This window comes from Pan troglodytes, chromosome 10 (genome assembly GCF_028858775.2).
Source record: "Pan troglodytes isolate AG18354 chromosome 10, NHGRI_mPanTro3-v2.0_pri, whole genome shotgun sequence".
NCBI lineage: Eukaryota > Metazoa > Chordata > Mammalia > Primates > Hominidae > Pan > Pan troglodytes.
The window spans coordinates 41,248,622-41,311,204 of NC_072408.2; the positions used below are offsets into that span (position 1 = coordinate 41,248,622).

The following is a 62,583-nucleotide window of genomic DNA, read 5'->3' on the forward strand; positions in this document are numbered from 1 at the left end:
TGATTGGAGGGGTGAGGGAGAGAAGATCAGCAGCACATCAGAGTTGTCTTCTACCCTGCAGCTATTTGGCCATTTGTGGCCTTAAAAAGTGGCCTTACCATATGCCCACTGATTTAATATACAGTAGCTCCCACTATGTGGCAGGCCCTAGTTGCAAATGCTTTATACATATTTACCAATTTAGCCCTTGCAAAAGACTTAAAAAGTTTGTTATCTCCATTTTAAGATGAAAAAAATTAAAGTACAGCTCCTCACCACAGTTCTTTCCTCCTGAAATTGGTGGCTTGACAAGTTTACTGTTGATACCCAAGCCTCTGATTTGAGTTCAAATAGAACACAAATTAACTCCAAGACTGTACTGTTCCCTAGACTCTATTTCCTCTCTCCAATCTGCTCAGTCATGTTGCTCAGTAGAGCTCACTTGAGGGTTACAAATAAGTACTATGTAGCAGCATAAAAGATCAAATAATTCAACACCAGCAAAAAAAAAAAAAAAAAAAGTCCTAAATTTGAACATAAAACCTCTTCTAATTTTTCTTTCTTTCTTTCTTGTTTTTTTTTTTTTTTTTTAAGGCAGGGTCTCATTCTGTCATTCTGTCACCCAAGCTGGAATGCAGTGGCACAATCTCTGCTCACTGCAACCTCTGCCTCATGGGCTCAAGCAATCCTCCTAATTTCAAAAGGCACAAAGAACAAAATTGAAATACACTCTTTCAGTGCAAGAAAAGTAAAGTCCAAAATTCCTCCCCTCCCAATGTTTTCCTCATCCTTAGCCCAGAGTCTCATTCAAAAGGCATCTAGGTATGTCCATTTGTCTAGACATCTCCATTCTTAAAGAAAATTCATTTCCCAGCCAGGCATGGTGGCTCTCGCCTGTAATACCAACACTTTAGGAGGCCAAAGTGGTAGGATCACTTGAGGTCAGGAGTTTGAGAGCAGCCTGAGCAACATAGCAAGACCCCCATCCTTATTTAAAATATATATATAATATATATATATAATATATATATAAAATTAGCTGGGCATGGTGGTGCACACATGTAGTCCCAGCTACTTGGGTGGCTGACACAAAAGGGTCGCCTGAGCCCAGGAGTTCAACACTGCAGTGAGCTATGAAGTGCCACTACCCTCCAGCCCAGGGTGACAGAGCAAGGCTATGTCTCTGAATAAATAAATAGAAAATCCATTCCCAAAAACCCATTCTCTGTCTCCCCCAACCAGCTGTCAGGCTCTGGCTGGGCCTTCAAACATGAAAAACTTTGTGACCTGTTGGGATGAGGTGGAGAGAGTGGTTTTGTTTTCTTTTTTTTTTTTTTTTTTTTTCCTTCTCTTTTTTTTAGACGGAGTCTCGCTCTGTCACCAGGCTGGAGTGCAATGGCGCAATCTCAGCTCACTGCAACCTCCACCTCCTGGGTTCAAGCAATTCTCCTGCCTCAGCCTCCCAAGTAGTTAGGACTACAGGCACGGGCCACCATGCCTAGCTAATTTTTGTATTTTTAGTAGAGATGGGGTTTTACCATGTTGGCCAGGATGGTCTCAATCTCTTGACCTCGTGATCCGCACACCTGGGCCTCCCAAAGTGCTGGGATTACAGGCATGAGCCACCGCACCCAGCCTGGGAGTGGTTTTTGTCATTTTTGTTGCTCCAGCCATTTGGTAGAATAAGATCTGGAAGAGAAAGTGGGGGTACACACACTCTCCCTATCACTTTAGCTTCCCAATGTGGAGATAGGGTTAGGTACCTGCATCTCCATCCTCTCTCTGGCCCGGGGTGAGCCAGCGCCTAGATCTCTAAGGTGTGACTACAAGAAGGATCATGGTGAAGCCTCACAAATCTGTAGAGGATGAGGAGGACACAGAGCCACCAGCATGGGGCATGTTCCCTGGGAGTCAGGGGAAAGGCTGCTATGCCTGGAGGCAGGGGACTGGCTGCATCCTGGTCTTTTTCCCCTTGAAATGTGAGTAGTTCCTCTGGCATCTACAAGGTTGACTTAATCCAACCCCAAGGAGCTCATGGGTCCCTCCTTTTCAAAGTTAGAGTAACTAGGATACATGAAATACCATGCACCAGCTCCGCACCAACCAAACTCAAAAACACAAGCACATTCTCAGGCCCCAGAGCAATTACATGCCCAGGCCCTAGTGCATGGTTTTTTGTGGGGCTTTTAAGGGTGGTTGGTTTTTTTGTTTTGTTTTGTTTTCTGTTTTTGCAGGGGTAGAAGGTGGAAGAAAAAAACCTTTTACACAGGTTCAAGGTGCAGGAGAGAGATGTCATGGAGGGCCAGCGCTCAGCCGCAGTGCCTCAGGTGTACCTGGCTCCATGCTCCAGCCACACTTCTGCTGCTGCTTGTGGGCCTCATCTCATCTGTGCTCCTCCTACATGTCATTATCAGTGAGCAGCTCACGGCAGCATAGCGGGAGGAATTTGTCTTGCTTAGCCAGGGAAGGTTCAGTTGCGTTGGAAGAGGGGATGGCAAGGCATCTCCATGTCAGTCTCCTCCTCAAGGCTCAAAAGACACATGGGGCACTTGAGCTGTGCAGGAATCCCATGGCTAATGCCAGCATCATACTGTGGCAGAAACTAAGTGGTATCTGCAAGAAGAGAGAAAGCCTTGACTTCACAAGTGGGAGAAATCTCTCGTGGAGTGACTAATGTTGGCATTAAGTTTGCCTTCAGAGGGTGGGGTCATGTATACAGCCTCTTCTTTCAAAGTGGGGGCTTAGGATATTTCTATCATCTTATGATATTTAGAAGTTTAAGCTTGATTCAATCATACCACAATGTATACATATATCGAAACATCACATTGTACCCCTTAAATGTATACAACTATGATTTGTCAATTAAAAAATTAAAAATTTTTAGAAAACATAGAATCTCAGATGTGACTAGATCTATTTATTTCACGCATGAATTCCCTTTAGAGTGTATTTCATCTTCTCAGTAATTCTGTGGCATGCTTCCTCAGGACATGGGCAATAACAGCCCCCAAACCCCCATTAAAAAAAAAAAAAAAAAAAACCTGCATTCCTTTGAAACTTACCTAATAATGTTTCACCACTAAACTTCCTGGTCGTCTTCCCTCACTCTGTGCAAGTGACTGGGTCAACGCTCCCTCTAGCGGCCTCAAACTGTTTTGCATCGTTGTTAAATCTCTCCAGGCCCCATTCACCCTCCCTGATCTAGAAATAAATAAATATTCTGCTCTCTTCTAGTTCCATCCTTAAAACTATCTAGGCATGGAGCCATTTCCCTTCTCTTTTAATGTATCTCAAGCATGGGCTCTATGAACTCAAACTTTCTCCTGAGAAAATCTCATCTTTTCTCCCAACTCAATCAACAGAACTGCCCTCTTTTTTCTTTTCCCTTTCTGTCTGACTTGTCTCACTATAAGACCAAGACTTGTACCTTATATGAACCCCACGATTCCTTGATTCTTAGGAAAATATGATTTCTAAAGAGTTTTCCAGGTACAGGACTTGTTCATTTCTCCCATACTCTTCAAGTTTATAGTAATTCCATGGAGTTTTTCTTCACTTTCACCCAGTGACATTTCCTCCACGTAAAGGATCCCATTATTTTTATCTGTATGAAGTCGACCACACCTCTGTGGTTAATCCCACGGTGGGACTCTGAAATCTGAAACCCTGGCTGGAGCTTCATAAATGTACAACTCCAAGCCACTTTGAGACTACGTGGTAGGAAATAATCCCAGGAGCCTGTGATCAGGCCATAAACAAAATCCCTCCTGAGTCTTCCTGCCACCCTAAATGCAGTTCAAAACAAAGCACACATTGGGACCTGCATCTGTGGGTGAGAAAAAAGAACAAGAGAAACCTGTTAAATGAAAACTAGGAAAAAAGTGAACAACAACATAAAAGAAACCAAACTAGACAATCAGTTGGACAGCCAACCTAGCATCACCTACTAAATATTAACACACATCATCTGAAGCCAATATTTCACAGCCTTATGCTCTGTACCCAAGTGGAATTGGGATAATTTCATTCCAGCCTCAGCTGCACCCACGCAGCTGCAGGTCAGAGTTACCTTTAGAGTGTTTGCTGTTAAAATCCACTGTATTTGGGTACCCCAAGGCCAGTCTTTGACTCCACCATCACAGCTCCAGGGAGGGCCACCAGCACGTCATCCCTCTGCCCCTCTGAGTCTGGCCAATGGAGAAGGTGTCCAGAGAACAAGGAGCAAAGAGGAAACCAAAACATCGATTGTATTAACAGCCAGACAAGTGCCGGGGAACCCACAGCACTCTGACCTCTCTGGCAAGGCTGAGCTGGAGAATGCTATCGAGACACAAACCCAAAAGGGGCCTTCTCTCTGTCCTGCCTGAGCCACTAAACGGTGAGAGAAACAGCATGCATCCCCCAGGGAAGAGGTGGGAAGGTGAAGTCCTGTCCAAGTGTGCACCCTCATGAGAGAGGGCAGGAGAGAAAGAGGCAAAGCTATTGAGGAACATTCCTGTTGATGCATTAACTCCGCCCCCTGGTGAAACGTGGTGTAATAAATGTTCTGTCTCACCAGCTGTCATAGCATCTCACCCTGTGGGAAGGAGCAGTCACCCAGAAGAGAGCCTTTCATCTTGTATTAGTTTTCTAACTACAAATTACCACAAATTTACCAGCTTAAAACAATACAAATTAATTATTTTACAGTTCTGTAGTTCAGGGGTTCCAGATGGGTCTCACTGGGCTAAAATCAAGGCATGTCAGCAGGCAGGGCTGCGTTCCTTTCTGGAGTCTCTAGGGGAGAATTCATTTCCTTGCCCTTTCCAGCTTCCAAAGGCTGTCCACAGTCTTTGGCCCACGGCCCCATTCCTCCATTTTCAAAGCCAGCCCCATCTGGCCAAGGCTTCTCACCCTGCCATCAGTCTAGTTCTCTCTTTGGAATCCTTTGTCCACATTTAGGGATGCTTGAGATTATACCAGGCCCACCCAGATAATCTAGGAGAATTTCCCTATTTTAAGACCAGCTGATTAGCAACCTCAGTTCAATCTGCAACCTTAATTCTCTATTGCCAGTGTAACCCAACACACTCACAGGTTCTGTGATTTCCGACGTGGACCTCTTTGTGGGGCCATTAGTTATTCTGCTCCCACACATCTCCCATGGGATTAGCCACCACTCACATCCCCCCTTAAGCCATAGGAATCAGTCACCAAAGGCCTTGAAGCCATTCAGGTCGGCACCAAGGTCTATTCCTTGTCCTGATTCCTCTTGTAGAAAGGTGGGCAACCAAGATCCTTGGGTCCTGTCTCTCTGTTGACCACAGTCACTTCCAGGACCAAGCCAAAGCTTTCAGATATATTTGTCATCCAGAACCCCTACCCTGTTTGGCTCTGTCAGCCCCAAATCTAGCCCAATTCTCTCTGCCCAGTCTCTCTCTGCCAAACCCTTTTACTATGCCCTCTAGAACTCCTGATTGGTGGTCAGTAAATTCCTTGGTATTCCCAATGTGTTGTTTTGAATTTTCTCTCTATTGCTTAATCTCCCTTTTTTTTCTTTCTTCTCCCATCTTTCAACTGATACCCGTTTTTTCTTCTTTCTTCTCCCATCTTTCAACTGATATTGCCTAATCTAAAATAACATTTTAAGGCCAGGTGTGGTGGCTCATGCCTGTAATTCTAGAGCTTTGGGAGGCCAAGGTGGGAGGAACACTTGAGGCTAGGTTTTCAAGACCAGACTAGGCAACATAGCAAGACCCTGTCTCTAAAATAAAAACAATTAGCTGGGCATGGTGGCACGTGCCTGTAGCCCCAGCTACTTCAGAAGCTGAGGTGGGAGGATCACTTAAGCCCAGGAGTTCAAGGCTGCAGTGAGCTACAATCATGCCACTGTACTCCAGCCTGGGTGAGAGAGTAAGAACCTGTCCTTTAAAAAATAATAATAATAATAATTTCAGATTTTCTGAGACTCTGACAACCTCTATTTCACTCTCAAGTGGAAACTGCTTTCTCCTTTAGCCACCAACCGCCTCAGAATCCGAAGGTGGGAAGAAGGATTTTCCTCCTTGTTCTCCACTGCCACTTCTAAACCATTCCTCTTCCATTCTACTCCAAAATCTCCCCTTCTTTGAAGCTCAGAATACATGCTGCGCCCTCCTACCAACCCCTCTCCCTTACAGGGAGCCCCTAACCTCAGCACCTGGTCTTCCTCTTCCCACTTGCTCCTGTCCTTTTTTGAGGACGGTCAGTGTTCATGCCGATGACCCCCCAACACTCTGACTTCTCAGTCCTTAACCTTTGTACCTCAGCCTACGCGCCACCACAGCCACTTCCAAAATCCTAAATTCAAGAATCCCACGCTCTGGCCACAATTTCCTGCCCTTCCATCTCCATTACAGTAGAAGTCCAGTTGTAACAATTCTTTGACCTGATCCAGAACTCCGATTCTCTGACCCTGCCATTTTTTCCATGTAGCTAATGACTGCATTTCCCAAGCTTCCTTACAGACAGATGTGGCCATGTGACTAGGTTTTGGACAGGAGGATATGAACAAATACAATAAGGGCAAATGACAGGTGGTGCCCTTGACAGAAAGAGTGTGTCCTCCCTTTCTCCTTTCTAAATCCTTCATGCTGACTGGAATGAGATAAAGGCATGGGAGCTAGAGCAGCCCTCTTAGGCCACTAAATGGAAGCTACATATTGAAAAGAAAGGGTAACGAGATAGAATGTCCAGAATATTGTGGAGCCACCATATTATCTCTGTTTAACTTCTGTTCTGTTGAAGCCATGCCATTACAATCTTGTTACTACCCCTGGACTAATGCCTTAATAGACCTCTTCATCTCATCTTCCTGTCTCGTTAAGTATCACCCCCATATACTCAATTACTCAAACCAAAAACCTAAGAGTCAATCTTGATTTCTGCCTTTCCCTCAATCCCCACAATTAATTCACCAACAAGGCTACAGATTCTATCTCTGAAATATATCCTGACTTCACCCCTCTCTCCCCATCTCTCTGCCACCACCCTGTTTCCACTTCCACTGTTGACCACCTGAACCTCTGCAATGGCTTTCTGAGCAAGCTCTCTGCCTCCACTCTAAGCCCGTACAATCCAGGCTCCGTCAGTAACTAGACAAGTGGTCTTTTCAAAGTATATATCAAATCAGGTCTGCTCCTTAAAATTATCAGGTGGTTCCCATTACACTTCAAATAAAATCCAAACTCTCTAGCAGGGTCTACAAGGCCCTGTGTGGTCTGGCTTCCAAATATCCCCCCAACCTCATCTCATTCCGCTCTCCTGCCCAATACAGCGTGACCATGCTGGCGCCCTTCACGGTCCTTGGACACACCAGCCTCTTTCCCAGTTTCATCCTTGTTCACTCTGCTTAGAATCCTCTTCCTCTTGCTGTCTGCATAGCTGACTCCCTCTCACCCTTCAGGTCTTGGTTCAAATGTCATCGTATCAGAGAGCTTCCCTGGCCACTCCCACCCATCCTCCCCCCAGTTACTTCTGTCACCTCGCCTTGTTTATTCCCCTCATTGCATTTCCTATGCTCTGAAATTTTCCTATTTATACATTTATTCACTTGTTTATATACTTTTTTACCTCACAAAAATGTAAGCTCCATGAAACCTGGGAACGTATCAATCATTATTATTCACTATTTTCTCTCCAGTACCTTGAACAGTAATTACTGGGCAAAGAGTTGAAGTTCGATGAATGAATTTGAATTGAATTCATGAGTGAATTGAATAAACAAATGAATGAATGATCAGTAAAATTAGCTACTTTTTTTTTTCTAGAAAAGAGCAAGTAAGGAACAGCGAGAGGCTAGAAGGGTTCACTCTGACACCCACCCCCGTGTGAGGTAGGGAGCAAAGTCCTCCCCTCTAATGGAAATGGGCACAGGGATGGGGCAGCCAATAAGGGTCTCCTTTTCCCAGAGTGGTTAGAAGAAAAGGATGCTGGGAGGGGCTGAGAAGTCTTCTTGCTCAAAAGCCCAGTGCTCTCCCTGCTCACCTCTACAGGATTCCTGAAGAAGTGAGGAGAAGATCACCTGCCCACAGAACCTAACCCAGCATCAGAGGAAGCCTGAAGTGAAGAAGCCTGAAGTAAAGAAGCCTGAAGCTATAGCGCAGAAAGGCCTTCTCAACACATGTTCAGGTAGGGGGACTCCAAAATGGGGACTTTCTTTTATAGGGGGTGGGAAAGGGTCTTATCAAAAAAACAATGTCCCCCTTCACTCCCAAACTTCCTACATAGAATATGGAGTTCCTTCACAGGGGGGTAGGAAGAGGGTCAGGACAGCCTCCATAGAGCCCTCCGCAAGTCCTCCCTCACCCAAGGAGACAGAACAGTTGAGGCCTCAGATTATGAGGCTCTAGATTAGCAAAGCACTGATTCTTTCTCCTGTTAGCTCCTTCTCTCCTGTCCCAGGGGCCCTTTTCCTTCAAGTGGAATCACAGAATCTTTCACTTATAGACTGATGCATAATTTCAGAACAACCCAGGATTCTGAAGCATTGATTTGGAAAGAGCCCCCAGACAGTTTTTGCCTGGATCCCTCCATCAGCAGAGAACTCCTTCTGCATAAGGTAGCTTCCTCCAGGCCCTGGTGGCTTAGATGGGGCCTTCTGCCTCCCTGCCAATCAAACTTGTCTCCCTCTAACTTGTTCAGCCTGGTGGAGCAGCACAGGTACGTGGGTTCTTATTTCCACATGACAACCCTTAAAACATCTAAAGACAATCATTTTAATAATAAATAATACCATTTAATGAGAACTAACCAGGAAGTGTGCTAAGAGTTTTGTGTATATTATCCCATTCAACACTTGAAACATCTCTAAGATGTAGGAATTATTATTATTCCTATTTCTTCGATAAGGAAATAAGATCAGAGAAGTAAAGCAACCAGTCCAAGGTCACTGGAGTATTGGAAGAATCAGGATTTTTTCCAAGCCCGGACTGACTCCATCCAAAGCCCATGCTCTCACTCCCTCTATTATGCCAAGCTCACCCACCCAGCTACACAACATCGAATCTTCTTTTCTCCCAGCTAAACAACATCGAATCCTTCAAGTGTTGCTTCTCTGAAGAGTTCAAGACTCCCATCCCCCTCCATTTCTTCCAATAACCTCTAAGTTCAATAGAATCCTTGCAGCCCCAGAGCCTCAGACCCTCTTTCTGGAAACTGGGAGAGCAAAAGGAAGCTCTTCTTCTGCTAAGGTGTCTCCCCCAGGGTCCCCCAAGACCCCAGTCTCCCCTTAGTCTCCAAACACTGCTGTAGCCACCACTCTTTGCTACCCTCTCTCCGCCTCCCTTGCTAATTTCACCTCCCTTGTCCACCAGAAATCTGTCAATCTGCTTCCCCCTTATTCTCACATTATTCTTCCTGTAAGTCCTACTCAACTTTAAATTAAAAAAAAAAAAAAAAGCCTAACTCCAATTCGCCCTCCTCTGCAAGCCTTCTCTAGTTCCTTCAGGCTGCCCCTTCCTCAATGCTCCCAAAGTCCTTATTTCTGCCTCTACAACAGCAGTTACTATTTTGCAGCTCTCAGTGTCTGTTCACAAGTCTCCCTCACCAGTTGGGCTTCTCCAGGGCAGAGAGTATGGCTTTGATCTCTGCACTCATTGCGACACAGGTGCTTAGTACACGGCTGTTAGCATCAAATGCAGACTGATTCATTTTTGATACTTCAAAAAGGAAGAATGGTGGTTAGACTGCAGAGAGCCAGGAAGTGGGGCTAATGCCAGGGAACTGATTGAGATGCCATGAGAGCTGAGCCCCAGCACCTGGGGGACATGTGGCGTCTGGAGATTGAATGAAATAATCTAGCACCAATGAGTCCAAGGAGGGAAGCAGGGTTTTAAGCAGGATCTGCTGCCCTCTGCTGGCCATTCCACCTCTGGGATGGAATGTTTGTTTTGTGTCCAGCTTTCCCTGACAAAGAGAAGCGAAGTTGCTAGTATAGACTTAGAGCCTGACACCCCTCCCTCCTGGCACAGTCTTAAACCCAGTTCCTTTTGTAAAAGGATATAAAAGTATAATTTCCAGGCACCAAGATACAACAAAGGAAATTTCAAACCGAGGCACCAAATCATGATGTGAAAAATTTTAAAAACTAGTTTCTGACCCCCTCAGCCAGATCAAGAACATAAAAGAGGGTCATAGTATGGAGGGGAGGGAGGATTCTGCCAGGAAGAAATGTATGGAGAAAACTGCTGTTAGCCCCATCCCCTCCCTCCCAGGGAAGGAGAGAGGCACCTACCCCCTTACAGCAAACCCAGTGAGATGCCTGCACGGGTTACCCGAAGAGCTGAGAATGTGGCCCCCAGCATTGGGAACAGAGTGTTCTGGAGTCTGGGTACTTCCCAGAAGTTTAGAAGGAGAGAGAGGACTGGGGACATGTGAGCATTCCAGCAGAGCTGCTGCTGAGACACCCTGCACCACAGGGTTTGCCTAATCAGGGCAGAACCAGCTACGGGCCCCTGAGAAGGAGACAGGTGCATTCCCCTGGGTCCATCTTGGATCCTGTGCAATAGGGCTACCTCAATGAACAAAAGGACCCCAGCAGCTGAGGAAGGAGTCTCAACTCCTGGGACACAGGTGAGGTGAACCCTGAAGACCCAGGAAAACGCCTGTCAGAGAATAATCACCAGAGAACACAGAGAAAGAGCCTGAGGGTGGTACCAGCTGATGGAGGAGGCTGAGTACCAACTGATGGAGGAGGCTGAGTACCAACTGATCTCAAAACTGATCTACCCCTGCCAGTCGGCTCTGCACCACCCCACCCCTCACCAACACACCTCACTCTGAAACAGCTTCTACTGAGGGCGGGGGAAAGGCCGGGCTAGGGGCAGAGCAGGAGGGAGAGCAGGACAGAGAAGTGGAGCAGAGCCAGCCACTCACTCCCTGCTTTCCCACACAAGCTTCTGACTGAAGCAGGGCCCAGCAGCCTGGAGAAGTGACACTAAATGGTTTCAGGTTTTGATTCATATATTAGCCTGGTTGTTCTAATTTCTGAATAGAGACTATCCCTCACCTGAGAGTGAGCAGCAAGGTTCAGAGGCTTTCCTGGGTTTTCGCCCAGAAGCAAGGAAAACTTTACCCCTATCCACCCCGCAATAAAGTACAAAGGAATGCTGGGAAACAACAAGTGTCATGAAACTAAAATGCATCTTGGACTATGTAAGCAAAATGCAACTTCATTTTTTCATCATACGACAAGTTGTGATTGTTCATCACACACGTTACAGTCTCCCCTTCCACTGGGACTAAATTACAGGGACCCAAAGTTTTCCCTTCCAAGTCCTCCTCTCAGCCTTCTTTTTTCCAGTCTAGACCACCGGTCCTCCCATCTCTTCCCCATCTTCACCACCAGTAGCCTCCTCTTTAAGGCCTCTTGAGACCAGCCCAACCCCAACCAGGGATTCTGAACACATCCTCGTCTTCTTGGGGAGAGGAGAGAGACAGAAGGCTACTGGCCTCCTATGCCTGCTCTGGCAGGACCCCCATCCTAATCCTAGAGCACTCACCATCTCCCTGCCCTGTCAGGCACTCTCACCACCTGTAGTAGGTTGATTAGTGTCTCCCAAAAGTTCATGTCCACCCAAAATCTCAGAATACAGAAATAAGGTCTTTGCTAATGTAATTAATTACAATTTCAAGATGAAATAATACTGGGTTTGGGGTGGGCCCTAAATTCAATGACTGGTGTCCTTGTTAGAAGAGGAGAGAACACAGACACACAAGAGGGAAGAAGGACCAGGCACAGTGGCTCACGCCTGTAATCCCAACACTTTAGGAGGCCAAGGTGGGTGGATCACCTGAGGTCAGGAGTTCGAGACCAGCCTGACAAACATGGTGAAAACCTGTCTCTACTAAAAATACAAAATATAGCCAGGCGTGGTGGAGCACGCCTGTGGTCTCAGCTCTCGGGAGGCTGAGCGGGGCGGATCATGTGAACCGGGAGGCAGAGAATGCCGCGGGGTGAGATCACACCACTGCATTCACTCCAGCCTGGGCCACAGAGCAAGAACTGGTCTCAACAAAAAAAAAAAAAAAAAAAAGAGGGAAGAAGGCTGTATGAAGATAGAGGCAGAAATCAGAGTTATGCTGCCATAAGCCAAGGAACACCAGAGCCACTAAAAGCTGAAAGAGGCACACAGAATTCTTCCCTAAAGTCTATGGCACTGCTGACACCTTGAATTCAGACTCCTAGCCTCCGGAATTGTGAGAGAATTAATTTCTGTTCTTTAAGCCACCCAGTTAGTGGCACTTTGTTACAGCAGTCCTAGGGACTTCTCACTCCTCACCCCATGCTCCAGCCACAGCAACAAGCAATGGCTAACCCTTGGCAAGAGGGATGCAAGGTTTGGGCTGGGGCTGGGGCCCAGTACCCTCTGCCAAGCCTGGGAGGACGGGGTAAGGAGGGCTGGGCTATAACTTTCAAATGACTCCCCTATACACACTCCCCTGCTGAGCAGCCCCAGAGAAAAGCAGGCATCTGCTCCCCAGTCACCTAGAGGAACATGTCCAGAGCCCAAGGGGCCCTTGCCCTCCCATTCCTGGAAACCTACCCTCATCCCGTCCTGTGGCTGGGGAATTTTCCATCCTCCCACAGGCAAGTCAAAGTCATTAGATTTAATCATTAACAGGGCGGGTGTTAATTAGCAAAACAGGATGATTGTCCATGCTGATGAGGACACAGCTGGACATCAAGAATAGCTGATCCAACAAGGCTGGGGAGAAGCAGGACCTGGCTGAAAAGACGCAGGAGCTGTGCTTCTGTAGACAACTTCCCCCTAAATTCTGAAAGCACTGAAATCCCCATTCTTCAAACCTTTTTTTTTTTTCAAGAATCAAAGGAGAAAATAGTCGCAAGTGTTTAAGGGGCGCTAAGCACATTATGGACATTATCTCTTCCTACCTCTCACTATATATTATTATAATAGGGATACCTATTGTAAATCCAGTTTTAAGGGTGAGAACATTGAGGCCCAGAGAGGTTAAGCGCCTTGCCCAAAGTTACAAATCTGCTAAGTGGCAGAGCTAGGATTTGGCCTTAGGCAGACTTCTCCAGAGGCTGGGTGTTTAACCACAACGCTGACAGGAGCTAGTGTGGAGGGGCAGAAGAGGGTCTCTGCGGTCAGAGGTCACGCTGACCTCCTTCCTGATGCCCCTGATTCTGTAGCATATTGTGCTTCCACTTTTGTAACTCATGGTTGATCATGACTCACCCACCACTGCCCTGGCTCCTGCTAGGCCATAAGCTGTGTGTCAATGGACAGACTGTATCTCTTTTATGCTCCACTGTATCCCCAGCACTTACCATAATATCTGACACATAGGAATATCCAATAAATATTTGTTAAAAGAATAAATTTAACCTTTTAGAGGGTTTGGGATAGAAGGGGCTAGCTAGAGGCTAGCTACTAGCTAGGAATGGGGTCTTCTGGACTGCTGATGATCATAGTGTTAAAATGCATCTCCGAGACCTTCCTGGCCAATATGGGAAAACCCCGTCTCTACTAAAAATACAAAAATTAGCTGGACGTGGTGGCATGTGCCTGCAATCCCAGCTACTCGGGAGGCTGAAGCAGGAGAATCGCTTGAACCAGAGAGTCGGAGGTTGCAGTGAGCTGAGATCGTGCCACTGCACTCCAGCCTGGTGACAGAGCGAGACTCTGTCTCAAAAAAAAATAAATGCATCTCAAGAGGTCATCTAGTCCATGACCTTGCTTTAGGTTCAGCCATTACCCTGCCATGGCCACCAAATCTGGTTTACTGGGGAAAGTGCTGGCCTGGCTTCTGGACCTTGGAAGAGCTGTTCCTCCCCATTGCCTTGATTTCTCCTCTCTAGCCTGAAGGGTTCAACTGGCTGTTCTTGAAGTCTCTTTCACCCTACCAGTGGATTTGGGGATTCATGAAGAGGCAAAGCACTTTGAAAATGAGCATCCCCTCTGTTTGAATCACCAGCTCTGGCCCCATTCCCAAGACTGCCAGCTGCAGGGAGGGTGTGCACTCAAGCCTGACAGAATTGCAACTCTGGGCTTTTCTCACAGGCAAACCAGGACTTGCACAGTCAGAGGAGGCTGGACTTCCAAGTCATCCCCTAGGAGGCCACCCGTCTCCTCCAATGCTGCTTCTGGGGCTCACGAGAAGCTCTGGAAACTTCTTGCAGGGAAGTCTTCTAGATGGGCTCAAAACCCCGCAGGACAAACAGTCTCACTGCCGGGGACCCACATCTCTTTTCCAGATGAAGGCTTACTCCCCACCTGGCCTCCCTCTGTCTTCACAGGGGTTGGCTCCTAAAGGCTATTGGTCATTTCCAAAGGAGCAAAGCCACCCTAAAAGACAATGATTCACCCCCCATGGGGATTTTCAGAGCATATGCCTCAAGCTCTGAGATGATTCCAAGAGTTTCCAGAAATGTTTGAGAAACTGCAGCACGTCGGCATGAGCATATGGCTTCCTGGGGGACCACTTGGATGGGGTCGCTGCTCCTTTGGGTGTATAACAGCAGTCTCTGCCCTTATCTCCTCAGAGCTGTGTGTATAAAAAGTGTGTGTGCATCATGTTGTCAACAAGCCGGAGTGTGCCTCTGCCACACTGCCTGGGCAGGGAGAAAGGCAAAGATACAGATAAGGTCCTGGGGCTCCTGGGTTCTAACCCTGTTTCTGAGACATCCTGGCTGTGTGACAGGAGCACCCTCAACTCAGAATAACAGAATATTAGAGCAGAAGAAACCTGCAAAGTCACCCGGTCCCCTTCATTTTGAAGATTAGGAAACTGAGTCCGGTTGGGGGTTGGGGCAGCAACCCCAGAGTCACCCAGAGAGTTGATAGCAGATGGAGGAATTGAACCCTGATCTTTCATATCCTGGCCCAGGTGGCCCATCTCAGCAACACCTCTCTATACTACCCTCCCCTTGAGAAGCAAGATAAACACCCTAATACCTGCCCTCCCTCTTGGGTGGTTGTGAGGGTTAGTGGGGGTGAGAAGGGTGGATAGATAAAAGCAGAAAGTGCTGACAGCGACAAAGAGCAGCCCCATTAACCCAGAGTCCAGCGCCGAAAATAGGGGAGGGTGAGAGTCATTAAGTGACTGCATCACCCAGTCACATCCCTGTAACTTTAAATATTTCATGGAGCCAGCAGTGCACCACATACAGCTGCTGCTCCTCCAGCCCAGGCTGTGACTGCAGCAGGGCTGTGAACACAGGCGCCTAACATAGAAACATGCAAGCTGAGGGAAGGAGTTGGGATGAGGCAGGCTCTAACTCTCACTCACTCTAGGAAAGGTTCCAAGAGCAGGCATCAGGCCCTTTGCAGTGCCCCAGGCCTGTGTGTGAGCAACCCATACCTTCATACACCCACCGGCCCAACAGGCACTCACATAGCTATGGACATAAATAAAAGTCAAAATGACAATAAACACACACCTTCACAGACAGACCCATTCCAGCTTACCCGGCACCAAAGGCTGCACCCAGTCACACTCCACCTCCCTGCTAACCATAAACGCTTCGCCCACTTTCCCCAGTCTCCTCCTCCCAAAGCCAGTACTGGGAGCCATCCCTCTTCCCTCTCCCTCCTCTCTCCTCTGCTGCCTCTACCCCAGCACCAGCTGCTGCTAGGACCCCTCTTCCCACGCAGCCCCTCATCAGCCATCTCTCCAGAGCTCAAGCTCTCTTGGTCTCTCTCCTTACCCCTGGCTTTCAGGACAAAGGACTCTGAGAATCCGGGACTTGAGAAGGCAACATAGGGTGGGTGAGAGACTTGGGGAGGAATTTCCATGACCAGACCAAAGTTTGAGGGAGAGCACGGAATACGAAAGAGGACTAGGCAGCCTGGATGTCTGGGGTGGGGGTGGAGAGGTAACCACTCCGAGAGGTGACCACCCCTCAACTCTGCCGTCCTGCCAAGAAATAACAATTAAACCAGCAGCTACAATTAACCGTGACCTTCTATGCACCAGGTACTCTACCCGAGATGATACTCAACCCTAGGAGGTGGGATCTTCTGTCTGTTTTACAAATGAGATGGAGGCTCATGAGAGAAGCCTGAGTCCCCAGACATAGGGATGTGGGAATCCTGGCTTCACATCCCATGGTCCTGGTAGAATGGGATGGGGAATAGACAAGTCACCTATTTAGAGGATATTTGGGATCCTGTTCTGTGGATGTGTGGTTAGGAGGTGGGGTGAGTAGGAAGGAGGCCAGAGCAAGCAACTGGGCCCTAATGAGCCAGGTATCTCCCTAGCCCCCAACCGTTATCCTCTCTGCTTCAGGGCCTTCACGATCTCTTTCTCCACTGTCACTTCTTGTGGGGGGATCTGCGCAAAGGTTGGGAATGGAGACGGGGAAGCCCAACCAGCTGTTTTCCACCTGGCCCTGCCACACCAGAGAGCAAAGGGGCCCTGCAAGTGCAGGCTGGGTGTAAGGAGTCAATCCTGGAGTCCAAGTGACAGCAAAACAGGGGCCAGTTAACCTGCAGACAGAGGTCCAGCTGGCCCACTGTGTCCCCATAACCCCAGCCTTACCCTGAGAAAACTGAGCCCGACATGTGTAAAAAGATATGGCTGGGGGGAAGGCAGGACAAGTTATTTTGTGAGGTTAGAGGGGAAGGGGCCTTGTGAAATCAAGGTCTGGGAAGGGCTGCCCAGGAGAGGAGGCAACTGAGAGTTGAGGCTGACACCTTAGAGGAGAAGATGACCATATGGTTCTCCAAGAACCAGGCATGAATCTGTATGGCACTTGCCAGTTGCTTGGTTTAAGGCTAAAGAGACAGACCCCTTCCCCTCTTCCAGGACTCCCTGTGCCCTCCTCCCCATCCCCAGTTCTTCTCTCCACCTTCTCCTCCCGAAAAGATGCATCCAGCCCTACCCCTCCCCAGTGCCAAGCACATCCCCTCCCCCATCTAGTGATCCCCAGTCCTTAGAACGAGCACACCAGCTCCTGTGAATATCCTGTCTCCCTCACTGGCTCGTATTGACTGGCATCTTAGTCTTCCACCAAACTAGTCAGTTCCTCCCATAGTCTAACCTCCATTCCTTCAGTTACAGCAGCTGGTTTTCAGTATCCTGCCAATAGTGAAATTAGAAACCAACCCTATCTGTAAACAAGCCACCCCACCAAAGGAGTTTCTCTCTCCCTCCCCAGGCATTTTCCCCTTGCAGGCCTTTCACCTACTTTACCATCCCCTAATTTAGCAAGCAGAAAGTGAACTCGATTTCACAAGCAGGATTGGCTCCCCACCATCGTTATTCCTTTTGCCGAGTCCCAGATGGTCCTCTCTCCCCAAGCCCTCCACCCACTCCCACAGGCACTTCGAGAGAAACGCGCCCTCCGGAGACCCTCTGAAGTCTTCAGTTTCCTCTCCCTGGCACTGAGGGAACACAGGACGGGTGTGCAGACTTCGTATTTCCCTCCAAGTTTTTACCTCCGCCTAGTGTTTTCCTTTCAAAGGAAAGTCCCTCTCGAAGTCTAACCTTAATCCCTCCTGCTGCATGCCTAAATCCCCTTTCCATCTTTTCTCTATAATACAACCCCCTTTAAAATCATAAATGCAATCTTCCTCTCGCGTTTAGTCTCCTCTCCTGCAGCGCCCCTCTACTTTCCTAGCCCCAGCAACCTGCTCCGGCTAGGAGAAGTTCTTCCTAGCCACTCCCCACCCCAACGCCCTGCCCAAAACTCCGAGGACACTGAGGTATCTGCCTGAGCTGTCCACTACGACGGCTCCCGGGCCACGCCCGGACTCGGCGGCCCTCGGGGCGGTGACCCCCGCAGCCGCCGGTGCAGCCACGACGGGGTTAAGGTTCCGGGCTGGGGGAGGGGGAGGGGGCCGGGAGGGGCGGGTGCGGAGCCAATCGGCGGCGGCAGAGTCCCCGGAGCCGCGAGCTGGGAGCGCTGTGCCGGGAGCCGGCAGCCGAGCGCGCCGGGCTGGGGCCGGGGCCGGAGCGGAGCGGAGAGGGAGCGCGCCCGCCCCAGCCCCGAGTCCCGCCGCCTTCCCTCCCGCCGCAGCGCGGGCCCAGCGGCCGCCGCCCCAGCCATGGAGCAAGACAACAGCCCCCGAAAGATCCAGTTCACGGTCCCGCTGCTGGAGCCGCACCTTGACCCCGAGGCGGCGGAGCAGGTGCGGAGCAGGGCGGGGCGGCAGGGCACTCGCCCAGCCAAGGACGAGGGACCCCTGGACTGGTGGGACCCAGGATCCCTGCCTAGTCCTCCCTTAGCAGTGCGCCCTTTTGAGGACGAACGCTCAGTTTGCGGGGGGCGGGGGGGGTCTTCTGTCCCCTCCCCCACCGTCGGAGCCACATCTCGAATCTGTGCTTCTTTGAGACTGACCGAAGGAAGAGCGCCTCCACTCGATGCCTGGCCCCGCGAGAGTCGCTCTCTTCCTCCCCAGCCCTGGGGGAGGGGGCCTGCTTGAGGACACGACCCCTCCCTCCTTAAACAACCCTGCATCCCCCACCCAGTCAACCCCCACTAGAGTTTCTGAGCTTGGTGGTGGCGCTGAAGGGAATCAGCAGCAGTGCGGGAGGGGCCTGGGGAGGGGTCGGTAATGGAGAGGGAGCCTGGAAGGGTGGGAGTTGGAAGAGGAGAAACAGCTCTCCCTGTCCCCTCCTAACTGGGGGCCACCTTGCTGGGCTCCGAAAGTGATAACAGGAAGGGACTGAGGACCACTGAGAGGGCTGGGGCTCCAGGGAGAGGGGAGAGGGGTGGTCGAGTTGTAGGCTGAGGCTCCCTTCTTCAAGTCTCCGCACATGGCCGTTATTCCCAACTCCTGCCCTTTGGAGTGGGGAGTCCAGGTGGGACTGAGCCAGCAGCACTGGGAGGCCAGAGGTGGAGTCTTTCCAGGGGCTGGGGTCCAAGCTGAACAATATGCAAGGGAGAAGCACTGTGACAGCCTTGGCTCAAGGGGTGGGAGTCCAGGGCCCTGGCCCAGCCTCCTAGCCTGGTCTATTTTTAGCTCAGAGCAGCCTGGCAGAGGGGGCAGTGTATGAGAGTGTGTGAGCAAGTGTATGCCTCGGTGAGAGTGAGTGTATGTGTGGAGAGGGTGGCCACCCGTGGTCCTTACTACTCCTTGTTTGCCAAATATTTGCTTATTTGCCTATTGCTCCATCTCTTTGTAATCTCTGTCCATTTGCCTAGACATTCCCATTCCTAAAGAATATCAATTTCCCACAAGGTCAGTTCTCTGTTTCTCTCAACAAGCTGCCAGGCTCTGGCTGGCCACCCCCCACCTGAAAAAAACTTTGTGACCTCTTGGGATGAGGTGGAGAGAGTGTTTTTTGTCATTTTTGTTGCTCCAGCTGTTTGGTAGAATAAGGTCTGATGTGAGGGGAAGGGGGCAGGGGTACACACTCTCCCTACCACTTCAGCTTCCCAATGTGGACATAGGGTTAGGTACCTGCATCTCCGTCCTCTCTCTGGCCTGGGGTGAGCCACCACCTCAGAGCTCTAAGGTGTGACTACGGGAAGGCTCTTGGTGAAGCCTCACAAATCTGTAGAGGATGAGGAGGATGGAGAGCCATCAGCATGGGTTGTGTTCCCTGGGAGTCAGGGGAAAGGCTGCTATGCCTGGAGGCAGGGCATCAGCCAGGATAACCTCAGACCCAGGAAAAGGGGCTCAAGAGTCTGGACTGTGGAGGTTGGGGATGCAGTTCCAAGGAGAACTGCCTCCCACTGGCACAGACAGGGCCCGACACCTGTATCTGTTGGGTGTTGGAGGAGGCAGGTGTAGTAGGTGGGTAGGGAGGAGGAGGAGGAAGGCCAGCTGGTTCAGGGATCTAGGAGACAAGGGAGGGGCACAAGGCAATCCTGAGGAGTCAGAGGGAAAAAAGAGAGCGGGGACTTGGGCCTGCTTTCACTAATCTTCAGAATTTGTGTCTCTTAGGCCTGAAATTCTTCCTGTGGCCTAACCTCAGCCCCTCCTGCTGTGTTAGGCAAAAAGCTCCAGGCTTCGCAGGTGCTCCTAACCCAGACCAACATGGGAGGGCAAAAGGAGTTGGAAGCTCTGAGTTATAGAGCACAGAGTGGCAGGCGGTGGAGGGGTGCCCACAGCTTCCAGATCCTTGGCATGACTGCTTTGGAAAGAAATCCGAGGCGAAGTTATCACATGCTCCTGAGAGCTAGGATTTGGGATAGGTATGAGAAAAGGAAAAGAGACCATCTACTTATTTCCCACTAGTTCAGGTGCCTGGGAGGTACCTCAGGAAGTCTGACTTTCCTCCTTTCTGCTGTAAGGGTATCACGATTCCCAAGGACTCTGAGTGCTTAGAAACCTTGTCCAAAGCAAAGGAATAGGTCAAGGAAGTGATGTGTCCAAGACCAGACAGCCCTGCTGCCCTCTGTCATACTTGCAGTCTCTTTCTTGGGCTCCCCACTCTGATGTTATCTCAACCCACTGATCGCCACTCCACCCTCCCTGTCTCTTTCCTTCTACCACCACCACACCCTGCCCCTCCAGGATGGAAAGAAGTAGAGGAGTCTTGTAGTTGAAGGATGGCCCCCACCCCATATACATGAAGCAGATGGTCCCCAGCCCATGTGTATCAGGAATGTCCAGAGACGACTCACAGTTAATGTCTGTGCGGCTCATCCATGTGCACACTTACACACATACACAAAGGACTGGTACTGCGGGGACCTTGAAATGTCACCAAAAACAGATGCCACTGAATTCTCCTGGGAAAATGATGCCTTACCCCCACATACCCCCATTCTGTGCATCCTGTTTCTTCTTTGGAAAGAGTTCCCCCCTCAGGCTTAAACAGCCCATCTTACCATAGCCAGTACCCCCCACTTTTCTGGGCATAGAGAGGGGCAGTGTTCACCTCTGTCATCCCCCCACGGCCAGTGGTGATGATTCTAAATAATGGACACGCAAAGATAAGGGTTTGATCATTCAGTGTCCTCATCCTACTCCTCTCAGCCCAGGATAATTCTAGCCCTTTTCCCAGCCCCATTTGCCTTCCCTCCCCACTGCTAACCTAGAGGGTCATCCTCTAACCCCCATCCTTCCACTTGCTTCCAAGCCTCTAAAGCCTCCAGAGAAAGGGGGAAAACTACACCTCCCAGGAGTCCTTGAACTGACTTCAACAACAATCAACTTTATTGGCAGCGTGACAAAAGAACAACAGTGGGGGGAAAGGGGGCTCAGAGGCAGGGCAGTCAGTCAGCTTTATATGTTAATTTCTTAGACTAGGACCTGGAGCCTAGGATAAGATTTTTCAGCTACGCTTTGGGCCCTGACCAGGGTCCTGCCTAGAGCTCCTCCTTCTATTGATATTATATTTACCATGAGAAGGATTCCCCCAACCCCATTTCTTGACCAATCAGAAAGGCAATGTATCCAAGGACAGAGAGGACATTAGGGAGTGAGGGGCACAGGCCAGAGGAGATGCACGTTCAGATCCTCCTCTGTGCTGTCCTCCCGGGCTGGGGGGCGCTTGAAAAGGATGCTCTCTCCAGGCGCTGTCACACAAAATGTTAACGTCTGCTTGGGGAGTGGGTTAGAACACTGAGAGAAAGCCCTGTGCCCTCTTAAGTTATTTCTGACCATTGATCCAGGATGGACGGAAGGACAGCAAGCCAGAGATCAATGCATTAGAGCAGATATGCTTAGATGGAGAGCTGGGGCCAGGACCAGGGGGAGGTGGAGAGACAGAACAGGGGAATGGGGGCATGCAGGGAGGCGAGGTGGTCTTCTGGATCCTTAGGATTAGCTCTCCCCAGAGGAGGGGGAGGAGCCCAGGGATGTTCACCCTGGTTCACCAATGTAACATGGCATTTTTTTTTCAACTTTTATTTTAGATTCAGGGGGGTACATGTGCAGGTTTGTTACAAAGGTTTATTACATAGTGCTGAAGTCTGGGACATGATTGACCCAGAGAGTGAACATAGTACCCAATAGGTAGTTTTTCAGCCCTTGCCCTCCTCCCTCCCTGTCTTTTATTCCCCAGTGTCTATTGTTCCTATCTTTATGTCCATGAGTACTCAGTGTTTAGCTCCCACTTATAAGTGAGAACACGCAGTATTTGGTTTTCTGTTTCTGCATAAGTTTGCTTAGGATAATGGCCTCCAGCTGCATTAACATGGCATTTTTTGAGGTGTGTTAAGTAGGCTAGCCTGGATTATGTTACTGAGTGGTTTTGGGTGGGGCTTTGATGCTTCCACGTGTACTTGACCTGTTCCCCATTTCCCACCTTCCCTCAGATTCGGAGGCGCCGCCCCACCCCTGCCACCCTCGTGCTGACCAGTGACCAGTCATCCCCAGGTAAGCCAAGGGATAGGTTGCTGAAGGACGTGGGGGCCACTATGGCAGCGGGTCCCAATGAGAAGATGGGCGCTAGATGGAAGAAGAACAGCTCTGAGAAGGCGGGGATGCCCTCAGTCCTGAAGGCAGGAAGGTGGTGGCTAGATTGCAGAATATTCTTTGCTTTTGGAAAGATGGAGCAGTTCTAGGAAAGGGAGGGAGACCACCTGGCTCCTAAGCCCCCCAGGAATTGGGGTGGTCAACTGAGTGCTGGTTGCTGCGACAACAGCCTTCCAGGTTTCTCCAGCAACTGAGATGCTGCCACCCCCACCCCCAGAGGCAGTGTCAGCTGTGAGGGGGAGGGACCGCCTCCACCAGCTCTTCACAGCCCCCAGAGGGGGAGGGGGAGGTTAGAAGCAGCTCAGGGAGCAGCTGAGATTCTGGTCACCAGCATCCCCATCGAGGTCTGGGGAGAAAACAAGTTCTCAGAGAATGGTAGAGAGCTTGACAGGAGTATGGAAGAGAGGGGGACAGGCTAAGAAGCTAGGCTGGGGTTCAGGATGCCGGGGTCTCCAGCTTGCCTCCAGCTATACCTTCCAGACCCTGCACAGAATAAATTGACTGTCCTCTATCACTGTTCCCTCCTATGCAGGGCTTAGTTCTGGCTGACCCTGGGGTGGGGGAATGATTGGAAAGAGAAAGAGACATGGATACTTCAGAGGAAGAAAAAAAGCAAAAAGACTACAGATCCTGCCTTTGGGGATCTCCAGGTCTGAGGCAAAGATGCAGACGCAGATTGACCACGGAGCCAAGGACGGGACTAGATGCAGGGGGATGGAGGCAGCGGAAGCACAGGAGAGGAGCTTCGGAGAGGAGGTCTGGGGCAGCCATGATGGCCAAGAGCCTGGGGGCAGATGTGAGGGACAGATCAGGAGGAGCATGGCTGCAGAATCCCCTCCCCTGAGAAGTCAGCTCTATGGGGATCCCTGGTTTCCTGTCCTTATCACCCTCTCCTTTCCCTGTTCCCTTCAGAGATAGATGAAGACCGGATCCCCAACCCACATCTCAAGGTGAGCTGGCCCATCCCACTAAGCCCAGCCCAAAGAACCCCCACATTCATTAGGGGATTATTCCTTAAAACCCTGCCGCCCATCTCTAGGATCTTTTTGACTCCCGCTTCCCTGTACCTCTACCCCCCAAATGTGCATGAGTGAACATATACACATGCACCCCACACACACACACTCACATACACACACACACCCTCACAGTCTCCTTGCTCACCATTGTCGAGGTGGTTGGGGAAGCAGGCGTTTCCTTACCCCACTTTTTGAAGCTCACACCTACCCCAGGCTCCAATCCAAAAGCCTGGCAAGGCAGAGGAGGAAGGCAAGGGGGGCTGGAGGGCATGGGGGGCTAGAGGGCAAGGGAGGGGTCTGGAGAGCAAGGGGGGGCTGGCACCCATCTGTGCTCTGTGCCCTTCACAGTCCACTTTGGCAATGTCTCCACGGCAACGGAAGAAGATGACAAGGATCACACCCACAATGAAAGGTTTGCAAGACCCCTCCCATCCCTTTTTCTCCTCTGTGCCTGAAGCTGAAGAGGAGACCGAATGCCCTTTGGAAGGGAGGTCGTTAAATCTGCCTTTATTATGGTAGAACTGTTGCTAGACGAACTGAGGCTGAAATCCCAGTTTTGCCACTGACTAGCTGGGTGATCTGGGAGAAACTGCTTAACTTACTGAGCCTTGAATACTACCTCATTATGGCAGATAAAATAATATATGTGAACTCACCGGCACAGTGTACAACATGTACAAGATACTCAAATTTTTCTTGAATCTAAATTGAGCCTTTCCACCTTCCCCCAGGGAATACCATGTATCCCAGCAAGTGAGGAGTATCCCTTGTTCTTAAAGCCTCTTCTCCTATGCCTCCCTTATCTGTGAAAAAGAGTACTTTTTATGGTCTAGTTTTCATTCCTCCTTATTGCCAGCTAATGTCCCCTCCTTGTTCAGATCTCAATGGATGGGAAAGTCAAACACCCAGCAATGTGTGCTGAGCCTTTAGTGGGGCTGTTGAATCCGGAGGCCCACAGGGGAGACGCTAGGCAGTCATATCCAGTGTTCCCTCCCTTTCTCTGTGTCCCCAGAGCTCCAGATGATGGTTGAACATCACCTGGGGCAACAGCAGCAAGGAGAGGAACCTGAGGGGGCCGCTGAGAGCACAGGAACCCAGGAGTCCCGCCCACCTGGGATCCCAGACACAGAAGTGGAGTCAAGGCTGGGCACCTCTGGGACAGCAAAAAGTATGTTCAGGCTGGGGAGGGCCCCAGGCGTCCTATTTCCCAGCCCAGCAGGAGGCAAGCCTTACCCACTGCGGGGAGGGGAAAGAGCTGGAGCCTGGGAGAGGCCTAGTAGTAGGCAAAAACTGTCTCAAGGATATGGATCTGTTGGCATGTTCGGCATATATTTGAATCTTCACTTTTCCTTACTGAGTGACACCAAGCCCTCCCAACTTGAACCTCAGAGCCCCACTGTGGCTACATGGGGGAAACCCACCTTCATGGGAACAGCAATCACAGGCTAGAATCGTGGCTCGGCCACTTGCTACCTTACCAGCTGAGAGGCCTTGAACGACTTAACCTCAGGGTATAAAATGATAATGAGGGTGCCTGTTGCAGTGGGTTGTGTGTGACTATTAAATGAGACTGGCTGTTGACACAGCACCCGACACACACAGAGCATGCAATAAGTGGAAGCTGGTAGCAGTGCGCTATGTCCCTTATCCTAGATATATTCCAGAATTCAGAATGCTTCCAATTTTATGAAGATATAGTACATAAACTGTGTATCGCATAGTATTCCCGGCAGAGAACCCTACAATCAAACACATAATATTTCTGCAATCCAGTGAATGGTCTCACTAAGCAGAATAAAGACTAAAAATAGCCTCCTATGAGTTCATGTCAGGTTTAGACGCATATTGAGTTTTGTTTTTTAAACTGTAGAGGGTTTATTCTTTCCAATTTGATTGAAGATTTTTTAAAAGTGAACATATAGTAGTAATTGTGATCAAAGAAAACCCTGTTGGTCTTGCCTGATTGCACCCAACTTGGTCCTGGGGCCCTCTCAGGGGCCACTGGGGTATGGGTGCAGTGAGGAGAAGCAGTTCCCTCCCCAACACCTTTATGAATGCCACCTCTTCCTCCCACCCCTATGTTCCCTCCCCAGAGCCTGCAGAATGCATCCCTAAAACTCACGAGAGAGGCAGTAAGGAACCCAGCACAAAAGAACCCTCAACCCATATACCACCACTGGATTCCAAGGGAGCCAACTCGGTAAGACCCCAGGGCTGGGCTGCCAGGTCATAGGAGAGGAGGCTAATATTGTGGACAAAAGCAAGGGGCTAATATTTGGAGTCTAGGAAAAGGAAAACAAAGAACCAGCTTCAGTCCCTAAAAAGTTATTCTTTATGGTAAAAGGACTTGTATCTCCTCTGACAGACAAAAAGAAATGGATAGCTGCAGCAAGAAGGATTGAGATTAGACATTGTGTAGGACTTCTGGCTCCTGGAATGGGTGACAGCAGTAGGCCATGGATTTTTTGATAAAGGGGATTTGGAACCCGAAGGGAGATCCTCACCTGCCCAGCTGAAGTGGGCAGTGGCTCTCCCTGCCTGGAGGATGCATTGATGAGATAACTTCCTGAGCTTTGATTTCATAATCCGCAGCCCCCTGCATAGACTGGACACAGGAAGGACTGCTCTCAGACATCAGAACAAGCTTTCTGAGACATTAGATGTTGACAAATGGGATGGCCAGAAGGGGAAGGGACAAAATGACCCTCTGGCCTCTCACCTTCTCTTTCTGTCCCCTTTCCCCCATAACAGGTCTGAGAGAGGAGGAGGTATCTTGGGATCAAGACTGCAGTTTGGGAATGCATGGACACCGGATTTGTTTCTTATTCCTTCACTTTTGGGGAAAATCTCTTGTTTTTAAAAAGTGATAAATTTGGTGTTAGGTCCTTGGCACTTTCCTTCTTTTCCAACTGGGAGAAGCCTTTCTCCCTGCCTTCTTGCCCTGCCCTCTCTGTAGCCCCCACCCTCCTGCCAAGCTGCCTCTGGGAAGGAAGAAACAGGAGCTAGGCAGAAGCCTTGAGCAGGGAAGAGTTCTTCCCTTAGCCCTGACTTTACTTGCTGTGGGAAGAGAGATGAGGGTCAGATAGGTGGAAGGACTAACTTCCAGGGTGCCAAGAAGGAAGAAAAGCCCCAGGTTCTCTTTTCTTATTGAGGAACGATCCGACCACCTCACAGGCCTGCCCTGCAGCTGGAAGACTCGGCGCTCTAAGGCCTGTGCCGTGTCCAGCTGTGACTGTGCGGTGGGCTCCATCTGCTGGACAAAAGGGGAACTGCACCATGGCACTTGGCCCATGGGAAAGAGGGTGTGGTGGTGTGCCGATACCTCCTCGCCTGCCCTCCAAGCCTCAGCTGCCTTCCTTTTGGATTCCCAAGCTTCAGGATGTGTTCCCTCTTCCAGCTGTGGGACCGCTGTCCCTTATTTCAACCCGTTAGCAACAATGGATAGAGAACACAGTGGCTATTAATGAAGAGGCCCATGCTGGAGACTGGAAGGGTTCCCTTGTCCTAGACATTGAGGGGCCCAGATAAGACAAAAACCAAGCATAAGAGAAGAAACTGTCTCAGATCTCACGGCCAGGCCTCTCTCCTGCTGCTGTTTTTGATTTTCCCAGGTAGTGGGAGAGAGGAAAGGAGGGAAGGCAAGATTCTTTCCCCCTCCCTGCTGAAGCATGTGGTACAGAGGAAAGAGCAGAGCCTGAGAAGCGTCAGGTCCCACTTCTGCCATGCAGCTACTATGAGCCCTCGGGGCCTCCTCCTGGGCCTCAGCTTGCCCAGATACATACCTAAATATATATATATATATGAGGGAGAACGCCTCACCCAGATTTTATCATGCTGGAAAGAGTGTATGTATGTGAAGATGCTTGGTCAACTTGTACCCAGTGAACACACACAGTCAGGCCTGGTCTCCCTTCTTTATTGTTCTCTGGCTATAGCAGGGGTCTGGGAAACCAAGGGCAGGGGTGAGTCACATGCGTCTCTGCCCTTCTCGGGGTGGGGTAGGGTGGAAGTACCAGGGTAGCAGGTCTAGGAGACCATGGATGTGGATTTCGCATGAACAGGGCCCACTGTACAAATGCATGGTTGGTATTTACAAGAAAGAAGGAGGGCAGTCACCTGGACTTTGGCCTTTCCTGGGGCGAGGTGGGGGCAAGGAGGAGCCTGAGGAGAGGAAGGGGCACCGCGCCTGGCTGGGTTCTCTCCAGAGGACAGGAAGGCAGCAGCCCTGAGCCCCTTGTCCATCTGCCTTTCACCCACTACCCCTCACTTGTCTCAGGGGAAGAGCTTCTTAGTGCCTGCAGCTGGGCCAGTTCTGGGACGTGGAAAGGAGGGGACAGACCCTCTCTTTTAGCAATGCAGGATTACTCACCCTCCCCAGGCACCCTTGACCCTAACCCAGCTGGTGTCGATACATTCTGAAGGTGCTTTGCTGGGGAGATCCTCAAAGCACTTTACAGACATTGGTCGGATGGAGCCTCCCAGCCCCAGGGGAGAGGAAGGAGGCAAAGGGCTCGGGACTCAGCCAGGGCAGGCGACAAGCCCCAGGGGCCCAGACCAGTCCCAAGGAAGGTCCCAGGAAAGGCCTCCCGCAGCCCCTGGTCACAATGGCTCCTTTTGCCCCGGTCACTATATCAGAAAGGGAGAGAAGGAAGATTGCAGAGGATCAGGCTGGAGATGGGGCTGAAGCAGCGCAATTCTGGGGTGAAGAGGATGTCCTATCCACCCCATTCCCAGGTCCTAGAAAGGTACCATGCCCTGAAGGAACCCACTCCCCTCCCCACACATAGGGCTCTGAATACCCCCAGCTTTCTATCCTATTCCAGCCCTTTCCAGGGGAGGAAAAGGGGGACCCAGACCTGCCAGCTAAGATCTGGGGTGGGGGGCTGAGGGAACCCCCAAAATGTATTGCTTAGAAACTTGGAGGCAAAAAGGATGGGGGAGGTCCCAGGGGGCTGGCATCTCTGATCCTTCCCCAAGGCCCTGGGACGCCTCCAGGAAGCTCCCTGCTCCCTGGCAGCCGCCTGGCCATGAAGAGAATCCAGAGGCTGAGGGATGGGCACAGTGACCACTGGGAGCCTGAAGTTCCCCAGTCTTGCTGCCGGAACATTAAAGTGCACCCCAGTGGGTGTCAGGTGGGGAGGGGCCCTTTCCCCAACCCCAAATCTCTGGCATTTGGCCTTCAGGTGGGTTGTTTCTTCCACGACCACGCTCCCTTGGAGCAGATGGGGGAGCCAGTCCTGATGGATGGTGCTGATGACATCAAACACTTTGGACTCAATGAAGACCTGGGGAAAGAGGGAGAAACTTCAGTGCCCTGAGCTTTGCCTTCACCTCCAACCTGACCTTCCTTCTCCAAGTCCTGATCCCCACTCAGTCCCGAGTAGAGCTGTGCAAAAAATGCCCTTCGGAAGGGTGCCCAGCCAAGGGGGTGAATAGGGGCTGCAGTCGAAGTCACGTTCAGCTGCCCTCACTGAGCTGTGTGCCCTGGCTGGGCTCCTTTTCCCTAACCCTCCCTAAGGTGCGGTGCAGGTTAGCTGTCACCTGGCATGGGCCCACCCTGTTCTGCTGCTGTTCTGAGAAACTACCTCCTTTGTTCCTGCAGGGACTGGGGGACAGAAGAGCGTGGGAGGATTTCCCTGCTCCACCCACACTTTGGCTCCATTCTATGTCTTCACTCGCTCCATTTTACTGCTCAAAAGGGGAGAGAGAATGTCGCATCCACTGGAGCCCAGAGACGACCCAACAAAGATGCCATGATAGACACCAGCTCTCCTACACCCTCCACCACAAGAGGCTCACCTGGGCCAGCCCCAGGGCTAATCCAGATTCCCATTCTGGTTGTGTTCATCTTCGGCAGGGGATGGGGGGGCCTCTTCTTCACAGGGGGACAGCTCGTCAATGGACATCTGGTTGGCGATGCCTGTAGAGGAGCATAAAGGAGGCTGAGCTTAGGCCAAGAAGTATTCTTCCCCAGAACCCAAGGAGTATGTGGAGACATGTAAGGGATTCTCATCCATCAACCTGCCTTCAAGCTGAACTACATTCAACCCATCCCCACTTGGGAAGAGCCTCTCCAGCCTTGCTAAAACTCAGAACCCTCAACACCACCCTACCACCCCCTCACACAGGAAGAGATTTCCCAGCCAGGGCCACCAAATTAGCCAAATCTACAGGGGCACCATTTACAGGGACCACAGTGTGCACAGGGACCCTTGGGTTGTGGAATATCTGACTGTCTCTATCGTCTCTACGGCCCCCATTCTTAGAACATTCCAGGCCACTCAGCCAGTCTTTCCTGTGATCTAACTGGTCTGATCAGCTCCACTCCCAAATCAAGGAGTCCGGCAAAGGGTTTCCCCAGGGGCTTAAGAAAAATGGACCTCCTAGTGCTCCATGATCCACCCACACAAGTTCTCACCCCTGCCCTCTGCCATGGTACCCACCACTTGCTGCCCGTTCCTTCCATTTCTGCTTGTTCTCCTGAATGCGCTTGACCCAGGTGGAACGAAAGCTGACCACATCTGGGTTGGGGTCTCCCACTTCCACATCCAGAGAGGGCTGGCGCCACTGAAAGCTAGAAGCAGAACCCCCAACAGCCCCAAGAGGTAAGCCCCAGCCCACTCCAGAACCACCTTAGCCCTGGGAGTGCAGGACATGGAAGACCAGGAGAAGGTTCAGGGAACTTCATCTTCCTCTTTTCCTCTACTAGATATTCCCCGAGTCCCTGTCCCTCTCCCCCTCATTTCACCCCTCCCTCTCCACATCTTCCCTCCTGGTAGAAGGAAAAAACAAGATTAGCCAGAAGGCAGAAAGACAGCTAATGGAAGAAACAAAAATATGGTGAAGGGGAGCATAGGTACAGGTCACACCCTTCTGATCCCATCCTTCTGTCCCTGACGGCAGAGGGACTCCCAAGCTTGAAGCAGCCTGCCTCCCCACCACCCCACCATGGCTGTGAGTCGGTCCTCTCTGTGAGTCCAAATCCCTCCCTACCACTGCCTTCCTGAACCAGGCTATCTGGCTGCCCCAGCCACCCTCACCTGGGCTGGTTTTTAGACTTGGAGTCCTCATCCGCCAGGGGCTGAACACTCTTCTCTGCCACATCAGTCAGCACAGAGAATGTGGGCTCCACAATGAAGTCGATGAACCCTGCAGTGGAGGAGCAATGCCGTAGAGATGTCTTACTATTATCTGGAGGGCTAGGCAGAGCATGCAGCTGGCATGGCCAGGACCCCTGGCTGCTTATGAAAGAGGATGGAGAGGTAACCTGGGGCTGAAAACTTCCCAATGCAGGGCAGGCTTTGGGATGATGTCTTGGTGCCCCAGAGAGCTCCTCCCTGCCATTGCAGCCCCCTGGCCTCCTATCCCAGGACCCCATCCTCTAGCACAGTAGGCTTTCCTCTACAGGAAGAATGGTTTGGGGGGTTGAGGACTTGGAGCAATCCTGACCCAGGCAACATCTTTTCCCCCTCCCAGTCCTCCCCTTCCTGCAGGAGAGGACACTCACCTATCTGAGACTGTGCCACTAGAGTGGAAGTGCGGTCACAGAGTGGAGAAAAGGGCAGGCCCAACTCTGCCTCCTTGTCACCCTAGAGGAGGGAACAGGGTAGGAAAGCTGGAGAGGATACCTCAGACCTACCAGATCTGGGGTACAGGTGGCAAGTGGTGGGGGTGGGGGGTTGTTGTGTGAAATTTCTGCACTGTTGACCTGGAAATTAGTAATATGCAAATGAAATATATGCAAATGAAATGCAACTGTTGTTAGGCTTTTAGGATAATGGGGTTTTACCCCAAGGATTTGGGATCAGGTCAGAGACTACAGGTAGCAAAAGGAGGATGTGGAACAGGATTGGGGAACTTGGAGGGCAAAAGGGGAGAGAAGGCCCCCATAGGCACAGGGAAGGCAAAGATGCCACGCTACCTGACGGAAGAATTCCTCCATGAGGGCCTTGGTCCAACGGCTGTGGACCAACCACTGCTTGGTTGGGTGGCTGATGTCAGCAGCATGGAGCAGTAGAGACAGGGCCTTGGGCTTGTCAATCCTGGTTGGGGCAGATGGCAAGGGAAGGGAGACTGATCTTTTAGGAAAAGGAAGTTAGGACCATTCCCTAACTTCCCACGCACACCCTATCACATAACTTCTTTCTTTTTTTTTTTTTTTTTTTTTTTTTTTGAGACAGGGTCTCACTCTGTTGCCCGGGCTGGAGTGCAGTGGCACAATCTCAGCTCACTGCAACCTCTGTCACCTGGGTTCAAGTGATTCTCCCACCTCAGCCTCCCGAATAGCTGGGACTACAGGCGTGCATGCCACCACACCCAGCTAATTTTTGTATTTTTTTGGTAGAGACAGTATTTCACCGTGTTGGCCAGGCTGGTCTCAAATTCCTGACCTCAAGCTATCCCCCTGCCTCGGCCTCCCAAAGTGCTGGAATTATAGGCATGAGCCACCACGCCCGGCCTCACATAACTTCAAACACCCTCCAAAGCTACACACACACCCCACACACAGACACACACACACTTATATATGTTTAGGTAGCATCACGGGTTAGTAGCTGAGAGCCCAGGCTCTTAGAATCAAAGGGCCTGGGTTCACGTCTATACCTACCACATGTTAGCCACGTGACACTGAGCAAGTTACTTAAAATTTCCATATTTCATTTTCTTCAACTCTAAAATGGAAATAACAACCCTACCACATATCGAGTGGTTCTGAGAATTAAGTGACAAACAACAAATAAGTATTCAGGAGAGTGTCTAGCACATAATAAGTGCTCAGTAGATATTATTTAGAATAGTAATAATTATTATCATACCCTCAACAATGACCCGCTGTGACACTGCATCCCACACATAAACACCATACACAGAGATTAACACACACCTTCAGGACACACACACACACAGTCCACTCTCACACACATTTATACATTCCCACTCACTTCTAAGCAACATTAGATGTAATTATGGCATTTGTTCTATGCACTTTTTTAAACCTCATATGACTCTCCCAATAGCCCTATGAGACTAGGAACTAGGGGCAAGCTGTTGTGGGGGGAGGCGTATCATTTTCACCATTTCAGAGGTAATAAAACTGGGGCAGAAGGGTTGAATGAATTTTCCAACATTCCAGAGTAAGCCTGTCCCAGAGCTGCGATGAGAACCCCCATCTTAGATTCCCAGCCCAAAGCACTCTCCAGTGGATCAGCTGCCAAGGCTGTGAGTAAACGTAAGGACACACACACACACACACACACTCTCTCTCTCTCTCTCTCTCTCACATAGAGATGCAGTCTGATACCTGAGGCCAGTGGAGTCTCTACAGCGAGGTAAAGACCTGGCACACCAACTACCCTTGTGTATACCCCCCCAGTTCACACACCCCTCCCTCTGGCCTGGCCCCAGCCACACCCCACCAGATGCCACCTCTCCAGCTGTTGCAAGGCTGTCTTCATGGTCTTCACTTGCTGGAAATGGCAGGACATGTCTGTGGCCAACACCATCTCAATGACCAGGGCTCGGAGTTCTCTGAGCGGACATAAAAAGAGAAGCAATCAGCCCCCTCAGCGCTGCTGGGCAGGAGGTCCAGGAAGTGGAAAATGGAGTTTGTGGTAAGGGAGTCTCTTAGGGATGCCAAGTACTGGCTTCTGCTCACACAAACTCATCCTTGGTGAGGTTGATGAAAATGTTCATCTCATCATCCTGCATCAGTCGGAAAACAGAGCTGATGTGGTGATTCTCCAGCACTGAACGATCATTGTACAGGATGGCACATTCCGACCTACAAAGCCAAAGTTCATCATGACCGACCGCCCCCTGTAAGGAGGGACTCCGGCAACCTCCCCACCTCCTCTTGGCCCCTCCTGCCCCTGCCACATCCCCACCCCTCACTTGGTCTGGATGTGGAAGCTGTTGGTAGTGCCCGTGTGCTCATAATCATGGATAGCTGCAGCAAAGATGATGGCCAGGAGCTCAATCTCCGACAGGCAGTGCTACAGGAGGAAAGAGAAAGAATGAGAGAGGGGTGACGCCTGCTGGTCACTGCCCACGAACCTCCACACACAGGCTAGATCACTCATCCCATCCCTTCCATGCTTCCAGGCCAGCTCTTGGTTAATGCAGCCAGGTTTCTCAGCTCCTGAAATGGCCAAGGACCTTCCTCCATCCGAACCTGCAACACTCCCACTGCATCCCAGCACATGTCCCTAGCACTGTCCAACGAGTTTTAGTCTACCTGGGAATTCTCTAGAGTGAGTTAATCCAGTTTGACTCTGTCAAGGCTTTGGAGTGCCCAAGAAGAACCAACGAGGAGAAATGGAAATGGGAGTACAGTCTAGACCTCCCAGTTCTGTAGCCATAGGCCCTGAATCACAGAAGAATCATCTCCAGGGCACCTACCACCATCCCTGTGCGGAGCAAGAAGCAATGGACTGTCTGGGTAACATCGGCTGCGTGGATCTGGTTGTGGTAAGGATTCTTGTACTTCCCATAGCCTGTCTCCAAGGCATCCAGGAAACTCATCAAAAACACAGTGGGAATCTGCGGGGGGTTGGGGGAAATGGAGATATATCAAGGATCCACAGGAATGGTGGTGATTACGGACCAAGATCAACAACTTTCTTTAGAAGGCAGTGTGGCATAGGGAGAGAGCACAGGACCTAGTTAGGTGAACCTGGCTCATATCCTGCCTCTACCACCTGCTGGCTGTGCAACCTTGGGCAAGTCACATGCCTCTCTGTGCCTCAGATACTTAATTGCAGAATGAAAGATAATACCACCTACCTGGAAATTAATGAGATAAGTACAAGGCATTTAGTAAATGCTCTCTAAAGAATAGCTATAATTATTATTATTTCCCTGGAGATTTCAAAGAAAATGAAAGAAAGCTTCCCTCCTACCTTCCAAACATCCCACTCCATCCCCACATCCAAAACCATGAAGAAGGGCTCAGAAGTAAGGGAATGAAGAAGATGACCTAGAGAGGACTCTTCCAGCCAGATGTGGGTTACCCTCTCCTTTGAGAAGCCCTCCCTGACCACTTACCCTCTACATGCACCAGTACCCGCGCCCTCAGTCCCACAGAACACACACAAAAGCACCAGCAGCCAGAGCTCTGTCCAGCTACTCTGAATTCGGTCCCTGTCTCTGTGTACGCCCTTAGGGTATGTCTGCCTCCTTCAAAAGGCTCAAGGCTCCCAGAGGACAGGACTGGTGATCTGTCCCTGAATCTCTTGAGGCTAGGAGGGGACGAAGGTTCAGGACTCGGGAGGTTTCTGTAGAGATGAGCAATACAGTGACAGAGACACAGAAGAAGCACCACTAGTCAGTCAGACCCTAACATCCCCCACCCGCACCCCTGGAGGGCTGTGCCCCAAATTCAGGAAATTTTAAAGGACTGTTTCCATGACAACTGCCCTTGCTTTTGCGTTGCCATGGCGTCTCTGGAGGGAAGGGAAGAAAAAGGGAGGAGTAGGGGAGGGGCTAGGTGCCCAGGAAGAGAATGTGGAGTTTGAGAAGGGCAGCTGCTACTGGCCCTACCATCAGAGAAAACTAAAACAAGAAGCACCCCCTCCTTCCTCTAACTGCCTTGGAGCAAAGCAGACTGGGACTGGGCCAAACCTAACCCAAAACAGCTACTCTTGAGGTCCCCCAAACCCAGTCCTTCCAGGTAAGGAGGCAGAGTTTAGGAGAATCTAGTGACTGAAGTCTGAGAGCCAGTTTGGGGAAACATGAGCTGGGAAAAGTCTTAGGAAAAAGAGAGCCCTACTATTCTCTGTCCTGGAGAGGGCAGGATTGCAAAGAAGAAAGTAAAATTGCAGAACAGGCTTCCGGAAGGCACTTAAGAAAATTTCAGCTGAGCATCTCAGGAAAGTTTTGGAAACTCCCTAGGGAGTTGTTGTAAAAGGAGGAGTCAAGGGTGAAGGAAGGGCTCACATGCACAGATAATTTGTTCTAGTGAAGTGGAGGCAGAGGATGGACGGAATGACCTCCCGAAGCTGGCCTAGGAGGGGACCCTCCACCTGGACTCCTTTGACCGCCCCTCTCTATGGCCCTTCAGATCATCCACGTTTCCCTTCACCTTTAACATCTACTGCTCCCCAAAGTGCTGACCCAATATCCCCATTACGGCTCTTCAACCTCCCTCACCCTCTACTTCCAAATGTGATTTGTCCATGTGAAAGTGTTTTGTTTTTTTCCTGGCACTTTTTCCCTCCCAAAAGATGCTCCCTCCTGGTACAGGATCTAGGAAGGACTTAATCTCATATAATTCTTCCCATCCAGACAAGCTGAAGAGCAAATGAAGTTCACACACCGTTCCCCTGTCATACAAGCCCCACCCCCAGCCCTGTCAAGAGCTGACCTTCTCTATATAATTCCTTGCACAGAGACCAGAACTGGGGGACGGGGGAGGGAGTGGCCAATTTTATCCAGGAAACATGGTTTCTAGTCCCAAAGGGCACTGGCTGACAGCATCTGAACTCCAGGCCTCCAGTGTCCACACTGCAAGTCAGCCTAGAGAGGACAAGTTGGGGGAAAAAAGCAAAGCGGGAGAGAGCAGAATCCCAGGCTAGATGGTTGCAGACCGAGAATCTCCCCCTAGAAATCAATTAATGAAGCCTGGAACTAAGACTGCAGCAAGTGAAAGAAAGGCTAGGCTGGGCGTGGGCATGGGGAGACTTCCCTGATGTTGAGACTGAGTGAGGGGATCTATGGAATCTGTTTGTTGGGAGGCTTTTAGAACAGGCATGAGAGGAGTGGACAATCCTGCCTGGAGGTAGAGGTAGGATGCTGCCCAACCTTGAAGCGGCTGATGAGGTTATGCCGAGTCAGCAACTCAAAAACAATGGTCCTCAGGGCATGGTCATCTGCTGCCCGGTTCAAGGAAAAGACATCAAAGCACCAGAGATCCAGGTTCTGTGGAGAAACAATAGATTATGTTGCTTTCCAGCAGCAGCAAGGGTTGAAGTTAGACTTCAAGAAGGACTTCCCATGAGTACAAAGTCTTGGTAAATAGCAAAGCAAAGAAATGGTGAAGTGTGCCTCTTTCTTCCCATATATCTCTCAGTATGGGAGAGACAGGAAGGCAGGAGTTTGCTCCTATACTGGGCAAAAGCAGTTTTGATAAATGTGGGAACAACAGTTAAAAGGGAAGGCAGGCCGGGCACAGTGGCTCACGCCTGTAATCCCAATACTTTGGGAGACCGAGGTGGGCAGAACACTTGAGGTCAAGAGTTCGAGACCAGCCTGGCCAACATGGTGAAACCCCATCTCTACTAAAACTACAAAAATTAGCTGGGCATGGTGGTGGGCACCTGTAATCCCAGCTACTCAGGAGGCTGAGGCAGGAGAATCGCTTGCAGGGAGGCAGAGGTTGCAGTGAGCCGAGATCACGCCACTGCACTCCAGCCTGAGTGACAAGAGCGAGACTCCATTTCAAAAAAAAAAAAAGAAGGCAAAAATCATGCCATAAACAGGGTCTAGAAGTCCCAGTGGCTATTCCATCCCCTAACTTTCTCCTCTTTCCCAAAAACCCAGAGATTACCTTGAGACAGTTGAGAACCGCAGTAGAGTAAGTGGGGCCCACAGAGGTGTATGTTCTCCGGAACATCCTGAGAGAGAACAATGAGAAGAAGCCCACATATGAAGGTCTGGGAGTGGAGGTGTGGCCAGCTGGGGATGTGGGGATGAGCCATGGGATCATACGGCTGGTGGTCATGGAAGACCAGGGTGGCTGGGAAAGAGGGACACAGCTAAAGGCAGAGGGAGGCTGAGTGTGGGCGAGCCTCACCGTTCCACGAAGATCCCAGCCTGCACAGCGTGCACAATGCTTCGGAACTTGGGCTTCTCCTCTGCTCGGCGGCCTTTGGCCCGGGCCTGCTGGGTGAAGGTGGAGGCCAGCCAGTCCCGCACCTCCGAAGGCACGGCATCTGACCGCAGCTCCTGCAGCTCGTCCTCCGTGTCCAAGATTTGCCTGAGACCCCAGAAGGGGAGTCACAGAGGAAAGACAGCAGGTGCTTCCACAGCCTAGAGACCCTGTACCCAGCCATACCCCACATTTAGTAACTCTCATGCCAGCTCTCTGTCTTCAACCCTGTTTCCTTTCTTTCTCTATATCTTTTTATTTCTTTATCTAACATCTCCAATAATGAAACAGGTCTCCATGTGAGGTAGTGAGCATCCCAACTATGGAAGTGTTTAAGCAGGAAATGGAACGCATCTTTCAGGGATGCTATAGAGCAGCACCATCCAATAGAAATAAAATGCAAGCCGCATATATGAAATTTTAAATTGTCTAGTAGGCCACGTTAAAAAGGAAAAGAGAAATAGGTGAAATTCACTTTAATGATAATTTTTTTTTTTTGAGATGGAGTCTCACTCCGTTGCCCAGGCTGGAGTGCAGTGGCGCGATCTTGGCTCACTGCCACCTCCGCCTCCCGGGTTCAAGCGATTCTCCTGCCTCAGCCTCCTGAGTAGCTGGGATTACAGGTGCCTACCACCATGCCAGGCTGGTCTTGAATTCCTGACCTCAGTTGATCCATCTGCCTCAGCCTCCCAAAGTGCTGGGATTATAGGCGTGAGCCACCGTGCCCGGCAATAAATTTTATTTTACCTAATACCTCCAAAATATCATTTCAACATGAAACCAAGTGTGTGTGTGTGTGTGTGTGTGTGTGTGTGTGTGTGTGTGTGTGTATTTTTAGACAGGGTCTCACTTTATCGCCCAGACTGGAGTGCAGTGGTGTGATCACAGCTCACTGCAACCTCAACCTCCCCAGATTCAGGTGATCCTCCCCCCTCAGCCTCCCAAGTAGCTGGGACTACAGGTGCACATCACCATGCCCAGCTAATTCTTTAATTTTTTGTAGAGACAGGGTTTCATCATGTTGCCCAGGCTGGTCTCGAATTCCTGGGCTCAAGCAATCAGGCTGCCTCAACTTCCCAAAGTGCTGGGATTACAGGCATGAACCATCACGCCCAGCCTTATAAAATTAATGAGATATCGGCTGGGCACGGTAGCTCACGCCTGTAATCCCAGGACTTTGGGAGGCCAAGGCGGGCAGATCACCTGAGGTCAGGAGTTCAAGACCAGCCTGACCAACATGGAGAAACCCCATCTCTACTAAAAATACAAAAATTAGCTGGGCGTAGTGGCACATGCCTGTAATCCCAGCTACTCAGGAGGCTGAGGCAGGAGAATTGCTTGAACCCCAGAGGCAGAGGTTGCAGTGAGCCAAGATCACACCATTGCCCTTCAGCCTGGGCAACAAGAGTAAACTCTGTCTCAAAACAAAAAAAAAATATATATATATATATGAATATCTTACATTCTTTTTTCTAAGTCTTTGAAATCCATCATGTATTTTATGTACACATCTCAGTTCATACTTGCCACATTTGAGGTGCTCAATAGCCACCCAGAATGGTGGCTCCCATGTTGGGCAGCACACATCTAGAGGTATTCCACAGTGGAATAGATGAGCTTTAAGGTCCCTTCCAACTCTGAAGCAGTCTTCTGTCCTTCTTGATATCTGTGTTTGTCTCTATCTCTGCATCTCTATGTCTGCCTCTGCTTCTTTATCTCTTACCACTATTTCTCCTTGGATACCTGGAGCTCTTTTTAAATTTTATTTATTTATTTATTTATTTTTTGAGACAGGGTCTTGCTCTGTCACACCAGGCTGGAGTGCAGCAGCGCAATCTCAGCTCACTGCAACCTCTGCCTCCTGGGCTCAAGCCATCCTTCCACCTCAGCCTCCCGAGTAGCTAGAACTACAGGAGCATGCCACCATGCCTGGCTAATTTTTTTTTTTTTTTAATGTAGAGACAGGGTCTTGCCATGTTGCCCAGGCTGGTCTCAAACTCCTGGGCTCAAAGAATCCACCCATCTTGGCCTCCAAAGTGCTAGGATTACAGGTGTGAGCCACTACCTAGAGCTCTTTATATCTGGTCCACCCTCTCTCTTTCTTCCGGTCTCTGTCCATGCCACATGTGTCTATCTTTGTCTTAACCCCTCTCTCTGGAACACTATGTCTGACATCTTTCTCCTTCTCTGTCTGTCGGTCTCTCTCACCGTGTCTCATCTATGTAGACGGCTTCCAGCAGAGAAGCTGTGTACTCCAGATTTTTCTTCAGCTCCTCAATGTTTATCTCCCCATTCTCCAACTGCTTCACCATGTAGCGCAGCCTGCAGGGAGCAGATACAGAGAGGCTGCTTAGGCACAGCTACCTTATCATGAGAACAGCATACTCCCTAATAAGGTACATTTTACAGAAACATCCTCAGTCTTTTGTAAATAGTTAATCATTCTAACATTAATAATAATAGTAGCTAATGTTTCTTTTTTAATCTCCGGCTATTGCCACTGCCTGTATTAAGTTTATCTACACCCAAAGTTTAATGCCAGGTCTTCCTGACTCCACCATCCCCACCACCATCTGACTTCTCGAAACCCGCTCTTCAGTCAGTGCTTAGTCTTGTTTAAAATGCCAGGGCCCAGCAGAATTAGGCAGGTACAAGCCCCTGGAGTGATGTTTTTAGGATGATCTGTTTCATAGCCTGAATAACCAAGAGTTGAAACTGCTTATTTCCCCCATGGGAGAGGGCTTTGGGATCAATAGCAATCAAGATAGCTCCCAAGAGTATTTCACTGTCTCTTGGTCATGGTGTGGGGGGTGGGGGTTACGTGTCCACAGCCCCTCTGTGCCTGGCAGGGATGGCAAAAGCACAGAACAAAGACAAATCTGAATGCTTTCGCCTGGCCTCTCTCCATGCAGGCAAAGCTAATGGATTATGATTCCAGAATCCATCAACCAGGACAAAGCCGGGTTAACCCCTGCCTTTCCAGTCTTACACCAGAGAGAACCTCTGACAGAGTTACTGTACCCATCCCCTGCCTCTGTCCCCACTGAAGCTTCTTCCAGGATAAAAGTGGTGGGGTGGGCCCAGGGATCTCATTCACTGGATGCTTTGCCTGAAGGAACAATCACCTCATGTTTTACACTTATGAATTCTGGGGTTTGTTGATTAACTGGGAGACTTCTTAGAAGCCTGGTGAGTTCAGCCCAGGCAGTCACAAAGCAAACAAAGCTCTTCAGATGGTGATTTTAATGAAAGCAGTTAAATATTCCTTTCTCTCCTTTCCCTCACCCTGCCCCACCCACCTAAAACCAATCTGGGGCTGAAATGGTGGCCATCATAATTCCCCACTGAGAGGGGCTTCAAAAACCCAAGGTCACCCTATGAGTCAGGGAGGAGAAGAGAATGAGTCAGGGATCAGAGGCTGAAATTAGCATCAATTCCCAGGGATGCCCGGGGAGGGAGAACAATGGCGTTCCTGAACAGAAGTAGCTCTAGAATCCCGGGGTCTCGGCAGCTTTGGAATGGGGTGCCCAAAATAGCCAGCCCCAGGAAGCATCACAGGCCAGTTCTCACCTCAGGGCCTAGCAATCCTGGATGACACGTCTGAGAGCAAATGGGACAGAAGGGAAAGTGGCAAAGAAGTTGGAGGACGGCACTGCAGCCTCCTTGGTTGGCTATCCTCAAATCTCACTTTCAGCCTTCCTGCTGCACCATCTCCATGTGGAAACAGCAGGTTGTTTAACAAGTAAGAGGATGATTTTAGTAAAGCTCAGCCCCAGCTCCAGCTTCATTAGGGAGGAGGAATAGAGGCGAGATATATCATAAAAGGCTTTCCCAGCTAAATGAGCCGGAAAGGGGCTATGAGCCAGTGTCTCCCAGAGTACCCCGCCCAGAGATCACAGAACAAAGAGGTATGCTTTGCCTTTGGTGCCCAGGCACAAGCTGGGGCTTCCCTCTGCCGATCAGTCCCCATAGCCAGGGACCCTCAAATCTGGTGACATAAAACCCAAAAAGGAAAGAAGGCCTCTTCTTCTGCCTATAGTTCTCTCTCTCCCCCAGATTCCCACCCCAGCCTTCTGCTTTATTCGGCCCTTTTTACAAAACTTTCCCCAGGGGTCAATGCCCATCACCAAAGTTCTTCCAGTTCCCTTCTCGACCCACCTTTTGAAACCCACATCCCAGCACTGGCTCCCAAAGTGAGCAGCCACACCCACGGCACTCATTTGCATGTATTTGCATAATCGCTAACAATGCTGCCAGCTCTACATTTTTAAAAGTGCTTTCTCCTACATTATCTCATTTTATCCTCACAATGGGCCTATGAAGAAGGGAGGCGGGGAAGGAATTGCCATTTCCATTTACGATGCAGAAACCAAGGCTCAGGAGGCAGCTTTGGTGAGATGTATCCAGCAGCAGCACCAGTCTGGGAGGCAGGAATCCTGGATTCAAAGCTAGTACTTCCTGCTGTGAGCCTTTGAGCAAGTCACTAACTCTTAATCGGTGCTTTTTAAAATGTGGTCTGTAGCCCACCAGCATCAGAATCACCTTGGATCCATGTAAAAAATATAGATTCTAGGTCTCATTCCACAGCTGCTGAATCAGTATTTCTGTCCAGGGATCTGCTGGACAGGGATCTGCTTTTTTGGGGTTTTTTGTTTTTTTTTTACTTTGAGACAAGATCTCACTTTGTCACCCAGGCTGGAGTGCATTGGCACAACTGCCTCCACCTGCTGGGCTTAATCAGTCCTCCTGCCTCAGCCTCCTGAGTAGCTAGGACTACAGGCATGTGCTACCATGCCCGGCTAATTTTTTTTTATTTTTTGGAGAGATGAGGTCAGCCTGCTATGTTGCCCAGGTTGTTCTCAAACTTCTGGCCTCAAGTGATCCTCCCACCTCATCCTCCCAAAGTGCTGGGATTACAGACACGAGCCACTGCACCCGGCCTGCTTTTTTTTTTTTTAAGAGACAAGGTCACCCAGATCATAGCTCTGGACTTCCTGCAGAAGAACAGTGAGGTGAGGACTTTGAGTGGGTCTGGGGAGGTCTTAACTCCAAAAGACTTTACAATAAGAGAAGGTCCTGCCAGGCCAGAAAGTATGGGTGTGGGGGGTGTTATTTGACTTCAGGAGGGTACAGTTCAGTACCTGGATCCTTTCAGCCACTTTAGTCCAGATCCTCTTCTTAGACTTCTCGTTTGTCATATTTATTCTTTAATCTTCCTTTCCCTCCCTCCCCACCTCCTTCTGGTGTCTGGATCATGTTTGGTTCAACAGATTTCAACAGAAGCTATACAAGAGCTCCTGGACAAGATCTAGAAGTGGCATGATCATAGCTCACTGTAACCTCAAGCTCCTGGGCTTAAGCAATCCTCAGCTTGAGGCCTCCCAAAGTGTTAGCATTACAGGTGTGAGCCACAGTTCCCAACCCAATCTGCATTTTTAAAAAACACCCCAGATTATTCTAATATACACTAAACTTTGAGAATGTTTATCTTAGAGCCTCAACTTGTTCATCTATAAAATGGTAAGGATGATAATAAACATTTCACAGGGCTATTAATAAGAGGATTAAGTGATATAATACATTAAAAGGCCTGGCACATACAAAAGGTCTCCAAAAATGTAATTTGAATAGGAATTGACTGATCAACATCAAATCATGGTGGTCCTAACCCAGCTCACACCACACTCCCTTCAAATACAAGTACCTTCTCTCTCCCAAGTCCAGATGGAGAAGACTGAGTTGGTTTGGATTGAGGCTGGTAATTAGGAAGCTCCCTAACAGAGGAAATGGGAGAAAGATAATAGCCATGATCTTTCCTTTACAATTACAAACTTCATTTAATCTTCACAAACTCCTTATGAGGGAGGTTAAGTGACTTGTCTAAGGTCACACAACTCATCCATCTCAGTCAGGTTGTCAAGGCCTACAACTCAAGCTAATGGAACCTAACCGTGTCCCCAAACAATGAAGCTGTTAAGGCAGAGCAAACCTAATCATGCAGTTAGCTTAGAGAGAGGCTGGAACCCATTCCACCATAGCTTCTGCAGTCTCAGCCGGTCCAACCTTAATTAATTCTGTCGGTTGGCCCATAGGAGACTGTGAGTGTCTTGATGACGCTGACAGTGGCTTGTTTATCTTGGCCTCCATCCTCAGAGCACACAGAACGTGCTCAGTAAAAGTTCATTAAATAAATAAAACGGAAAGGGGAAAATTAATCAGGTGTGAGGCTATCTCCCAGAGCTCACAATGGAGATTTCTGAGCCAGGGTTTCTAAAAATAACAGTGAGCCTGAGAAGAGTAAGGTTGTAGGTTGACTTCAAGCACAGGCTTCCCTCCGAGTTTCTCCTTCTGTCACTTACAGATCTTGTCCAGGAGCTCTTGTATAGCTTCTGTTGAAATCTGAACCAAACACAATCCAGACACCAGAAGGAGGCAGGGAGGGAGGGGAAAAAAGATTAAAGAATAAATTTGACAAATGGGAAGTCTAAGAAGAGGACCTGGACTCAAGCAGCTGAAAGCACCCTCTTGAAGGTGCTGAACTGCACCCTCCTGAAGTCAAACAACCCACTCCACACACACACCCCATACTTTCTGGCCTGCCAGGGCCCTCTCTTATTCTAAAGTCCTTTAGAGTTAGGATCTCCCCAGACCACTCAAAGTCCTCACCTCACTGTTCTTCTGCAGGAAGTCCTTCTATCCCACCAACATCAGTTTTAATCCAAACCCTCTGTTTCAGCCATCAAGGAATCTGGCACAGTAAAGGTACCTTTCCCTGTAGAACAGGATGCTCAACCCCATCCAGTCCACATCTGGCCCCAAGGAAAACTGGCAGCTTCCCCCAACTTTCCTTCGAACTTCCATCCCTGCCCGTTTCACCACCACCACTTCTTTCTGCTTTACCTTCAGTCCCTGCACGATTGGAAAAGCCTCAGATCCCGACTTCTGGAAGTCCACAGTCTCTCCTAGCTCTAGGCAGCCATTGGGAGGAAAAGACTCTGGCAGTTATAACCCCAACACCTCAGAAGAGCTCAGCTTCTCCAGCTTCTACAGTTCATTTCTTTGGCTCACCATGGCTGGTGTTCTGGGGATTTCCAAAGTCCCCTGCCTCTGCTTCCAGCACCCACATTCCCAAAAAGATCACCATAAGTAGGGGGCTTAGGACAGGGAAGCCAGAGAAGGACTTCCTGCAGAAGAACAGTGATGTGAAGATTTTGAGTGGGTCTGGGGAGATCCTAACTCTGAAGGACTTTAGAATAAGATAGGGGATGGGAGTCAGGAGAAGAATTCTATTTCCAGTTTGGGTTCTTAAGACAAGATGAAATTTCGAAGGAATGTGAGGTCCTAAGGATGTTGGCAGTCAGGAAGGAGAGAAAAGGAAGAAACAATGATAAGTCACCTACCATAGTCAAGAAGAAGCAATTTTTAAAAAGGTGGGGGGGATGGAAATGGGAGGAGAATAAGGTAAAGGGCAAGATGGACAGAGTAAAAGGTGAAGTTGGCACACACACACACGCACACACACACACACACAGACGCACAAAACATATGGGGGACTGCCAGGTCTTGATCTCTCCACTTCACTAAACTACAACTGGTGGATCCATGAGCAACCTGTCCTCTCCCTCCTCCCCCTTCCTCTTCTCATCCCTGGCACCTACCTGAGAATGGGACCCTGGAGGTGGCTCCTCTGAACAGGAACAGGGTTTGCCATGGGAATCAAAGGTTCCTGCTTCAGAGTATCAAAATCCGGACCCCGGGAGCCCCAGGGCCCCCAAGGGGGGACAAATTCCTCTTTGGCCCCTGCCTTCCTCCTCCAGGTCCCAGTAGAACTGAGCAACTGACCAGAGAGAACTTTGGGGAGGGGCCTGGCTGCAGGAAGAAGAGAGTGGGGAGGCAGAGACCCAGCCTACCGGAACTGGGTGAGAGGGGAGGCTGCGGGAAAAGTTTCACATCTGAATCAGACGGAAAACAAGAATCTGTTCTCAGAAGAAGCCCAGAAAGGACAGAAATAGCACAGGCCAGCCCCTTGCTCTGAGGAGGTGGGGCTCCTCTTTTGGGAAAAAGGGGGTTAGCAAGAGGCTTAAGGGTGCAGGGACAGGGAACCATCCTGAATCTGTCACAGAGAGGAGGTCTGTAGCGGGAGGGGAAGGGGCCCTGCAAGAACCCCCAAAAGGAGCTAAGCAGATTCAGCTCCCTCTCAGGGTCTTTTTCTGGGGCCATTCTTCAAAACGAGCTTTAACCCACCTCACAGAATGGAAGCAAGACAGGGGGATGAACTTCCCACCGAGGATAAAAAACTGTAGGGAGGGGCTTCCTGAAGCTAGGTGTCAGGGGATCCTTATCCAGAGACCGGGCTCAACAGGGAGGGAAGGGCCCTCCACCCGCAAGCAGAGAATGAAAGTCAAGAGAACTCGCTCATAGAAACCAAGGGGTTGGGCAAATTAACACCCCCAGCCCCAGTTTTCTCATTTGTAAAATGGAAATTGGGGAATAACCATGAATTAACCAGAGAGAGGTCAATCAGCTCAGAGGTAAGGAGAAGCGATGAGATGGCCCAGGAGGGGCCAAAAGAGGCACCCAGAAGGGGTCTGAGGACCAGGAACCCCTCTCCCGCCTTCAGACTTTGCTTTCGCCAAGGTTGGGGAGGGAAGAACCCAGCCTCTGCAGCTCCAAGTGGACGTGCGCACACAGTCCCAGCCCGCCTCCTGATTGGCTGGGAGATGACGTCACCAATACATGTACGCTGGGGCCTTGATTGGCCAGCTGAGGAGTTGGGCGGGGCTAAGGAGAAGCGCTGGCGGGTGAAGCCCAACGCATTGGGGAAAAGAGTTCAGGGATCTGCAATCTCTTAGATGTAGGTCTATGGCTGCGGGTGATGTGGTAAAGAGGAAAAGGAACTAATGGGGTTGAATATGTCAGCAGAAAGGGAAAAGAGAAGACACAGGCCAAGAGCTAGGATTTTATAACAGGAAGTTTTCCCTTTACCCCAACCCGTCAAAAGCAGGAAGAAATGAAAATACCTTGTCATTATGCCAAAGCCTTGAAGAATCAGAAATAAATGAAGTTTGGGAACCTGCTGTTTCTCAGTTCCACTGAGTACTGGGACAAGTGGAAGTGGGCTTCGATCTCAACAAGAGGAGTGGAAGTCAAATATCTTAAGGCTGTTCTCTAGTGAACACCTGGTAGCCGTGAAGCAGGGCTGCTGCAGATCTTGGGAGGGAAGAAACCCACTCTCTCTGTTTCCATCTCTTTCTGTGTCCCACCACCACCCTCCCCACAATGACCACAAGCTGATGAGTGTTTTTAGAGAGAAAGGACTAGACCCAGTGTCAGAGACCCTGAATGCCACCCAGGAGATGAGGACAGGTCATTTGGCATGTTCTGTGGACATGCTTGCGTTGCAGGATGGGGCTGAGAGTGGGGGCAGATGGCAGCACACAGCCTGAAACACTAATAACCTCCAACCCAGGCCAAATTTCCTGCCTCGTCTTGTACCCTCACTCCAGACCCTGCCACTCTAGCCAAGTAAGTGCTAACCTCAACTCTCCTAATGAAAAGTAAAGATTTCTTAGACTAGAAAAGCCTCGAAGAGGATATCTTGTCCATTCCTCTCCTCTCTTACCCATTAGAACCAAAGCTGGTTGGACGAATGGCTGCTCACCACTTCAGCCCAGGTATGCATGCTGCATACTTTGCCCTAGCCTGTTATTATTATTTACTCTTCCTAATAAGGAGGGATAATGATCAACCATCATCCCTTCCTGAGGAAAAATTTCACACATAGACACTTACACACACATATACACACACCCCACACTCTACCTCTAAGGAGACTGTCACCTGGCTGGCAGGCAGGACATAAATGTGATGACCTCAACAAAGGGTCCAGTATGGATTTTCCTTTAGCCCTTAAATGTAGTTTGAAAATAGAAAGGAACCCAACTCTAATGCCTGCCCAGCCTGCAGTGAAGAATAAGGTTGAGGTAGGAAACAAAGGATGGGAGATCTGCCTCTGGTAAGAGAAAAGGGGTGGGGGTGGGTGGGGGTAAAGGGGTGGGGGTGGGTGGGGGTAAAGGGGTGGGTGCTCAGGAAGGGATTCACTGGCTGACTTCAAATCTCCAAAATCTCAGAAATTGAAAGAACCAAGGAAATCATCTAATTCCAATAGAAAGAGGGCGTAAGTTTATAAAATCAGGAGACTTTTCTGGCTAGCTCAGTTGAAAAGAAAAAACTAAATTTAAAAAGAAATCACAAACTTTTGCCTAGATTTTATTACTATGTGTGACCTTGGGAAAGTCACTCTGAGCTTCAGTTTCCTGGTCTGTAAAATGGGTAAATAATACATGCTTCACAGAATTTTCACAAGGACCTAATGAGATATGGTATGAGAACACCTTGGGAACCCTAAAGTGATACATGAATATGAAGGATAATTATTTAGTCCAAATCTTTAGTTAGTTCAGCAAATATTCATTGAGTCATTCATAAACAAAGTCCCATATGCCCACTCTTACAGCCAGGACCCCTGACTTTCCATCCAGGCCTCAGATGGCACCTGGATATTGGTGGGAAAGCTCTAGTCTCCCTGACGCCACCACTCTGGACGTTTAGGGCTTCTCTCTGGCTTCCTATTCCAGAGGCCCTGGGGAGGCAGTGGAGGCAGAGGCTGCAGAGTATGTAGAGCATGAAGCTCCAGAAACCAAGAACAACCAGCTCTCCACCTCACCCGAGCATTCCCACTCCCCCACTCCCCTGGCTTCTGGCTTCCATTGCTATACAGACAGCCCCAGTTCTGGCAGCTGGCTGGGCATTGTGGCGGGGGTGGCTCCACAGATAAAAATAGCCCCCCGGTGGCAAAGCTGGGTTGCCATCCTGGGAGGCACTGTTGACATGGCAGCAGTGGTGAGAGAGCCCTCCGCACTGGACAGAGGAGCTATGGGTGGGGGTGGGATGAGGAAAAGGAATGGGGCAGGCCCTAGGGAAGATTGGAAGATAGTGGGGGAAGGACAGAAACCAGGAGGGTGAAGGGAGATGAGGAAAAGGGGTAGGAGGTATTAAGGGGGCAGGGAGGAAAGGAAAGGAGATTTGAAAGGTGCTGCATTCGAGAAGCTGGGAACACACTGAAGAAGTGGGAGAGACTGCTTTCAGACTCCTCCTGTGCCTGTGCCTTCTGACCAGAAGCCGTTTCTAACAGGTGTTCCTAGCAACAGCCCAGCACAACTCAGATCACACGAGAAAGGGAATAATCTAAGCAGCTTGAGCCTCAGCCCAGACCAATAAGAACCCAGGTGTCCCAGCTCCCAGCCAAGAACACAAATGAGTCACCTTTCCATCAGACTTCAGCCCTTGAGAGAGAGAGGAATTGGGAGGGGTGGGTGAGAAGGTCAGAGGAAGGCAAACTAAAGAGGAGGCTCCCAGTACCCAGTCCAGAAGAACTCTTTCTCTGGTTCATTTCTCCACCCCTCTTCTCCCTCCCTACACCATTTGATTTTGCTCATTAACCACCTCCACATGGACCACCCCACCAGCCCTCCAAACCACATCCCAACAGCTGTTCCCAGCAGATGCCCTGCTTCCATGGGGCCTAACAGATGTTGAAGGTAGTCTGGGATGGGAAAGTAAATTAAAAGCTTAGCAAGAGTCTGACTGCAAGTGTGATGAGGGCAGCATCAGATTATGGATCAGCAGGATTTGGGTCTGGTCCCAGCACTGCCCCGATTTTACTATCTCTGGGGATCTGTTCCTCCTCTGTAGCCTTTATGGTTCTCAGATTCAGGGACTGGGTTGGAGACACTGGGGAAGTAGGATGCTTGGGCCTCAATTTCCCAGTTCCAGAGTTCATCCTTTCTGACTGGCTCACTGCTTCCCCAAATCAGCTCTAACCCAGTGCTCAGAGGAGAAGGGTAGATTTTTTCTTTATCAGAGAAAGGCCACAGTCTAACCTCCATGAACTTTCCAGGAAGTTCTCCTGCATATCTGTCTTCAATTTATTTCACCGCAATTTAAAAAACAACAGCAAATTTTCTTGGCATTTCAAAGAAGAGCAGAAGGGGAGAGAATAGGAGGGACCAAGAAGTCTTTGAGGTGTCTAGTGCAATTTGATTTATTATACATCTTCCAGATTGGAATTTCTAAAGCAATTGCTTGGAAGAGAGATGCTCATGGTTTAGGAAGTTTGGCAATTCTGTTGGCCTGTGTGTTCACTCAGTCCAGGCCACAAGAAGTTTCCAAACAAGGTGGGCACAAAGGAGAGAACTAGGGACATGGTGCCAAGCAGATATGCAAGAGCTGATAAACAGGGGAGCAGGGAAGCCAACAAATAGGAATAAAAGGAAAAACTTCCCCCAGGTCCTGCCTGCCAGAGAATCACTCAGCCTCTCCCTACAACCAGCCCCCAGCCCCCAGCCCCCAGCCCTCAACCCCCCACCAGCCAAGTTCCCTTCCCAACCTAAATGGTGCCAACACCAGCTGGCAGCCTAATCACCCCACTGTAGCCACCATAATTATTTGCAAATCTGACTTCTCACTGCAGCTGTGGAATCAACTGACCTGGAAGTCTGGCTCTTTCCAACGGCACCACCTGAAGCACCCCCTTTCTAGCTCTTCTCCATGCCCTATGCCCCCAGGCCTTACCCCAAAAACAACCTGACCCTTTTCCCACCAAGCCTTCCTCTCTACCAAAACCCCAACACATCTCCCTCAGTGCACCTTTGCCAGGTCTGAGTGCTGAAGTGGAATCTGGACCTGGTGTTTTCTTCTCAGACAGCGATAAGCTCCATAGATGCAACCCCAGCTGAGGGAAAAGGAGCAGTTGCAGGACTGGGGGATACTAGGGCAGAGGGGCAAGAGCAGGGGCACTAGGGACCTCCCTGCATTGAATGGATAACAAGTTGATTTTATCCTTTTCCCTTCTCAGTCACTCTTTTTTCCCTGCTCAATTCCCATCTATGCCCCTTCCCAAAGGAACGGAGGAATGGTCCCACAGTTCTCTCAGACCATGTAGTCTTGCTGCCTTAGGGGACAATTTCATTATCTAACAACTTCCAGTCTCCCCAGTTGTCTCACTTCCACCCCACCTGCTGTCCTGGTTTTGTCCCTCTTTCTCTGCTGCTATCCTGAAGAGAGTTGGAAAATAGCTACTCAACTTCCGTACCTGAGAAAAATCAGCCCCTTGAGATTCAAAGGCAATTACTTGGCTTCCTCCCCAGAGGGACTAGGAGGATGAGGTCACTGAGAAGGCAAAAGACACGCCTTGCAGAAGACAGGAGTCGGGGCTGGACTCCTAAGGCCCCAGAGGGCACCTATAGCAAGCTTATCCTGTACCATCACCACAGCAACCCCTCAGTGAGGGGAGGGAGCCACGGGGATTTTCTGACTCCTAGCCAAGATGAGGGAGGAGAAGTACTGATGGCAAGAGCGAAAGGGTAAGTCAAAAGGAATGGGACAGAGAGAGGAAGTGGGACAAGGGAGAAGAGCAAAAGGGAGCCTCATAGCGAAAGAGAACCCAGAGAAAGATGAGGCAAAGGAGAAGATGGAAGAATCGAAGAAGAGAAAATGAGAGAGAGCAGAGGAGTTAGACACAAATTCTCAAGGATTCCTTTAAAGACTCAAAAAGAGAGGGAAGACCTGTTTTCAAGGTTTTCTGCTCCTCCATCCCAGTCTGAAGGTGGCAGAAAGATTTAAAGGTTGGGGGAATCTGGGAGATAGGGAAGCTACCATTCCTTTGATTTCAGGAACTCCCTGGCAGGGTGTAGTTATAGATGTGCAGGCTTCTTTCCTACTGAGCATCTCACCTGGCCTTCTAGTCCCATGCATCCCCAACCTCTTTCGCCTTCCTCTGGGCAAAGGTGGCAAATGCAACCTCAAATGTGGAATCCTCTGTCTTTTTTCAAACCACCTCCTGAGGCTCCTGGACAAGCAGAGTGATATTTGGATTCTAAGAGACTTCAGTGATTTTCTAAAATAGGATGTAGTATAACTGATGATACCCTCAGGCCTAGGGACTTGGGATAAATGTCAGAAGGGAATTCCCCAATGTTCACAGAACCCACCTATGGCAGCCCCTGGGCTTCCCACACTCACCATGTCTCAGAACTGCAATTGCTCCATCCACTTCCAGTTTGACCATTGGGAAAAAATGATAAGGAGGAAGTTCCTCTCCTTTCTTTTGACCTCAGTGGCCCACATCCTTCATAATATTGCCCTCCTCTAGTCCCACCTATCCTTCTGGTCTCTAAGTTCAGACACATGCCTTCACTCCTTCCAGATAACCATCAACAAGACTCCTTCAATCACGGCTCAAACCTATTAGGTAATTCATATTCCTACCTCTTGAATCTTTGTCTCCCTCATCCCAGCCAATAGTTGCCCATCCATTCCCATTCCCCTGCCTCTTCACAAAGCAAGCTCTCTCATGATGAAAAAGACCTTCAGGCTTTATCATTTCAAAGTTACTTTTACATGATGATATTAAATGAAGAACTGAGACTCAGAGAGACTATGTGACTTAAAGATTACACCGTTGTAATTGTTAGGGCAGAATGTGAACTCGAACTCAAGTCTCCCAAAATTCCCCATGCCCTTCCACTACCACCACTCTGCCTCCCTGCTTCCCTCCCTCCAGCCACCTATCCTGACCAGAGGTTTGTGAAGTTCTTCCTTGGGGCTGAATTTGATCCCCTACCTCTGCACCTTCCCTTCAACTTAAGGCAGGAATTTTCTACCCTCTACCTTCCCAGAGATACCACACAGTCCTCATTCAAGACAAAGCTGATGGAGGAAATAGAGACAGGAGACATTTGATGGAAAAGTGGGGTATGAAACCGAGGGAGAAGAGATTCCCTTTGCTATGGCTGGAAGCAGAGGAAGAAGGACTAATCTGCTGAGGATAGCACTAAAAAACTGTCCCCACCAAGGCATGAGAAAAATGACACTCCTTTTTCTCCAGAGGTCCAGGGAACCATAGTTTATGCTGCAATCTTCACAGCAGCTCCACATCCATAGACAGAAAAAGGAGAATGGCAGCATGATTTTCAAAACTGGTAAGAACCATAGAAGATCACTCCATGGGGCCTATACAAAAAGAGGGCAAAAGCCAGGGTTAAACCAATGAGGCACCCAGTCTCAGCTTCTTCCTCCCATCCACTGGATCTCCCCAGGAATGTCAAAAAATCTCAGTGTCACAAATACATACACAAGATCACACATAGGTATTATCCCATTACCTACATACACACATACATCATCTCATAACTAGGACAATTTCAGGTATTCAGGTAAGTGCACACCTTCCCAATATATTTATTGTTACACATGCCACTTATAAAAACAGACACATCTTCATGGAGCTCTGTCCCCAGCATACATATCACCCTTTACCCAAACACATATATACGTGTCAGGCAGGCATTCACAATTTCATCCTAACATATCTCATTCACACAATCCAAATGCCACAGTTTCTGGATCCTCTCTGTAACTCCTTCAGTTCCAGGCTCTGTCCTGAGGTCCCTAAACCCCATATCTTTTAAGCATCACCCTCTCAAAAAAACAGCAGCATCATCATCTCCCTTTCCTCCACCTCCATTTCCTACTCCTCCCCCCGCCACTCAACAAACACGGAGGTATACACACACCACAGAACCAGAGACAGAACTGGACCTCGTAACATATGTACATATATTCACTATTTCATTTGTTCATTCCTTTATTTAACAGCATTTATTGAGTGCCTGTTATGTTCAAGGTATCACACTAGACTCTGATGAAACAAAGATAAGCAAAAATAATCCCCAGTGGGGTCCCTGCTCCAGCTCATCTATAATGACCTTGAACCACAGCATAGAACATTGAGCCTAGACTTTGAGGGTCCCGAGTGCGTACCATGTGGGGAAAGAAAAAGAGAAAGGGACTATGTCTATACTGTCCCAAAGGAAGGGGGAAGTTCTATCTGTAAAATGTAAAATTCCAAGAGAAACTGGAGCAGAGAAAAGAGAGTGGTGTTGGTACCATCCTGGGAAAAAGAGAACACATATTTATGCTTTTCCTATGTATATAACCCCCCTAAAGAAAAAATGAGGCAGAAACCCAGAGTGGTAGAATTTCATCACTTGGGTGGGTGTAGCAAAACAGGGAATACAGAGCCCCCTGCCTCTCTACACCACTTGATGGAGTTGAAACAGGTTACAAGCTCTGTAGGAACAGGGACTATGTCTGTTTTGTCCACCACCGACTGTATTCTCAGCATCCAGCATGCCACCTGGTCCATAGAAGGCACTCAAGAAATAGTTGTTGGATAAATAAATGAGCTGAGGATGGCAAACCAATGTCTGCTCATCGTTTTTCTTGATTCACAAAAGACACAGAAAATCATTTCTATCTCTTCTGGTCTTCTTCCCATTCCCTAAAGCCCTCTGATCTCAGAGAAGGGTGGACAGCCAAGTCAAATACTTCCTCTTAGGGTTACAGATGCTGAAAATCATCCTGGCCAACTCATCATCTCCAGATGGCCTCTTTCACCCTCTCTCATGCCTCAGTTTATGAGTTTGCTTAATTAGAGAAATTGTTCTGAAAATAGGGGTAAAATCACACAGTTAAGAGATTCTCTTCAGCTCATATGATACAGATTAGATTCTGAATTTATTTTTGACAGGGTCTTAGTGTGGGAAACAGAATTCTTGGATGCTCTTCCCAACAAAAAATTGCCCTGCACTATTATATTAGTGTGGGCTTTTTATCCAGAGTCAAAAACACCAGGCCTAGTCTCCCTGAAGAAAGTCTGGATGTCCCGATTAGAAATTAAAAGGGTAGAAGGGGGGAAATAGGATGTGTTGAGTAGAAGAATCTAGATAGATAGTTAGATAAATACATATAAGTATATATGCCATGTTTCCATTTCCAAGCAGTACCCAGTCCTAAGATAATCATGTCTATTTCCTATTTCCAGACTTAGCAACCCCTTCCCACCTTGACCAAAGGGGCAGGGGGATCTTTATTTCCACTTAAAAGGGGGAACATCTCCTTTCTCACCTATTCAGAAACCATCCCATTGAGAGAGTTGGGAAACTCCCACCTCTTACCCAGCAAAGCCCTAAATCCTTTTATTTCCCTTCATCTGATAGTCAAAGCCTCCCCAATATTCAAAAAGGCAAAATCCAGTAGGCCATCAACATAGATCAAGTTGGGATCTACCTTGATTTCAAGGTCTTTCTCTGCTTTAAGGACGTGAGACTGGGAATCTATTCCTGCCAATTAATAATCCGGAGATTGTACTTTTTTGGGTAAGTTATATTACATGTAGCTAGCTTTATTTTTTACTTGTAAATTTATTGTACAAAGCTAGCATTCTTAAGGACCAGACTGCTGAAGTGAGTGAAGACCAGAATGATCTAATCAATAAGAATAGGGATCCTTGTCCACCCTAATCTCATGTAAGGACATCTCAGCTAAGGCACTCTGGAGAGACAGATGCCTCTACTCCCTTCTCTTCCCAGGTTTCATGCCTCCTTCTGGGAATCCTCTTCTCTCACCACTGAGCACTTCTCACACTAAAGGAAGAAACAACAATTCATTTTCAGGAAAGGCTTTTGGTTAGAAATGTGTGGGAGATAGTGAAACTAGTAATACCCACTCTTTCGCAGGGCCCTGTTACCTGGAATACAGGCAAGGTAAGTATCATGAGCCACTAGTGTTAGGGGAGCCATCCTGAATTCTCCCATTTATGGACCTGGGGCCCTTCTTTACCTTTCAACTACTTCCTTATCTGCCCCTTTCCCCAGCTCATTTACCATTAACGCAGCATCATTTTCTATCAAGAATCACACAGTGCTCCTCCCAACAAAAATCAATTCAATCTGGTTTTCCATTTCTTCATCCCAGAACTCATTCCAAGGCTGCGCTTCATAGAGCCCAGCAAATTGGATTGGCCAGAGGCAGCCAAGGAGGAGGACTGAGAAGTACATTTGGATTCCAAGCCTTGTTGCCCACTATGCCTCAGTTCTCCCTAAGGCCTCTCCAAGTAGCTAGTGTATAAATCAGACCCATCTGCCATAAAAAGGTGTCATCTTATCACCATAGGTGAAGTATTTAAAGAACAATACAACATAAGCATCTATCCATCCCCTACCCCCATCTCTCCCTCTCCCAGAACCCAGAAATAGAAAGCTTCGGTGCTCACTATGGAGAACATTGAGGAGGAACTGGGTTCAGGGCTATGTTTACTGTGTTTCCTCTCTAAACATCCATAGTCTCCTATCTGTTTCCTCTTTCCTGGGGCCATGGATTCATCTCGGAGGGAGGGACATCTTCTCTTGTTCCCTGATTAAGAATCAACAGACTGCGGAGATTTCCCAATGGCAGCAGCTGACTGGGAGATAAACATGGTGCATGGCTTGTCTTTGACCCAATCCTCTTTTTTTTCTAAGGAGCAAGGGAAAAGTTCCTTTCCTCCCCTGGGACTGGAGTATCAGATACCTGAGTTCTTCCTTCCCCCATTTATTCCTCCCCACATGCCCTGGTACTGCAACAATAGGAAAAGATGCCCAAATGTGCTTGGAGATCCTGGAAGACCCTATATAAACAAAAAGGCTCTGATTAAGCCAGTTACCTTGCCTTTGTCAATCAATATTTCTTCACCATCATAACCTCCTTCAGCTTCCAGGTGGGGGCTCCAACCCCCCTCCAGATTCCACGTGGGTCCCCTCATCATTAATATATAGAGTGAGTTTCCAGGCCCCAAGAGATGAGCAGCTCAGGCATGGGGTACCCCCCACCCCACTCCCTGTGCAGGAGGCAGAAACTACCAATCCCAACTGAGATACATATGACCCACAGGTTGGCACAAGTATTCCCATGCAGTAGATCTACAGCTGTGTGCAATCACTCCACATACCTCTGTGACCCACGCTCACTCATGCACACACATGTCATGTGGCTCACATCTGCACAACTCTGCACATGGATATGTGTGAGTCAGCCTGGCACCTCTACTGCCCTCCTGCAGCCCTGCCACACTGCATATACTGTGCTGCCTCTAGGCGCAGCGTGTGTCAGCCTGGGGTCCACAGGCACAGGCACGTCGTTACCTTTGCAACTCCTAAGCCCGCTCCAACTGGCCGGCTTGCTCCCCACAGGCCTTGCACATGTGGCCTGGCCACGCATGTCAGGGCCGTGCTTCCTCGCACCTGCCAACATGTGTGCCAAAGAGAATCTACCAGCCCACAGCCCCGCTCCAGTTATCCCCCCTCCTCCTCCCGCTCAGGCTCCCTAAGGTCCCTTCCCCCCATTCCCGGGCCGGGGACTTACAGAGACCGAAGCTTAATCCACATCTTCTTGCTGGGGGCTGACTTCAGCTCCAGGGGTGACGGGCAATCCGACTCCTCCAGCATCTCCGGAGGACTGCGGGGGGACAGCTCCATGCTCAGCCACGGTCTACGGAACAGAAGGAGGAGACAGCACCTCGGCTCAGCTTCAGCCCCAGCCGAGAGACCCTCACCCCCCATCCCAGGCCCTTCCCACCTGCGGCTGGCGTGGACCAGCCAGGCCGGTGTCTCTAGGCTCGGCCCAAGCTGGCAGAGCTGCAGCTCCTGCGGCTCCTCCTCTGCCGCTGCCCAGCCGAGCTTTGGGCTCCCAGTCCAAGCTCTCCGCACCGCCGCTGCTGCTGCCGCTACCGCCGCCGCCGCCGCGCGCTGCCAGAGCCGCCTCCTCGCCTCTCTCCTCCTCCCCCGGCCGGGTTCCCCCCTCCCTCTGCTCTCCCTCCCTTCTCCTCAGCCTGCCCGCCAGTCTCTCACTCCTCACAGCCACTCCTCCCCTTCCCAAAGGAACGATTGGAAGCCGGGGGCACACACAGACAGAAGCGCCCAAGGGCGAGCGCACGCACACAGGCGCCGGGGACGAGTGGCTGCGTGTGCCCTGTACTGGCGGATGTGAGTGCGTGTTTACAGAGTGCAGCGGAGGCGGCGGGCAGGACTTCGGTGTGGGTGGTTGTGTGGGTTCTCTCCGTGTGTTTTGAGTTTCTGTGTATGTGGTTGTGGTTCCATGTATCCACGTGTGCCTAGCTGCCTGCGTGTCCCATGTCTGAGTGCGGGGTAGGGGATGAGCACACATCTTTCCCTGCTAGACCTGGACTCGGAACCCAGTCAGACCAGACCCCACCTGTGCTCCTGTCTTGGAAAAGTTCAGGGTGTGCCCTGAGCTGTGATGGCATCCCACACTTGGCCTCAGGTCCCTCAGCTTGATCTTCCCCACCTGTCTCCAAGACTGTGGCCTTCTCCATGGTACTTCTGCCTGCCCGCCTAGCAGATAGGAATTTCTTCCAAGTTCAAAGCTCTCCAGAGCAGGCATCTTTTTTTTTTTTTTTTTTTTTGAGAAGGAGTCTGTGTCGCCCAGGCTGCAGTGCAGTGGCGCGATCTCGGCTCACTGCAACCTCTGCCTCCCCAGTTCCAGCGATTCTCCTGCCTCAGCCTCCCGGAGTAGCTGGGACTACAGGCGCGGGCCACCACGCCGGCTAATTTTTGTATTTTTTAGTAGAGATGGGGTTTCACTATATTGGCCAGGCTGGTCTCCAACTCCTGACCTCGTGATCCGCCCACGTCGGCCTCCCAAAGTGGTGGGATTACAGGTGTGAGCCACCGCACCCAGCTTAACATCTTCTTCTTTGACTAGGTAATAACTCTACACAGCCAGGAAAGCATTCCTGATATCAAAACCCCTCCTGAAGCACTTCCAGCTCATTTTTTCTGTTCTGTCTTCAGAGAAAGAAATCTAGGAGCTAAAGGCCCAGCACAAAACAGCCTAGCTGGTTAATAAACATTTGTGGAAGGAGTGAACTGGAATTTGAACTCAAGACCTTGTAAAAGGGCAAAGCCTCCTCCATCCAACCGAGTCCTACCTAGGACTCTTGCAGGAACCACCTCTCTTGCTCCATATTGTTCTCTCCCTTAATGACCACCTGCTTTGGCATTGGGGAAACTCCTATGTCAACAGAAAGTGGAGATATATTCACTAACTACTGAATCCAAAACAGGCCACTAATCCAGGATCCCAGAATGTGAATTTTAATTTCAAAAAATTCTGGAGGTTGGAAGGAGGAGTGATCAGGAGAAGGTATTTACTCTGTTCTAAATACTGAGTGGAGGCTCCCCCTCTCCCAGTCAAAGAAGGAGAAAAGAAGTGAAATGGAAGGGCGAAGAAGCGGATGAACTGTCACAGCTAAGACTCCTAACATAAAAGAATTGCCAAGTTAGGTCAGCATTTAGATTCAGCAGAAGTATCAGCAGAACCAGCTCCCAGAAAGTACAGAGGCAGAAAGAGATGGCAGAGTCAGAAAAAAGTGGAAATAATAATGGGACTTCCCACCCTCTGTCCATCTACCTTTAGCACACATCCCTTGGCTTTTCCCCAGACCCAGCCAAGAAATGGTTGCATCTGAGACCCTAGTCACACTCCTACACAGTCCATTTCTGAAAATTTGGGAGCAATCTCCTCCTTATCAACTGAAAATGAAATGGGCTGGAAACTACAAAAGAATTGCAAATTAGGATGGTGCTAAAGAGCTCTAATTAGTAAATTAGGATTAGAGCTAAGGAGTTTCCAAATTTAGGCAGGTCTTTAAACTAGAATAGGTGGGAAAGAGGCAAGACATACATCCAGAGGGCTCTCTCAACATTTCTTGTTAACACAGTGTCACATCCTGCTCTCCCAAGACCCCCTGCTCCTGATTCATTTTAAGGCTAATTCACACACACACACACACACACACACGCACACACACACAAAGTTATTCATGAAAGAGACATTAGAGTTCATCCACTCTAATTCCCTTCATTTAATAAATGGGAAAACTTCATAGACAACACAGTTTGATGGAAAAAGTAAAAATAAAAATAAATGAGAACTAAACTAACCCAGAAAAATTATATGGTCTCACAGAGAGTAAGTGATAAAACCAGAGCCAAGTCTATCAGCCTTTTTCACTCTGTGGCTCCTTTCACTTTCTTTAGTCACCAGTCCTGGTGTTTAGTCTCAACCTCATTCCTCTTGTTGCAATACAATCCCATTTCTACCTTGCTGCATCTCTAAACAGATAAGAATTGGATATACTTGTTCCACTCTGAGGCTCAAAAGACAACTATTCTCTCCCTGTCTTTTCCTCTTGTCCTCAACCCCCACCTTTCCCAGGCTCCTTCTCATTCCTCTCCTTTTCAGCTTCTAAACTGCCCCCTACCCCTAGGAGGCTCTGCCTCCTCACTCCCCTAACCCCACAATCCTTTCCAACAAGCTTTGAGTTTGATAGAGACCAAAAATGATGCTTTGGCAGTAGGTGACGGATGGATGTGATCTGCCTCCTACGGGAATGCTATTTAAAGGGGCAGCCTCACAATCCTCTCCTTCCAAAGTGACAAGAGAAAAGTCTGCTCCTCAATCTCTCCAGAGCTGCAAACTCAGCTCAAGTTAACTTCTGACTTCCTCAACCTGCAACCTGGCCTGCTGCTCCTGCTTCCTATTCAAGTGGGAGGGAGAGTACTTGACAACTCATTGAGGTGTGGGGGCTGAAGGGGGATTCATCTTCATCTCCTTTGATGACAGGTACTTAGGAGAAGCAGGAGGCCCTGCGGGGAGGAGGACTGGAAGAACACTCTTCCCCCAACCGCGTGAGTGCATTTCAGCCATGTGCCAGCTTCTTCTCAAAGTCAAACTTTGTTGGAGAAGAACTAATATAAGCATGAGGACCTAAGGTTAAGGAAGCCTTGTCCCTAGCTGGGACCTCCCTCCCTCCTGGATCCTGGTATTCACAGCACAGTTGTTCCCTTCCTGCAAAGCAAAGTGCTACAGGGCATCATCCCCTTGGCCAGGCCCTGGACCTTCTGCATTTTTTTGTGTGTGTGTGTGAGACAGGATCTTGCTCTGTCGCCCAGACTGGAGTGCAATGGCATCATCTTCGCTCACTGCAACCTCTGCCTCCCAGACTCAAGCGATCCTCCCCACCTCAGCCTTCCAAGTAGCTAGGACTACAGGCAAGAACTATTACGCCCAGCTAATTTTCGTATTTTTTTGTAGAGACGGAGTTCGCCATGTTGACCAGGCTGGTCTTAACCTCCTTAGCTCAAGAGATCCACTGGCCTCAGCCTCCCAAAGTGTTGGGATTACAGGCAACAGCCACCATGCCCAGCTAATTTTTTGTATTTTTGGAAAGACAGGGTTTCACTGTGTTGCCCAGAGTGGTCTCAAACTCCTGAGTTCAAGCGATCCGCCTGCCTCCCAAAGTGCTGGGATTACAGGGGTGAGCCACCACACCCAGTTCCTTCTGCACTTCGAAGCTGGCCCACCTGCCAACTGGATTGAACACCATGGCAGGGGAGGCAGTGTTTCTACTGTCCAAACAAAAGGCGGCACCTATGCAAGTATCTTGCCCCAGGCCTTGTGGGAGGCATAATTCCATCTCATTGCTGCAAGCAAGTTAATGGAGATGTTAATAAAAACACTACATTAATGAAAATGCTGAGGCTAGAACCTATTCTGTGCCTGTAAGACAAAACAATTGGGGTGAGATTTCTGATATCCATTCTCTAGTTCCTTTGGGCCTAAGTAAAGCAAACTTACAACCTGGGACACAACTTATTTTGTCCCAGGTTGTAAGAGGACAGAGACCCTCCTGGTAAAGGAAGCAAATTGCCTGAAATGCTGATGGGTCCTGTTACTTCTCTGTCCCTTCACCTCTGGACATTCACTTTTTGCTTCTGGTAGTAAAGGCCATCATGTCCTCACCTTCTCCAATTTGCTCCTTCTAAGGTCTCTGGATTCTAAAACCCAAGTCTTCCCTTGTGAAGAGGCAGACCGGGCAAGTAGAAAACGTCTAGGACTGAACATCAGACTTGGGTCCCAGTTCTAGTTCTACTGCTAAACATGTGACCTTCATTAAGTCATTTAATATTTCTAAATCTGTTTTCTGACCTGAAATAGGAAAGCCTTCCCTGGCTACCTTGCAGAATTGCTATAAGGATGTGAAAGCACTTTGAAAAAGTATAAGTGGTAGAGAAATATGTGTGTATAATTATATGTTTACAAAAAGATATATCAAATGACAAAATTTTAGAAATAGAGAATATATCTGTGTTACCAGGAGCTAGAGATGGGGAAGGGGGTTGTGGGAGGAGAAAATTGCTATAAAATTGCTATAAAAGAGCAATACGAGGGATCCTTGTGGTAATGGAACTGTTCTGTATCTTTTTTTAAATTATTATTTATTTTTTGAGACAGAGTCTCGCTGTGTCACTCAGCCTGGAGTGCTGTGGCAGGATCTTAGCTTACTGCAACCTCCGCCTCCCAGGATCAAGTGATTCTGCTGCCTCAGCCTCCTGAGTAGTGGGACTACAGGCATGCACCACCACGCCCGGCTAGTTTTGGTATTTTTAGTAGAGACGGTGTTTCACCATATTGGCCAGGCTGCTCTCAAACCCCTGACCTCAGGTGATCCACCTGCCTTGGCCTCCCAAAGTGCTGGGATTACAGGCGTGAGCCACTGCGCCCGGCCTGTTCTGTATGTTGACTGTAGTGGCAGATACACAAACCTACACATGATAAAGCTGTATAGAAATAGATAACACACACACGTGCACACACAGAGAGAAATGAACATAAGCAAAACTGGGGAAGGAAATCTGAACAAGATCAGTAGATTATATCAATGTCAGTTATCCTGGTTGTGGCAGTGTACTACAGTTTTGCTAGATGTTAGCATTCAGGGAAACTGTGTAAAGGAAAATAGAATTTCTCTGTATGATTTCTTACAAGTGCAGGTGGATTAACTATCTCAATAAAATTTTCAGTTTTAAAAAAAGGCATTCTGTCTACCCTCCATCCCCCTGCAGCAACTTGTCTTGCTGTCCTCTTAAGCAGTTCTAGATGCAGATGCAGATGGAGGAGGGATCTCTATCCCCTCAAGCAGAAAAATATAAACATATAGAGTAGTGGTTCAGATACTTCTGAGCCTTCTCTTCCTCATCAACTTTACTCTCAGTCTCATAAGCCTGACACTGAACCACCCTTTAGAACATAAGCCCTTCCCATAGCAAGGAAGGAGGATTTGCTGATGCACGAAGCAGGATTCTCTATAGCTTCCACCCTAAAGAGCAGACAACTGTTGCTAAGAAAAATCTGTAAGTTGATTATGGGTGCCAAGTTAAGAAAGTATTGACTAAGCCTGGGTCTCAAGAAATAAAAAGCAAACACATGTACAAAACCCCAAAACAGCTATCAAATAGGCTTCAGGAAGGCTGAATCGTTTTTGCTGAAAACCGACAACTGCTTCCCTTTCATCATGAAAGTATGGACATGACCCTAATTAACCAACTAGCTAATT

General features: G+C 49.3%; 2 protein-coding genes across 6 annotated transcripts; one reads left to right on the plus strand and one right to left on the minus strand.

Annotated features, from left to right (window-relative positions):
* Nucleotides 1-17,846: 17,846 nt before the first annotated feature.
* On the plus strand, nucleotides 17,847-26,247 carry PPP1R1A (protein phosphatase 1 regulatory inhibitor subunit 1A). The gene is made up of 7 exons (XM_016923266.3): nucleotides 17,847-18,101; nucleotides 22,184-22,244; nucleotides 23,256-23,293; nucleotides 23,711-23,774; nucleotides 24,375-24,530; nucleotides 25,456-25,562; nucleotides 26,114-26,247. The coding sequence occupies exons 1-7, from the start codon at nucleotides 18,018-18,020 to the stop codon at nucleotides 26,117-26,119; spliced, it is 516 nt and encodes a 171-aa protein (XP_016778755.1). The 5' UTR covers nucleotides 17,847-18,017; the 3' UTR covers nucleotides 26,120-26,247.
* A 1,015-nt stretch (nucleotides 26,248-27,262) lies between these two features.
* PDE1B (phosphodiesterase 1B) lies at nucleotides 27,263-56,927 on the minus strand. Of its 5 annotated transcripts, none has more exons than XM_016923262.4 (16): nucleotides 56,742-56,927; nucleotides 56,529-56,654; nucleotides 39,435-39,548; nucleotides 37,152-37,334; nucleotides 36,906-36,972; nucleotides 36,161-36,277; nucleotides 33,761-33,901; nucleotides 33,254-33,354; nucleotides 33,018-33,143; nucleotides 32,789-32,890; nucleotides 31,284-31,404; nucleotides 30,870-30,951; nucleotides 30,403-30,511; nucleotides 29,806-29,936; nucleotides 29,162-29,282; nucleotides 27,263-28,647 (listed from the first exon to the last, which is right to left on the minus strand). In XM_016923262.4, the coding sequence occupies exons 2-15, from the start codon at nucleotides 56,639-56,641 to the stop codon at nucleotides 29,179-29,181; spliced, it is 1,611 nt and encodes a 536-aa protein (XP_016778751.1). In that variant the 5' UTR covers nucleotides 56,642-56,654; nucleotides 56,742-56,927; the 3' UTR covers nucleotides 27,263-28,647; nucleotides 29,162-29,178. The 5 variants fall into 5 exon arrangements, with proteins under 5 accessions (XP_016778751.1, XP_063641622.1, XP_016778753.1 ...); XM_063785552.1 differs by having other exon boundaries at nucleotides 37,152-37,396; nucleotides 56,742-56,913; XM_016923264.4 differs by lacking the exons at nucleotides 56,529-56,654; nucleotides 56,742-56,927 and adding an exon at nucleotides 44,127-45,937.
* Between the last annotated feature and the right edge of the window lie 5,656 nt (nucleotides 56,928-62,583).

Excerpts from the sequence above, each read along its gene's own strand:
- PPP1R1A (XM_016923266.3), top strand. The coding sequence starts at position 18,018 with ATGGAGCAAGACAACAGCCCCCGAAAGATCCAGTTCACGGTCCCGCTG. Across the intron at positions 23,775-24,374 it reads GATCACACCCACAATGAAAG|AGCTCCAGATGATGGTTGAA; the intron begins GTTTGCAAGACC and ends CTGTGTCCCCAG. Across the intron at positions 24,531-25,455 it reads CACCTCTGGGACAGCAAAAA|AGCCTGCAGAATGCATCCCT; the intron begins GTATGTTCAGGC and ends TTCCCTCCCCAG.
- PDE1B (XM_016923262.4), bottom strand. The coding sequence starts at position 56,641 with ATGGAGCTGTCCCCCCGCAGTCCTCCGGAGATGCTGGAGGAGTCGGAT. Across the intron at positions 33,355-33,760 it reads TGCTCCGCACAGGGATGGTG|CACTGCCTGTCGGAGATTGA; the intron begins GTAGGTGCCCTG and ends TTCCTCCTGTAG. Across the intron at positions 30,952-31,283 it reads TGGAGGAATTCTTCCGTCAG|GGTGACAAGGAGGCAGAGTT; the intron begins GTAGCGTGGCAT and ends TCCCTCCTCTAG.